This window comes from Drosophila elegans, unplaced genomic scaffold (genome assembly GCF_018152505.1).
Source record: "Drosophila elegans isolate 14027-0461.03 unplaced genomic scaffold, ASM1815250v1 contig_271, whole genome shotgun sequence".
Classification (NCBI taxonomy): Eukaryota; Metazoa; Arthropoda; class Insecta; order Diptera; family Drosophilidae; genus Drosophila; species Drosophila elegans.
The window spans coordinates 1,530,629-1,602,717 of record NW_024545647.1 but is presented as its reverse complement, the minus strand read 5'-3'; the positions used below and the strand labels follow the sequence as shown (position 1 = coordinate 1,602,717).

At 38.5% G+C, this 72,089-nt stretch overlaps 2 protein-coding genes and 1 long non-coding RNA gene across 4 annotated transcripts; 1 reads left to right on the top strand and 2 right to left on the bottom strand.

Annotated features, from left to right (window-relative positions):
- Nucleotides 1–28,637: 28,637 nt before the first annotated feature.
- Nucleotides 28,638–29,423, top strand: LOC121467237 (uncharacterized protein K02A2.6-like). Its single transcript, XM_041708558.1, has one exon. The coding sequence runs from the start codon at nucleotides 28,638–28,640 to the stop codon at nucleotides 29,421–29,423; it is 786 nt and encodes a 261-aa protein (XP_041564492.1).
- A 5,239-nt stretch (nucleotides 29,424–34,662) lies between these two features.
- On the bottom strand, nucleotides 34,663–64,888 carry LOC108134571 (ubiquitin-conjugating enzyme E2 G1). Of its 2 annotated transcripts, XM_041708547.1 has the most exons (3): nucleotides 64,687–64,888; nucleotides 55,290–55,392; nucleotides 34,663–35,091 (listed from the first exon to the last, which is right to left on the bottom strand). In XM_041708547.1, the coding sequence occupies exons 1-3, from the start codon at nucleotides 64,730–64,732 to the stop codon at nucleotides 34,734–34,736; spliced, it is 507 nt and encodes a 168-aa protein (XP_041564481.1). In that variant the 5' UTR covers nucleotides 64,733–64,888; the 3' UTR covers nucleotides 34,663–34,733. The 2 variants fall into 2 exon arrangements, with proteins under 2 accessions (XP_041564481.1, XP_041564482.1); XM_041708548.1 differs by lacking the exon at nucleotides 64,687–64,888 and having other exon boundaries at nucleotides 34,663–35,086; nucleotides 55,290–55,385.
- On the bottom strand, nucleotides 63,384–64,520 carry LOC108135526. The gene is made up of 2 exons (XR_001773910.2): nucleotides 64,026–64,520; nucleotides 63,384–63,750 (listed from the first exon to the last, which is right to left on the bottom strand). It is a non-coding gene; the product is annotated as an uncharacterized LOC108135526 (long non-coding RNA).
- Nucleotides 64,889–72,089: the final 7,201 nt, after the last annotated feature.

Sequence of the window (72,089 nt, the reverse complement as noted above, 5' to 3'; positions counted from 1 at the left end):
CCACGCAACTGGCAGAACAATGCTTGCCTGATTGCTTTTTTTTGTGGAGAGTTATTCAATCTTATTTTTTAGAATAATATTTTTTTTAGAGACTCAATTATATTCCTGTTTATCAACACTAATATTTTCCGTATTGTTTTCGTTTAAATTTAAAAAATAAATCAAATAAGTATACAACATTCTCCTCCCAAGTATTGCATTACAAGACATTTCACTTAGCAATACTTATGTTTTACATGATTTTCTTAACGTCTAATTTCATTAATTTGACAATGGGTTTTCTATAAATGCTACCTTTTATCATAACCTCTACAACTCGATCAGCGTAATCTTTGACTGGATAAGTTTTTATAATAACGCCCTTTGGCCAAACATTTCTAGGTTAAGCTGCATCCATGACCAACACAATATCGCCCTTTTCTAAATTATCAAACTTCTTAACCCACTCGCGGCTATGCAAAATAAATTGTATATATTCTTTTCTCCACTTAACCCAAAAAATATCCTCCAGTCTCTGAGAAGCCTTCCACATGTATAACAATTTTAATTCATCATCTGATACACCACAGTGGAAATATTCTCAAAAAATTGGCCCAATAAAAAAATCATTTGGCGTAAATAACTCTGTATCTGGTAAATCAGATGGCACATCTATTTGGTTAAGAACCTCTGTTGAGTTTGATATCCAGTTACACATCCGCCGTTTTGATGTATAAAAGATTCACCTTTTACCAGTTGTACAGCGCTGTTAGTGTCATCTTCTCCGCCTAAGTAGTCGTCCATATTATATTTGGACGTTGATGCAGTCAGTACAAACATGTGGCTTTAACGACACCAAGTAATGTCTGTTACGCGCGGACCCCAGGGGGGTTCTTCAAAACGAGATCGAGAGAGGTGAAAGAAGACGGAGTTCATACGAAACAAAATACTTCATACTAATTTCGAGTTAAGTAGAAAGAATGGATAGAGTTTGTAATTTTCATTACATAGTACACTAAAAGGCTCATGCATATCATAGTTTGATCGACAATGGATTAAGATAAGAGGAATATAGATCATAGTAATTCTATTAGGCACAGAAAAATGTAAGCGACCCAGTAACTTCCACTTCTTCGTGAATAAGTTTTCGAATAAATGTAATACTAAACTTAAAACTAATTAAAACTAATTAGAAGAAGTCTACTAGGGTAAGATGGTAAGATAAGGTTTGCATCCCAATTAAGGTCTCGTAGAGCAAATAGTAATAAGTTCTTTTGCACAGATTCTATCAATATGTGCACTATATTGGGGACTCCAAATTGGTGAGCAATACTCCAGAATTGGAATAACTAATGAAGTAAACAAAGTTTTTGTGACATATCAAATTAATTAGACCACCTTTTTATAAAACTTTCACTTCCCTGGAATTATTCACCATGGATGAAATATGGTCAGAGAATTTAAGTTTTGGGACCAAAAGGACGTCAAGGTCATCAATATGTCTAATTCTAGTCAAACACCCTACGTATACGTGGCATAATGTGGGTTGACCCGTCAAAATATCACTACTTTGCATTTAGTGCTATTTAAGTCCAATATATTTACAGAACATGTTTGAAAAGCATTAGGTCCGTTTGTAGATCTGAACAGAGGGAAATAACGCTCTGTTGCAGCCATAACTAGACGTCCTGTCTTTCCCTGTCTACAGAATTCTTTGTGATTGTCAATCTTTTTCTGGAACTTGAATTTGTAGAAACATTTCCATAATGTCTCCTACGAAGGCTATTTTATTTTTTCTAAAGTTCATGAGAACGGAAGATAAATGATTTTAAATGTCAGCATCGAAAATATTCGTAATTGCTCTGGCTTGTTACTATTTTTTACGCCAAAATGTGGAAGATAATAAGTCTGTTGCGTTTTCATGTTATCCTCTGTCGGATTGAATTTTCGAAATATAAGACTGGATTCTAGTCAATATTATGTTCACATGACAACAGCCGAGACAATGCGTTATTATAACGTTGACTTTCTTCCAGAAAAGTCCGCATTCGACCCCATTGCCCACGCGTTTTAATGTATTATTAATTCATCATGCATCTTTTGTCGTCTACAGACACTGGAAAATCTTTTTGTGTAGCAAGTTCATTTTCAATTGACCAGTAAGACTTGAATAGATTGGCGTCAGTCTACTGACCTGTTGTGTTTCTGTCGCACTCGCGAAAATTCCATTATTTCGCATCATTATCAAACACCTGATTTGCTTAATACGGGCTTGTTTTCGATATTCTACGTTATCAACTTTTTATACATAACGCGCCTCAAAACATTAATACCATATTAACAAATATGTTATTGAGACTTCAGTTTTGTTGCTCCCCTCTCGCTGTTCACGCTTTGCCTCTAGCCGTTGCAGGTGAGTGAGAGTAACGTGACTCTCTTTGCAAACTGCTCGTTCTGTGGATTTTTAAATTGGATTTGATCGCCCCTCTCCGACTAAGCCTGCTCTTCTAAAAGTGATTGCTCTGCTCTTCAACAAGCTTCTCTTCAACTACATTTGCATCTACGTCATCGTTTGGACAGTGACATTGATATTTCCATTTCGGCTTCGAAATGCGAGTTTGGTGGCATCATAGTTGGCGACTTATATTTGTAATGCTGGCTTTGTAGCCAATGTGCTCATATAAAGTGCGCTGGTGCTGGTCAAAACGGCCGCGTTGTTGACCTCGTTGCCAAAAAATGTTCTATACCTAAACGATCCTTTTAAATCTTGGAGTCTCAATTCCTCGGCCTTAAATTGCTATGAATAAGAATCGCCGAAACGAAAGATGGCAATTATAATCATCACACCCTTCACGTCCCTTCGCACTATTTGCCTCCTGGTGGGTCATCACCTAGCACCTCTCCACCGCCCACACGCAGTTGCCGTCGCGTCTGGACCACCTGGATTGCTGCCTAGTCCTAGTAACTCTATCTCGGCTTCTGCACCACTTGGACCACAGACCGAAGTTTTTCAAAACTGGGAAGCACCTGCTCCAGCCAATGCTGTTGATGTTCCTGTTCCAGAGCATACTTCTTCAATTGTTCCTGAGTCCTTCGGTGTTGCATCATGGAATCCGCTCTATCCACCTAGTTCGCGCCCCTCAGCCAATTACTGGTGTGGCCCCAGTATCCATATTCTCAGATTTGCCTTTGAGAGGCATTGCGGCTCGAAGATCGGTTTAGGTATCTCGCTTCAATCCTGAAGCGACTTCTGATGATGCTGAAAGCTACTTGTCCCATAAACTTTGTGCACAAGTCGATTAATTTACGAGATATCTCTTCATTTAAAATTTTACTCCCAGACAATCTATTTGGCCGGAACACTCAAACCTGGATCAATCATACTGTCCACGACCAAGAAATATTTATGAACGAATTTGTCATTTATAAATAGATCAACTTACTCGAAGCGTAAACTTTCTAATCGCCGTTTTGAATTCCTTTCCATCTGAGCTAGTCCCCTCTTGTTCATCCTTCCCTCGACGACTCTCATCCTCGTTATCGCCAGCTTTTATTTTCGTTAACTTGTCAGCAAATGCAGCTGAAGAGAGCGGATGTGTTTAGCGCGAGCTCCGGTAAAAGTTAAATAAAGTGGATGTTTTATGGACAAATGAAATAAAATATAAAAAAAAACTAAACTGGTGTATTACAAAATAAGCGAAAATACGCTAAAAATAGAAAAAATGGTCTCAACTCAAAAAATCAGTAATATGATTAAAACAAGTGCATGGATTTTTTATATAGTGCCGCGCTAAAAATATGCTCAGTGAGCGACGAGCCAAATAAAGAGCGTCGACTGTGATTCAAAGAGACGTGTACTTCTCGTTTATATCAACGCGCGATAGCAAAGTTCAAAAACGTCTACTAAGGGTAACTCGGCTCTACTTATGGTCGATTGAAAGAGCACGGTCTTGCTCACCCTCTCTACTTTTGATTACACCTTGTCCTAGTTTTCTCAGTGTAAAACCCCCCCCCCACCATCAGATTCGACCCCTGGCGCACCAACAACATGCAGCGGTAAAACGTCTGCAATTGCACCAAAAGTAATAGCAACAATAACAGCAACGGCAGCAAAATTAACAACAGAGACAGAAACGGCTTTTATCGCGGAACCGACTGCGATGTCGTCGACCGCAGCGCCAAATACAACGGCAACAAAATCTTTGACAACTAAGCAAAACCAAAACAATATTCAACAAGCGGGCCTGGCCCTACTGACCAGCATGGATCGCTACATCCAAATAAAGCGTAAGCTTATCTGGGTAACAAACCAAAAATAAACCGTGTCCAAGGAGACAACGAATTACCCGCGAGATCTAACAACAAGAGATTTGCCCTCCTAACTGAAATTAAAACAGAACTGGGTCCTGCTGCCCCAGCGGGGGGAACGCGAGCAGCAGCAACGTAGACATTAGCGCGCAAAATCGAAAATCCTGAGTACTGGGCTTCGCAACCAAAACCTCCATAGGGACTTCGGCATTCTTGCAGTAAAAGATGAAATAGACAAACCAAAAGAGACCTACAATGAAAAATTCCATCATCGTCATTTTCAGTTCCCCATTTCTTGGTACCAGTCACACGACTGTTAGTCAGGTTATTGTTAGTATCCGAAAGGAAAAGATTCAATAAGCAGCAAAGCAATTAAAAAAAAAACTTGAAGCTTTTGAGTTATCTGAAATAGCCAATGTGTTTACGGCTTATTAATCGAAGCGCCCCTACCTTACGCTACTCTGCTTACATGCAACGTGAAAGGAAATTTTCTGTGGCAAGTTTCTCTAATTTATCTTTCCTCTCTAACTCTGATCTGTCTTTTGGCATGATGCCCTTGAGACAAACTTGGCCACGAAGACCCGATGTTGAGTGTTCTCCCCCTCCCCGCTAGGCTCGACCTCTCGCCAACTCATTTTCTTTCTCATGTAAGTGGTTGTTTTTTTTTAGACAGACCGTGACTTTTGTTTGGTTTTTTTGTTTTAGGTTTCAAATTTGGCCAAATAAATGCATTTTTTTTGTGGTATTACTCGAGTGTTTTGTGCACGCAAGTGTTGTCTCCGTAAAACCAGTGCCAATGTTCTGTGTTAATTTTATTTTCACTCGGAATCGCTGCCCCATTGGTCAATCAGTCGGGAGTTGTGCAGCAAGAAGCTTGGAACCTACAATCGTTGGTCTAAATATTTTGAGGCGGACTTGGAATACTGTTCCAATAAAGTGCCATACCATTTTAGTAACTCAAAAGCGTATCTTTTGAGACTTCCGGTTGGTTCGAAAAATTCGAAATTAGACTCTGTCGAAATTAGTCTCTAGGCAAACGCCTTTCGAGACACTAGCCAAATTAACGCGCGTCCTTGCCTCCTGGTCCAAAGTCCACGGTTTTACTACACTCTTTCGCCGCACTCTTACAGCGAATTAGTCGCCTACCACCAACAGGCAGAACAATGCTTGCCTGATTGCTTTTTTTTGTGGAGAGTTATTCAATCTTATTTTTTAGAATAATATTTTTTTTAGATACTCAATTATATTCCTGTTTATCAACACTAATATTTTCCGTATTGTTTTCGTTTAAATTTAAAAAATAAATCAAATAAGTATACAACATTCTCCTCCCAAGTATTGCATTACAAGACATTTCACTTAGCAATACTTATATTTTACATGATTTTCTTAACGTCTAATTTCATTAATTTGACAATGGGTTTCCTATAAATGCTACCTTTTATCATAACCTCTACAACTCGATCAGCGTAATCTTTGACTGGATAAGTTTTTATAATAACGCCCTTTGGCCAAACATTTCTAGGTTAAGCTGCATCCATGACCAACACAATATCGCCCTTTTCTAAATTATCAAACTTCTTAACCCACTCGCGGCTATGCAAAATAAATTGTATATATTCTTTTTTCCACTTAACCCAAAAAATATCCTCCAGTCTCTGAGAAGCCTTCCACATGTATATCAATTTTAATTCATCATCTGATACACCACAGTGGAAATATTCTCAAAAAATTGGCCCAATAAATAAATCATTTGGCGTAAATAACTCTGTATCTGGTAAATCAGATGGCACATCTATTTGGTTAAGAACCTCTGTTGAGTTTGATATCCAGTTACACATCCGCCGTTTTGATGTATAAAAGATTCACCTTTTACCAGTTGTACAGCGCTGTTAGTGTCATCTTCTCCGCCTAAGTAGTCGTCCATATTATATTTGGACGTTGATGCAGTCAGTACAAACATGTGGCTTTAACGACACCAAGTAATGTCTGTTACGCGCGGACTCCAGGGGGTCGTTCAAAACGAGATCGAGAGAGGTGAAAGAAGACGGAGTTCATACGAAACAAAATACTTCATCCTAATTTCGAGTTAAGTAGAAAGAATGGATAGAGTTTGTAATATTCATTACATAGTACACTAAAAGGCTCATGCATATCATAGTTTGATCGACAATGGATTAAGATAAGAGGAATATAGATCATAGTAATTCTATTAGGCACAGAAAAATGTAAGCGACCCAGTAACTTCCACTTCTTCGTGAATAAGTTTTCGAATAAATGTAATACTAAACTTAAAACTAATTAGAAGAAGTCTACTAGGGTAAGATGGTAAGATAAGGTTTGCATCCCAATTAAGGTCTCGTAGAGCAAATAGTAATAAGTTCTTTTGCACAGATTTTATCAATATGTGCACTATATTGGGGACTCCAAATTGGTGAGCAATACTCCAGAATTAGACGAACTAATGAAGTAAACAAAGTTTTTGTGACATATCAAAATAATTAGACCACCTTTTTATAAAACTTTCACTTCCCTGGAATTATTCACCATGGATGAAATATGGTCAGAGAATTTAAGTTTTGGGACCAAAAGGACGTCAAGGTCATCAATATGTCTAATTCTAGTCAAACACCCTACGTATACGTGGCATAATGTGGGTTGACCCGTCAAAATATCACTACTTTGCATTTAGTGCTATTTAAGTCCAATATATTTACAGAACATGTTTGAAAAGCATTAGGTCCGTTTGTAGATCTGAACAGAGGGAAATAACGCTCTGTTGCAGCCATAACTAGACGTCCTGTCTTTCCCTGTCTACAGAATTCTTTGTGATTGTCAATCTTTTTCTGGAACTTGAATTTGTAGAAACATTTCCATAATGTCTCCTACGAAGGCTATTTTATTTTTTCTAAAGTTCATGAGAACGGAAGATAAATGATTTTAAATGTAAGCATCGAAAATATTCGTAATTGCTCTGGCTTGTTACTATTTTTTACGCCAAAATGTGGAAGATAATAAGTCTGTTGCGTTTTCATGTTATCCTCTGTCGGATTGAATTTTCGAAATATAAGACTGGATTCTAGTCAATTTTATGTTCACATGACAATAGCCGAGACAATGCGTTATTATAACTTTCAGGGAGCTGAACATTGACTTTCTTCCAGAAAAGTCCGCATTCGACCCCATTGCCCACGCGTTTTAATGCATTATTAATTCATCATGCATCTTTTGTCGTCTACAGACACTGGAAAATCTTTTTGAGTAGCAAGTTCATTTTCAATGGGCCAGTAAGACTTGAATAGATTGGCGTCAGTCTACTGACCTGTTGTGTTTCTGTCGCACTCGCGAAAATTCCATTATTTCGCATCATTATCAAACACCTGATTTGCTTAATACGGGCTTGTTTTCGATATTCTACGTTATCAACTTTTTATACATAACGCGCCTCAAAACATTAATACCATATTAACAAATATGTTATTGAGACTTCAGTTTTGTTGCTCCCCTCTCGCTGTTCACGCTTTGCCTCTAGCCGTTGCAGGTGAGTGAGAGTAACGCGACTCTCTTTGCAAACTGCTCGTTCTGTGGATTTTTAAATTGGATTTGATCACCCCTCTCCGACTAAGCCTGCTCTTCTAAAATTGATTGCTCTGCTCTTCAACAAGCTTCTCTTCAACTACATTTGCATCTACGTCATCGTTTGGACAGTGACATTGATATTTCCATTTCGGCTTCGAAATGCGAGTTTGGTGGCATCATAGTTGGCGACTTATATTTGTAATGCTGGCTTTGTAGCCAATGTGCTCATATAAAGTGCGCTGGTGCTGGTCAAAACGGCCGCGTTGTTGACCTCGTTGCCAAAAAATGTTCTATACCTAAACGATCCTTTTAAATCTTGGAGTCTCAATTCCTCGGCCTTAAATTGCTATGAATAGGAATCGCCGAAACGAAAGATGGCAATTATAATCATCACACCCTTCACGTCCTTTCGCACTATTTGCCTCCTGGTGGGTCATCACCTAGCTACATCTCCACCGCCCACACGCAGTTGCCGTCGCGTCTGGACCACCTGGATTGCTGCCTAGTCCTAGTAACTCTATCTCGGCTTCTGCACCACTTGGACCACAGACCGAAGTTTTTCAAAACTGGGAAGCACCTGCTCCAGCCAATGCTGTTGATGTTCCTGTTCCAGAGCATACTTCTTCAATTGTTCCTGAGTCCTCCGGTGTTGCATCATGGAATCCGCTCTATCCACCTAGTTCGCACCCCTCAGCCAATTACTGGTGTGGCCCCAGTATCCATATTCTCAGATTTGCCTTTGAGAGGCATTGCGGCTCGAAGATCGGTTTAGGTATCTCGCTTCAATCCTGAAGCGACTTCTGATGATGCTGAAAGCTACTTGTCCCATAAACTTTGTGCACAAGTCGATTAATTTACGAGATATCTCTTCATTTAAAATTTTACTCCCAGACAATCTATTTGGCCGGAACACTCAAACCTGGATCAATCATACTGTCCACGACCAAGAAATATTTATGAACGAATTTGTCATTTATAAATAGATCAACTTACTCGAAGCGTAAACTTTCTAATCGCCGTTTTGAATTCCTTTCCATCTGAGCTAGTCCCCTCTTGTTCATCCTTCCCTCGACGACTCTCATCCTCGTTATCGCCAGCTTTTATTTTCGTTAACTTGTCAGCAAATGCAGCTGAAGAGAGCGGACGTGTTTAGCGCGAGCTCCGGTAAAAGTTAAATAAAGTGGATGTTTTATGGACAAATGAAATAAAATATAAAAAAAAACTAAACTGGTGTATTACAAAATAAGCGAAAATACGCTAATAAATAGAAAAAATTTTCTCAACTCAAAAAATCAGTAATATGATTAAAACAAGTGCATAGATTTTTTATAGATTTGATTTGATTTTTTACGTTGTTAATGGTTTACTCGATGACTGGTAATAGACGACTTATTTAGCTTCCTGCGCTCGGTCTGCCAATATAGGCCTCTGTTTACCGTTAGTTGTCGGCATCTCCTTGCCACCTGGTTCAAGGTCCACGATTTCACCGTTCGACCTTTTGCCCTCTGCGCACGGCACCAGTGTCCGAAGTCTGGTGACGACTTGCTACAAACTTTGGCACCCGGCAATCCGAAGCTCTCTCTCCTGTTGCCGTGTCTCGCTGATTCGTTCTGTCACTCTCTGTACACACGGCACCACACTCTTTCGCCGCACTACCGTTACTCCGGTAGAATATGCCGCATATCTGGCTAGCGGTAGACCAATGCTTGCGAGATTTCTTGCAATGCTTGCTTTTATTCGTGGGGAGCTATTCAACTTCACATATTCGCCCCTTTTTTTCGGAAACGAAAAAGAGATTCGTTCGTTCTCTTTGCCTTGTTATTCTTGTGATCCACGTATTTGTGTTCATCCTTCCATCGACGACTCTCATCCTCTTTATCGACAGCTTTTATTCTCGTTAACTTGTCAGCAAATGCATCTGAAGAGAGCGAATGTATTTCGCTCGAGTTCCGGCAAAAATTCAAGAAAGTGGATGCTTTATGAACAAATGAAAAAAATATAAAAAAAAAACTAACTGGTGTATTACAAAATAAGCGAAAATACGCTAAAAATAGAAAAAATGGTCTCAACTCAAAAAATCAGTAATATGATTAAAACAAGTGCATAGATTTTTTATATAGTGCCGCGCTAAAAATATGCTCAGTGAGCGACGAGCCAAATAAAGAGCGTCGACTGTGATTCAAAGAGACGTGTACTTCTCGTTTATATCAACGCGCGATAGCAAAGTTCAAAAACGTCTACTAAGGGTAACTCGGCTCTACTTATGGTCGATTGAAAGAGCACGGTCTTGCTCACCCTCTCTACTTTTGATTACACCTTGTCCTAGTTTTCTCAGTGTAAAACCCCCCCACCATCAGATTCGACCACTGGCGCACCAACAACATGCAGCGGTAAAACGTCTGCAATTGCACCAAAAGTAATAGCAACAATAACAGCAACGGCAGCAAAATTAACAACAGAGACCGAAACGGCTTTTATCGCGGAACCGACTGCGATGTCGTCGACCGCAGCGCCAAATACAACGGCAACAAAATCTTTGACAACTAAGCAAAGCCAAAACAATATTCAACAATATTCTGACCAGCATGGATCGCTACATCCAAATTAAGCGTAAGCTTATCTGGGTAACAAACCAAAAATAAACCGTGTCTAAGGAGACAACGAATTAACCGCGAGATCTAACAACAAGAGATTTGCCATCCTAACTGAAATTAAAACAGAACTGGGTCCTGCTGCCCCAGCGGGGGGAACGCGAGCAGCAGCAACGTAGACATTAGCGCGCAAAATCGAAAATCCTGAGTACTGGGCTTCGCAACCAAAACCTCCATAGGGACTTCGGCATTCTTGCAGTAAAAGATGAAATAGACAAACCAAAAGAGACCTACAATGAAAAATTCCATCATCGTCATTTTCAGGTCCCCATTTCTTGGTACCAGTCACACGACTGTTAGTCAGGTTATTGTTAGTATCCGAAAGGAAAAGATTCAATAAGCAGCAAAGCAATTAAAAAAAAAACTTGTAGCTTTTGAGTTATCTGAAATAGCCAATGTGTTTACGGCTTATTAATCGAAGCGCCCCTACCTTACGCTGCTCTGCTTACATGCAACGTGAAAGGAAATTTTCTGTGGCAAGTTTCTCTAATTTATCTTTCCTCTCTAACTCTGATCTGTCTTTTGGCATGATGCCCTTGAGACAATTTGGCCACGAAGACCCGATGTTGAGTGTTTTCCCCCTCCCCGCTAGGCTCGACCTCTCGCCAACTCATTTTCTTTCTCATGTAAGTGGTTGTTTTTTTTTAGACAGACCGTGACTTTTGTTTGGTTTTTTTGTTTTAGGTTTCAAATTTGGCCAAATAAATGCATTTTTTTTGTGGTATTACTCGAGTGTTTTGTGCACGCAAGTGTTGTCTCCGTAAAACAATGTTCTGTGTAAATTTTATTTTCACTCGGAATCGCTGCCCCATTGGTCAATCAGTCGGGAGTTGTGCAGCAAGAAGCTTGGAACCTACAATCGTTGGTCTAAATATTTTGAGGCGGACTTGGAATACTGTTCCAATAAAGTGCCATACCATTTTAGTAACTCAAAAGCGTATCTTTTGAGACTTCCGGTTGGTTCGAAAAATTCGAAATTAGACTCTGTCGAAATTAGTCTCTAGGCAAACGCCTTTCGAGACACTAGCCAAATTAACGCGCGTCCTTGCCTCCTGGTCCAAAGTCCACGGTTTTACTACACTCTTTCGCCGCACTCTTACAGCGAATTAGTCGCCTACCACCAACAGGCAGAACAATGCTTGCCTGATTGCTTTTTTTTGTGGAGAGTTATTCAATCTTATTTTTTAGAATAATATTTTTTTTAGATACTCAATTATATTCCTGTTTATCAACACTAATATTTTCCGTATTGTTTTCGTTTAAATTTAAAAAATAAATCAAATAAGTATACAACATTCTCCTCCCAAGTATTGCATTACAAGACATTTCATTTAGCAATACTTATATTTTACATGATTTTCTTAACGTCTAATTTCATTAATTTGACAATGGGTTTCCTATAAATGCTACCTTTTATCATAACCTCTACAAGAAGCCTTCCACATGTATAACAATTTTAATTCATCATCTGATACACCACAGTGGAAATATTCTCAAAAAATTGGCCCAATAAAAAAATCATTTGGCGTAAATAACTCTGTATCTGGTAAATCAGATGGCACATCTATTTGGTTAAGAACCTCTGTTGAGTTTGATATCCAGTTACACATCCGCCGTTTTGATGTATAAAAGATTCACCTTTTACCAGTTGTACAGCGCTGTTAGTGTCATCTTCTCCGCCTAAGTAGTCGTCCATATTATATTTGGACGTTGATGCAGTCAGTACAAACATGTGGCTTTAACGACACCAAGTAATGTCTGTTACGCGCGGACCCCAGGGGGTTCTTCAAAACGAGATCGAGAGAGGTGAAAGAAGACGGAGTTCATACGAAACAAAATACTTCATACTAATTTCGAGTTAAGTAGAAAGAATGGATAGAGTTTGTAATTTTCATTACATAGTACACTAAAAGGCTCATGCATATCATAGTTTGATCGACAATGGATTAAGATAAGAGGAATATAGATCATAGTAATTCTATTAGGCACAGAAAAATGTAAGCGACCCAGTAACTTCCACTTCTTCGTGAATAAGTTTTCGAATAAATGTAATACTAAACTTAAAACTAATTAAAACTAATTAGAAGAAGTCTACTAGGGTAAGATGGTAAGATAAGGTTTGCATCCCAATTAAGGTCTCGTAGAGCAAATAGTAATAAGTTCTTTTGCACAGATTCTATCAATATGTGCACTATATTGGGGACTCCAAATTGGTGAGCAATACTCCAGAATTGGAATAACTAATGAAGTAAACAAAGTTTTTGTGACATATCAAATTAATTAGACCACCTTTTTATAAAACTTTCACTTCCCTGGAATTATTCACCATGGATGAAATATGGTCAGAGAATTTAAGTTTTGGGACCAAAAGGACGTCAAGGTCATCAATATGTCTAATTCTAGTCAAACACCCTACGTATACGTGGCATAATGTGGGTTGACCCGTCAAAATATCACTACTTTGCATTTAGTGCTATTTAAGTCCAATATATTTACAGAACATGTTTGAAAAGCATTAGGTCCGTTTGTAGATCTGAACAGAGGGAAATAACGCTCTGTTGCAGCCATAACTAGACGTCCTGTCTTTCCCTGTCTACAGAATTCTTTGTGATTGTCAATCTTTTTCTGGAACTTGAATTTGTAGAAACATTTCCATAATGTCTCCTACGAAGACTATTTTATTTTTTCTAAAGTTCATGAGAACGGAAGATAAATGAATTTAAATGTCAGCATCGAAAATATTCGTAATTGCTCTGGCTTGTTACTATTTTTTACGCCAAAATGTGGAAGATAATAAGTCTGTTGCGTTTTCATGTTATCCTCTGTCGGATTGAATTTTCGAAATATAAGACTGGATTCTAGTTAATTTTATGTTCACATGACAATAGCCGAGACAATGCGTTATTATAACTTTCAGGGAGCTGAACATTGACTTTCTTCCAGAAAAGTCCGCATTCGACCCCATTGCCCACGCGTTTTAATGCATTATTAATTCATCATGCATCTTTTGTCGTCTACAGACACTGGAAAATCTTTTTGAGTAGCAAGTTCATTTTCAATTGACCAGTAAGACTTGAATAGAATGGCGTCAGTCTACTGACCTGTTGTGTTTCTGTCGCACTCGCGAAAATTCCATTATTTCGCATCATTATCAAACACCTGATTTGCTTAATACGGGCTTGTTTTCGATATTCTACGTTATCAACTTTTTATACATAACGCGCCTCAAAACATTAATACCATATTAACAAATATGTTATTGAGACTTCAGTTTTGTTGCTCCCCTCTCGCTGTTCACGCTTTGCCTCTAGCCGTTGCAGGTGAGTGAGAGTAACGCGACTCTCTTTGCAAACTGCTCGTTCTGTGGATTTTTAAATTGGATTTGATCGCCCCTCTCCGACTAAGCCTGCTCTTCTAAAAGTGATTGCTCTGCTCTTCAACAAGCTTCTCTTCAACTACATTTGCATCTACGTCATCGTTTGGACAGTGACATTGATATTTCCATTTCGGCTTCGAAATGCGAGTTTGGTGGCATCATAGTTGGCGACTTATATTTGTAATGCTGGCTTTGTAGCCAATGTGCTCATATAAAGTGCGCTGGTGCTGGTCAAAACGGCCGCGTTGTTGACCTCGTTGCCAAAAAATGTTCTATACCTAAACGATCCTTTTAAATCTTGGAGTCTCAATTCCTCGGCCTTAAATTGCTATGAATAAGAATCGCCGAAACGAAAGATGGCAATTATAATCATCACGCCCTTCACGTCCCTTCGCACTATTTGCCTCCTGGTGGGTCATCACCTAGCTACATCTCCACCGCCCACACGCAGTTGCCGTCGCGTCTGGACCACCTGGATTGCTGCCTAGTCCTAGTAACTCTATCTCGGCTTCTGCACCACTTGGACCACAGACCGAAGTTTTTCAAAACTGGGAAGCACCTGCTCCAGCCAATGCTGTTGATGTTCCTGTTCCAGAGCATACTTCTTCAATTGTTCCTGAGTCCTCCGGTGTTGCATCATGGAATCCGCTCTGTCCACCTAGTTCGCACCCCTCAGCCAATTACTGGTGTGGCCCCAGTATCCATATTCTCAGATTTGCCTTTGAGAGGCATTGCGGCTCGAAGATCGGTTTAGGTATCTCGCTTCAATCCTGAAGCGACTTCTGATGATGCTGAAAGCTACTTGTCCCATAAACTTTGTGCACAAGTCGATTAATTTACGAGATATCTCTTCATTTAAAATTTTACTCCCAGACAATCTATTTGGCCGGAACACTCAAACCTGGCTCAATCATACTGTCCACGACCAAGAAATATTTATGAACGAATTTGTCATTTATAAATAGATCAACTTACTCGAAGCGTAAACTTTCTAATCGCCGTTTTGAATTCCTTTCCATCTGAGCTAGTCCCCTCTTGTTCATCCTTCCCTCGACGACTCTCATCCTCGTTATCGCCAGCTTTTATTTTCGTTAACTTGTCAGCAAATGCAGCTGAAGAGAGCGGACGTGTTTAGCGCGAGCTCCGGTAAAAGTTAAATAAAGTGGATGTTTTATGGACAAATGAAGTAAAATATAAAAAAAAACTAAACTGGTGTATTACAAAATAAGCGAAAATACGCTAATAAATAGAAAAAATTTTCTCAACTCAAAAAATCAGTAATATGATTAAAACAAGTGCATAGATTTTTTATAGATTTGATTTGATTTTTTACGTTGTTAATGGTTTACTCGATGACTGGTAATAGACGACTTATTTAGCTTCCTGCGCTCGGTCTGCCAATATAGGCCTCTGTTTACCGTTAGTTGTCGGCGTCTCCTTGCCACCTGGTTCAAGGTCCACGATTTCACCGTTCGACCTTTCGCCCTCTGCGCACGGCACCAGTGTCCGAAGTCTGGTGACGACTTGCTACAAACTTTGGCACCCGGCACTCCGAAGCTCTCTCTCCTGTTGCCGTGTCTCGCTGATTCGTTCTGTCACTTTCTGTACACACGGCACCACACTCTTTCGCCGCACTACCGTTACTACGGTAGAATATGCCGCATTTCTGGCTAGCAGTAGGCCAATGCTTGCGAGATTTCTTGCAATGCTTGCTTTTATTCGTGGGGAGCTATTCAACTTCACATATTCGCCCCTTTTTTTCGGAAACGAAAAAGAGATTCGTTCGTTCTCTTTGCCTTGTTATTCTTGTGATCCACGTATTTGTGTTCATCCTTCCATCGACGACTCTCATCCTCTTTATCGACAGCTTTTATTCTCGTTAACTTGTCAGCAAATGCATCTGAAGAGAGCGGATGTATTTCGCTCGAGTTCCGGCAAAAATTCAAGAAAGTGGATGCTTTATGAACAAATGAAAAAAATATAAAAAAAAACTAACTGGTGTATTACAAAATAAGCGAAAATACGCTAAAAATAGAAAAAATGGTCTCAACTCAAAAAATCAGTAATATGATTAAAACAAGTGCATAGATTTTTTATATAGTGCCGCGCTAAAAATATGCTCAGTGAGCGACGAGCCAAATAAAGAGCGTCGACTGTGATTCAAAGAGACGTGTACTTCTCGTTTATATCAACGCGCGATAGCAAAGTTCAAAAACGTCTACTAAGGGTAACTCGGCTCGATTGAAAGAGCACGGTCTTGCTCACCCTCTCTACATTTGATTACACCTTGTCCTAGTTTTCTCAGTGTAAAACCCCCCCCCACCATCAGATTCGACCACTGCCGCACCAACAACATGCAGCGGTAAAACGTCTGCAATTGCACCAAAAGTAATAGCAACAATAACAGCAACGGCAGCAAAATTAACAACAGAGACAGAAACGGCTTTTATCGCGGAACCGACTGCGATGTCGTCGACCGCAGCGCCAAATACAACGGCAACAAAATCTTTGACAACTAAGCAAAACCAAAACAATATTCAACAAGCGGGCCTGGCCCTACTGACCAGCATGGATCGCTACATCCAAATTAAGCGTAAGCTTATCTGGGTAACAAACCAAAAATAAACCGTGTCCAAGGAGACAACGAATTACCCGCGAGATCTAACAACAAGAGATTTGCCCTCCTAACTGAAATAAAAACAGAACTGGGTCCTGCTGCCCCAGCGGAGGGAACGCGAGCAGCAACATAGACATTAGCGCGCAAAATCGAAAATCCTGAGTACTGGGCTTCGCAACCAAAACCTCCACAGGGACTTCGGCATTCTTGCAGTAAAAGATGAAATAGACAAGCCAAAAGAGACCTACAATGAAAAATTCCACCCACATCATCGTCATTTTCAGGTCCCCATTTCTTGGTACCAGTCACACGACTGTTAGTCAGGTTATTGTTAGTATCCGAAAGGAAAAGATTCAATAAGCAGCAAAGCAATTTTGAGTTATCTGAAATAGCCAATGTGTCTACGGCTTATTAATCGAAGCGCCCCTACCCTACGCTAATCTGGCAAGTTTCTCTAATTTATCTTTCCTCTCTAACTCTGATCTGTCTTTTAGCATGATGCCCTTGAGACAAACTTGGCCACGAAGACCCGATGTTGTTTTCCCCCTCCCCGCTAGGCTCGACCTCTCGCCAACTCATTTTCTTCCTCATGTAAGTGGTTGTATTTTTTAGACAGACCGTGACTTTTGTTTTGTTTTGTTGTTTTAGGTTTCAAATTTGGCCAAATAAATGCATTTTTTTTTGTGGTATTACTCGAGTGTTTTGTGCACGCAAGTGTTGTCTCCGTAAAACCAGTGCCAATGTTCTGTGTAAATTTTATTTTCACTCGGAATCGCTGCCCCATTGGTCAATCAGTCGGGAGTTGTGCAGCAAGAAGCTTGGAACCTACAATCGTTGGTCTAAATATTTTGATGCGGACTTGGAATACTGTTCCAATAAAGTGCCATACCATTTTAGTAACTCAAAAGCGTATCTTTTGAGACTTCCGGTTGGTTCGAAAAATTCGAAATTAGACTCTGTCGAAATTAGTCTCTAGGCAGACGCCTTTCGAGACACTAGCCAAATTAACGCGCGAATTATAGTCGAAGGCCGGATCTGGCTGGTGTAGATTAGAGGTCGGATCTGGCTGGTGCAATTAGAGGTCGGATCTGGCTGGTGTAGGCTGTCGAGTTAGGAGGTTTCGGGAATGAAAGACTTATACTTCCAAGTGTCACTCTAAGACTGATTTTTATTTCTGGTTTCAAGTACAATGAGAGCTTCGTTTGCGGGTGGGGTACATATGTTGAGTTTGCGAAATCTCCTAGGTCAGCGGTTTCGGCCGGATGCCCGAGACCCAGTTGTTTACACGATCCGGCATCCAGAAACCGCTGCGTTGGCGATCCTATGTCCGGGTTGAACGGCATCCCCGTTAGTGGGACAATGCCCGAGGGGGTTTGGGTGGAGGTGATGTCATCGGGAAGACATCAGCGGTAACTCCTCCCCCCTTAACTTGGAACGATGGCCATAATGAAGGTATGGCGGGAGTGACAATGGGGTCCGCAGGGGTAGGGGAAAAAATTATCTCCTTCCTTTTAAAGATCCAAGCCACAGTTGTAATCAGGATTGTCGATGCCACGAGTAAGTATATGATTGACAGGTGAGTAGTGGCACGTTCTTCTATGTTGGAAACTGCCAATCCATTTTCCAGGTTGCTCAGATGTAGTACTTCAAGGTTTAAGGGTTCGACCTCGGGAATTGTTGTTAAGTGTTGGATGTGAGGGAGGTTTACTTCGATGTCGTCAATTATTGTAGTGGCGGCCTCGACGTACTTGGTCCCGTTGGCGGAGATAGAACAGTTATCGTATTTTATGAGCATAGAGCCGCTAAAGATCTTACTGGAGATGCAGTTGGAGGTGATGTTCAAGTTCTCCACATTGAGGATCACCATCAATCCCTTTATGGGAATGAAGATCTGTGGTTGATGGTCCCTTTTTATTGTGCTGCAGGTCGCTTCCCTGTCGTCCAGAAGGTTGTAGAGGCATTCGAAGGAGTTTCGCAAACATGTGTACTACCCACTTTTATACAAGGTGTATCAATAATCTTAATTTCTACATCATTCTTAATAATAACATTCGGTACGTTTACAAACATTGTTTTGTTAAGTGGTAGTGCTATGAGTCGGTATAAATTGTAAGATTGTTGGGACAGAATTGGAACTTTAATGTTAAATATGAGTGTTTTATTAATAGTAGTGGATTCTAATGAAAGCACATTATATAATTCGTGTTCCAACTGAACTTCTACTTGCTGATCTGCTAGTAAAAATTTTAATTTTTCTATTTGCATAGAATTTAATAAGTATTTCGGGACTATTTTTAATTTGGCAAATAGTAGGCTTTCTGCTATATTATTTAAGTGATTGTAAAGTAAATCTATGTTGAAATTAATCCTGTCTATATATTGGATAAGTTGAATGTTTTTCTGTTCTTCATCTATTTGTTTAAAGATTTTATTCTGGTATGAATTTACAAAATTGCCTATAAGCTCTTGCTCCCTGTTAATGTGGTTAGTTTTTTCCTCAAATCTTATACGTGTTTCGTTTTGGAAAATAAGGTTCGTTTCGGAATTACTGCGTAAGGCCTCTAAGTCTTTGTTTATTTTTGCCTCGTCATAGGCGTTCATATTTCCTGAAACTATTGTAACTATGTGGCCTAATCCATTAATTAATCCTCTCCTGGGCCTATTACCCCCATTGTTGGGAAGCAAGGAATTTAGTCTTTGTTGAACTTGAGATAATTTTTGATGTAAAGTGAGTTTCAAATCTTCAAAACCCGGTTCGTCGTGTAGGTTTCCTATCACCTCCTGTATTTTAGCTGCCGATTCCTCATAATTTTTTAGGTGAATTAAATGTTTAAATATTTTAAATGATTTTACCACTCTCGCTGTACCCAGGTTGATTTTTAAAAGGGGTTGGTCTTTATCCAATATTTCGCTAACGAGCTGTTGAGTTGTTCCCAAGGTCAATCTGTAAAATTACATTGGGAGTATGATTAACCAAGTTTCGCAAGTATGCTTATGTGTCATTTGTCTGTATTACAGCTCTCCTAACTTTTTGTTTCCTTATTGTTCGTAATGTTACTCCGCTGTCCAGTAAAACCTTATGCTTACTAAAACGAGGTGTGATTTTATTTCTCCTATTTTCCTTGCGAAAAATAGAAGTTCCAACCGGTAAGTCAGGGGGGATTGTCCTGTTCTCGTTTAAGCGATCTATTCGTCTTTTCGTTGCGTCCGCCATGTGTTTCTTTAAGGTCGGGTATAAATCAATTTGGAATTCGTTAAGTTTTTGTAGGTAATCGTGTTCACTGTCGAATTTGATTGTTTTTTCAAAGATGTGAGTGCGGCCACTAAAAAGTTCGAATGGAGTTAAATTTGTACTAGAGTGGATCGCATTTTTGTAGGTTATTATGGTTTCGGAAAGTATCTCATCGTGTTCAGTGGTTAGTTTTAATTCCTTTCTCTTACTCAAAATGATTCTATAAATCTCTGTTAGAGTGGAATGTAAACGCTCTACTACAGAGTTACTACTGGACTGTTGAAAGGAAGTAATATGAAGTTCTATTTCGTATTGTGCCAAGAAGTCTTTGAAAATAGCACCAGAGAACTCGGCCCCCTGATCAAGTATTATTTTTTTGGGTATTCCAAACTGGCAAAAGAAGGTTTTAAAGGCTTTGATAACAAGAATTGAGTTTCTGTTGGTTAACTGGTAGGCTTGAGCGAATTTGGAGAATTTATCAATAATTGTTAAGTTATAATTATTATTGATAGTATATATGTCCGTGTGTATTAATTTCTAGGGGCCTGTTCGGTATTTCTGGTAAAACAAATGGTGGTTTTTGTGGACACCTATCGTACTTAAGTGTAAGGCAGGTTTCGCAATCCCGGATTGCTTGTGAGATTAAAGATTTTAGTTAGGGTACGTAAATTTCCCTTTTCAGATGCTGGTACATCTCTTCCACACCTCTATGATTGTTGCTAGAATGATGAGTTTTTATTAGGCAGTTAATTTCGTTCGGGTCGATAGGCTCATGTAAGAGAATGAGACATCTGTAAATCTTATACAAACCGGAGTCTGCGAAATATTTGGTGTAAGCATTTTGAATTATATCGAAAATTTCGTCGGGTGAATGAACTGCCAAGGTCTTGTTTGGTGTTAAAATTTGTTTTAAAATATCTGTGATTCCTTCTAAGGTATAAGATGGTTCCGTTATACGTGTCCGTGTTTTATTTTTAGATGGATTGCTTGTTACAAATGTGGGGGTCTGGCCGATTTCGAATATAACTTGTGTGTTGAATGTGTTAAGTGCCTTTTGGGCTACTGGGATACTAGGTGAAATGGTGCAGTCGCCGTCGTTGGCGAGTATGTTTGGCTCAATTCTACTCAAAGCATCGGCAATGACGTTTTGTGAGCCTTTTTTGTAGACAATATCGTAATCGTACTCAGAGAGGGTTAGTTTCCAACGAAGGAGCTTCGGGTTTTGGCCCTTAAAGTTTTGTAACCATACTAAGGGCTTGTGATCTGTAATGATTTTGAATTTGTTGCCATACAAATATGGGCGAAAGTACTTAACTGCCCAGATTATTGCTAACATTTCTTTCTCTATAGTTGAATACCGGGTTTCCGCTTCATTCAAGGTTCTACTCGCGAAACAAATTGGTCTGTCGGACCCGTCAGGGCCCTGGGAGAGAACGGCACCAATGGCGAAGTTACTTGCGTCCGTAGTGAGAGAAAATGGTTTTTGGAAGTTTGGGTGTTGCAAGATCGGGTTGTTTGTTAGAAGAGTTTTGCAAATTTCAAACGCCTCTATAAATTCTGCATCTATAATGACGGATTTGCCACCCTTAAGCTGGCGAGAAATGGGTTTCGTTATTCTAGCAAAGTCTTTTATAAATTTCCTATAATAACCCAATAATCCTAAAAAGGATTTTATTTGTTTAGCAGTTTTTGGGCAAGGGAAATTTTTCACCGCTGCAATTTTGTCTGGGTTTGGTTTGATACCATCCTGTGTTATTACATGTCCCAAGAAATCGATTTCTTTTCTCAAGAAATTTGACTTGGTGATTTGAATTTTTAGATTGGCTTGGCGTAATCTCTGAAATACAGAGTTTATGTCCATTAAGTGTTTTTGGAGGGAGGCAGAGAATATAAGGATGTCGTCAAGATAGACTAAGCAGATGTCTCCTATTAATTCGCCTAGTACATTATCCATTACTCTTTGGAAGGTAGCTGGGGCGTTTTTCAGTCCGAAGGGCATTCTCGTGAATTCGTAATGTCCGTTTTCCACCGAGAAGGCTGTTTTGGCCATGTCCCTGGGGTCCATCTGGATTTGATGAAACCCGCTAGCTAAATCTAAAGTGGAAAAATATTTGGCCCTACCGATGTTGTCAAGAATGTCGTTAATATTGGGGATCGGATACCTGTCGGAGATGGTTTTTTCGTTCAGTTTCCTGAAATCTATTACCAATCTCCACTTCTTTTGTTCGGGGGAGTCAGATTTTTTTGGAACTACCCACACGGGGGCACCCCAAGGGGAGTGGCTGTTTTTTATAATATTTTGTTCAAGCATTTTGGATATTTGTTTTCGGACCTCCTCCTTATGTTTATATGGATATCTGTACGTTTTGACATGTATTAGTATGTTGTCGGTGGTCGGGATAGGGTGCTTGACCGTGTTGGAAAATGTGAGAGGTGTCGCGTCATCATAGAAAAGATCTTGAAATTTTTTGCAAATTTTAACCAGCCCTTGTTTTTCCTCGTCCGTTAGATGGTCCATTAAAATTTGTTCGCTAAGATTGCCCCTTATTTGTTGGTAGCTTGGGTTGAGTGTTACCCCGTTTATTTGGTCGTAACATTCTTTGTTATATGGTAGTACCTTCAATGGTTGGTCGAGGCACAGGATCTGTCCAGTACCGGAATTGTTAGTTATTTCGAAGAAGCTATGGCCGTCTGAGGCTGTGTAAAGTCCCCCGGAAACAGAAAGGTTGCTGTCTACCTCTAATGAATTACAGAGAAAGTCACCTTCCATTAGATTTACTGGTAGTTTGATAATGGTTTTACTTTGGGGCTGGATAAAAAGTTCGTCTGTTCCTCTATTAACTTCTATAATAATGTTGATTGTGGTGAATGGGGTTTCGATTTTAAGTTCCTCAATATTAATCTTTACTTTCCGGTCTGTTAGGAAATCCATTCCAAGAAGACCATCAAAGTATGGGTGGAATTTGAAAAGTAGTAACTGAATTTCTCCATGTTCTTTTAATTCTATTGGTATGGATAGTACAGCCCTTAAGGTCAGCGAATAACTTTCCAGTACTGTTGTAATTCGGACATCTTTTTCTAATTTTTGTATGTCATCTTGCGGGATAAGGCTTAGGTGTACAAAAGAATAAGTGGAACCGGTGTCGATGAGGAATTTTAGTGGTTTTGGGGAATAGGATAGAGTGATAACTATATAGGGAAGAGAAAGACCGTGCGTTTTTTTGTTTATGTAACCGACTTGTCGGTCGACGCTTCTTGTTGAAAATTTGAGCTGTCGTCAATGTTGTTAAAATTGGGAGCAGGCCTGCGTGAGGTACTGCTACGATTTTGATCAGTATTATTTCCTCCCATTCTATTGTCGTTATTCTGCCTGTTGTTATTGAAACGATGCTGGCTTTGGTTGGGGCCTTGGCGGACCGGGTTTCCCGAGGAATAGGAATTTCCACGATAATCTTGTCCGTAGTTATTGGAAGAGTAGTTATTTCCACCAACGGAGTTGTTCTGGTACGAACCCCTCTGATAGGGTCTATTGCGGTCTGTGTTGAATCTATTGTTTTGTAGTTTGTTTTTGATAAATGAAGATCTGCTCAGCTTGGCACCACTCGTAAGCCGCCTCGATCGTTGTCGGATTCCGGGCTCGGATGACCGTTCTGAGTGGGTCTCGTAGCCCGACGAGGAAGGCGTTAAGGCAAATTCCATCATAAAGAGATCTTTTTGATGCTGCACTTACACCGTGGTCTGGGTCTGCGGGGAGTGACAAAAGTTCGCTACGGAGTCTTGTGATTTCGAAAAATAATTTACCCAGGGACAAACTAGCGGGAAGGTTCTGAATTTCGGCGATGAGTATTGGTTCTGTCTTTTTGCAGGCATACATACGCTTCAGATTTTCCCTGATACTGTCCCATTCTAACTTGGTGTCCAAGATATTCAGGGTCTCGTCCGCTTTTCCTATAATTTTGTTTCTCAAGGTTCTTAGTAGTAATTGTCCGTACGGGGTCTGGTCCGTTCCCCTTATTAGCATAATAATTTCCTCAACGCTTACAATAAATTTCTGGAGGGTACCTGGGGTCCCTTCGAAAGTAGGCAATTGTTTGACGAAGGCTAATATATCGGTTGGGTTAAGAGTGGTATTTAGGGTTGTGGCTGACGAAGTGTTTAGAATGGTACTAGCATTTCCTATATTGTTAATGGCACTATCAGTGGGGCTAGTGGTCCTAGAGCCCGATGCGTTTCCCGAATCCATGATTATAATTTCTTCTTCCCTAATATTGGGTAGGCTAGTACTATTCCTGAGACCTAGTCTAGTTCTAGTTTTCTCTACTATTGTTTTCCTTGACATTAGGTGGGGAAACTACGTATTTGCGTAATTAAAGATTTAGGAGATATATATGTGAATTTTGGAATTATATGTTTTGGTAGATATTATGTGCTTTAAAAGGAGAGGTGTAAAATTATAAATTGTGTGGAAAAGGAAAAAAAAAATCGTATTACCTATATTTTCTCGTGTAGCTAACTTAATAAGAAAACGTTTGTGTAAATGTCGTATGTGTAATTAAAAAAATAAATATATATATTTTTTCTTGTATATAGGTAATTTTACGTGTAAATATATATACGGGTGTATGGCTTAGTCTATGCTAATAGTTACGGAAATTTGTGTCGTTGTATTACGCTGAGAATCTGTAAAACTGACATAATTAGTGTGTGTGTGTGTACTTTTTTTTCTGTGGTGACCATGGGGCAAAGTAATTATTCAATCCGTTGGTGAGGCAATGATTACTAAGATTACTGTGTGCTTCTTTTGCAAATTGTTATTTGATTTTACTCTTAAATTATAGTTGAAATGCCAACAATGTAAGTAGTTTAGGGCTTTTTTTCCCTTTCAACGATTTCATCGACGAGTTTGTATTCTTTTCTGCAGCATTTTAGCTGTTTATTTTTTTTTTATTATCTTTTGATGATGTGGGTGTGGAAATCAAATTTTCAGTGTACGTTTTACTTGGAGTATTTTAGGTTGTACATATCTGTAGAAATGCGCGATGCATTTTGTGCCGATCAGCAATTGATGGTCACAATTGATATAGATATATAATAAAAATGTGTATACAATTTTTTCGTTCAGTTTCCTGAAATCTATTACCAATCTCCACTTCTTTTGTTCGGGGGAGTCAGATTTTTTTGGAACTACCCACACGGGGGCACCCCAAGGGGAGTGGCTGTTTTTTATAATATTTTGTTCAAGCATTTTGGATATTTGTTTTCGGACCTCCTCCTTATGTTTATATGGATATCTGTACGTTTTGACATGTATTAGTATGTTGTCGGTGGTCGGGATAGGGTGCTTGACCGTGTTGGAAAATGTGAGAGGTGTCGCGTCATCATAGAAAAGATCTTGAAATTTTTTGCAAATTTTAACCTGCCCTTGTTTTTCCTCGTCCGTTAGATGGTCCATTAAAATTTGTTCGCTAAGATTGCCCCTTATTTGTTGGTAGCTTGGGTTGAGTGTTACCCCGTTTATTTGGTCGTAACATTCTTTGTTATATGGTAGTACCTTCAATGGTTGGTCGAGGCATAGGATCTGTCCAGTACCGGAATTGTTAGTTATTTCGAAGAAGCTATGGCCGTCTGAGGCTGTGTAAAGTCCCCCGGAAACAGAAAGGTTGCTGTCTACCTCTAATGAGGTAACAATGTAAATAGTTTAGGGCTTTTTTTCCAATTCAACGATTTCATCGACGAGTTTGTATTCTTTTCTGCAGCATTTTAGCTGTTTATTTTTTTTTATTATCTTTTGATGATGTGGGTGTGGAAATCAAATTTTCAGTGTACGTTTTACTTGGAGTATTTTAGGTTGTACATATCTGTAGAAATGCGCGATGCATTTTGTGCCGATCAGCAATTGATGGTCACAATTGATACAGATATATAATAAAAATGTGTATAAAAATCTTTATTTATATTTATTTTAAGCATGTCGTTTTATATATCTATAATAATGCGCGATGCATTTTGTGCCGATCAGCGATTGATGGTCACAATTGATATAGATATATAATAAAAATGTGTATACAATTTTTTTTTTTTTATATTTCTTTTAAGCATATCGTTTCATATATCTATAATAATGCGCGATGCATATTGTGCCGATCAGCGATTGATGGTCACAATTGATATAGATATATAATAAAATTGTGTATAAAAATCTCTATTTACACTTCTTTTAAACATGTCGTTTTATATATCTATAATAATGCGCGATGCATTTTGTGCCGATCAGCGATTGATGGTCACAATTGGTATAGTTATATAATAAAAATTTGTCGTGTATAAAATTTTATTTATATATATTTTTTCTTTTAACATGTCGTTTTATATATCTATAACAATGCGCGATGCATTTTGTGCCGATCAGCGATTGATGGTCACAAATCGTATAGATACATAGTTTGATTTAGATGGCCACATTTAGATAGATTGAGATAACCACATTTAATGTACAGTGTATACTGTGCTGGTCAACAATTGATAAACACCAAATGGGTATTTGTTATAAATTTTTGTTAACCGTCACTAACTCGTTGACTCAGATCGTTGAGAAAAATTTTGTTCAAATATATATATTTCCTTTATTATCCACATTTCTTTGTGGGCACACAAAAATGTTTGCACTTTCATTTCCACTGGTATATCTTATTTTACTTTGCCCCTTGGCTTACCCGAATTATTACATAGTAACTACTATGATGATCTCGCTGAATTTCATCATTGGTTCTTTTAAAAACCGGCTGCGCCAATTATAGTCGAAGGCCGGATCTGGCTGGTGTAGATTAGAGGTCGGATCTGGCTGGTGCAATTAGAGGTCGGATCTGGCTGGTGTAGGCTGTCGAGTTAGGAGGTTTCGGGAATGAAAGACTTATACTTCCAAGTGTCACTCTAAGACTGATTTTTATTTCTGGTTTCAAGTACAATGAGTGCTTCGTTTGCGGGTGGGGTACATATGTTGAGTTTGCGAAATCTCCTAGGTCAGCGGTTTCGGCCGGATGCCCGAGACCCAGTTGTTTACACGATCCGGCATCCAGAAACCGCTGCGTTGGCGATCCTATGTCCGGGTTGAACGGCATCGCCGTTAGTGGGACAATGCCCGAGGGGGTTTGGGTGGAGGTGATGTCATCGGGAAGACATCAGCGGTAACTCTCGCTCCTAAGTCAGGTGGCGATATTCGTATTTGTGGCGATTTTAAACAGACAGTCAACGCACAAATCGACGAACAGTATCCGTTACCAACAAAAGAAGCTCTATTTCACATCATTCGTCATGGTAAGTAGTTCAGCAAGATAGACCTCAAGGATGCCTATCTCCAGATGGAATTAGATGAGGCTTCAAAGGAAATCATGGTGGTAAACACACCACTGGGCCGATTTCAATACCAGCGTCTTCCTTACGGGATTGCAAGCGCACCAGCCATCTTCCAAAGATACCTCGATCAACTTTTAAAAGGAATAGAAGGTTGTGGCAACTGTTTAGATGACATCATCATCTCAGTACCTACAAGCGAAAAACATCTGAACCGAATCGACCGAGTTCTCAGCACTATTCAAGTGAACGGCATCAGATGCAAAAGGCAAAAATGCTTATTTTTCAAGGACGAAAAAGAATACTTAGGGCGAAGAATCAGCGCAAACGACATTCTCCCAGACAGCTCAGGCTTGGAGGCTGTAAAACTGTTGTGTCCGCCTTCTAACTTACAACAATTGGAAGCATTCATGGGTAAAGTTAATTATTATTGTAATTTTATTCCGAACTATTCTCAGTTGGCTGCTCCATTGAATCAACTTCGCAGAAAAGACGTAGCCTTCTCTTTTGGTCCACAACAGCAGCAGGCTTTTACAGCTCCACGTCATTAACGCAACGCAGCTAGCTCAATTTGATGAAAAATTACCGCTAGTGCTCGCTACAGATGCCTCATCCTTTGGCATCGGGGTAGTCCTTTCGCATCTTCAGCCAGATGGCGGAGAGAGACCCATTGTTTTCGCATCTAAAACGCTCGACAAGCATCAGGTTAAATACAGCCAAATCGAAAAGGAAGGACTTTCCATAATATTTGGAGTAAAGCGTTTTCACCAATACCTTTATGGCAGAAAGTTTATCCTAATCACAGACCACAAGCCGCTTGTTACCATTTTTAATCCAGGCAAGCATATCCCGTTGATGACGTCAAACAGGCTACAACGTTGGGCTATTATTCTCATGGCCTACAATTTCGAAATCCAATATCGATCCACATCTGCTCATGGTAATGCAGATGCTCTTTCACGCCTTCCAGTGGGTACAGATCCAGACTTCGACAAAGAAGAGGAAGCTTGCCACAATGTAGTCGAAGTATCACCACCGATAAATTCCGAGCTCATTCGCAACCACATGGACAAAGACAAAGTTCTGAAACGGTCCTTCAGTACGTATCTGTAGGATGGTCAGAAAAACTCCAGGCAGGCAACCGGAAGTTTGCTCTTACAATTAACAAACAATTGCTTTGCCTACAGTCTACGTGCCCATATCCTAAATCTCTTACATGAAGGCCATTGGGGCATTATCCGAATTAAGCATGTGGCAAGACAAAATGTTTGGTGGCCTTGCATAGATGATGACATCAAAAGCCTTGCTCAGTCTTGTAGCATCTGCAAGTGCAAGAATCCTGCACCACCAAGAGAGTACCAAAGTTGGCCAGCAGCAACAACAGCATGGGAGCGAATTCAAATCGACTTCGTCCAATCTTTGACACTATGTGGCTCATATTTCAGTCATCAGTTCCCATTTGTCATCCAAATGTGGTCTACAAAAACCGCCAACACGAGCGCTGCACTGTTTTCGATTTTCGCCATCGAAGGATACCCGAAAACCATGGCAAGCGACAACAGTCCTCAGCTTACAGCTGACGCCTTCGAAGAATTCTGCAAACTGCACGGTATTAAGCATATTACCACAGCACCGCTTCATCCAGCATCCAACGGATTAGCAGAGCGATTTGTACAGACATTTAAATTTGCAGTCAAGAAGAACCTCAAAGACGGTATACCACTTAGGGTAGCTGTAACAAAATATCTTTCTTCTTACAGGTTCACTCGAAACGCCCAAGGTAAAACTCCTGCCGAGTTTATCCACGGTCGACCAGTCCGCACCGTGCTTAGTCAACTTTTCGAGCAGCCTGTCGAAGATAAACAGACAATCACCAAGTACATCTCTAATCAAATGGTATACGCTCGAAACTATTCAAGGGGAGAAAAGTGGATTGAAGGCATTACCGACCGTCCAGTTGAAAAAATGCTGCTCATTGTTCGCACGTCAAATGGTTACATCAAGCGCCATTTCAACCAGCTGAAACCGAATTTGTCAGCAAACAACTCACTCAAGAGACCTCCAGAGTTTTGGTGGATTCCTGAACTGCCAAAGCCATCCTTCAATCAAGAAATACAGCAACAAGATCGACCGCCAACTTTGCCAGTTGTCCAGCAACCTGATCCTGTTTCTGTTTCTCGTCCTCCTGAACGCGCAGCAAAGCCTACCAGCAGCCAAGGCAGAAACAATCTACACGAAGTCTTTCAGGCATACCAGTACGCCAAGGCAGTCGTGTTCGCCAGGAAGTCGATCGTTTTAAGCCCAAGGACTTCAGAAAATCTAAGCATATAAATAGTTCTTAATTAAAGGAGGAGATGTGTAAAGAATAAGCAAAATGTATTCTCGCTACCTCACACATCCAAAACTAATCTGTATTCCTTCGTTCTATAAGCACACACATGTACACACACACGTTACTTTTGTTCATTCTCTCGCTGATCTCTGAATAAAGTCAGTCTGTACCAAGCACTCACCGAGAACGCTTCTTACCAAACACAGCATAAATCATCCCTTCACTGAGCCAGGATTTCGAAAGCGTTGGAAAAGATGCTTTACGCAGAAGTCGACCGCATGCTCAAGCTTGGAGTTATTGAAGAGTCAGAAAGTCACTGGTCTTCGCCAGTTGTTTTAGTTCAAAGCCAGGAAAAGTGCGTTTTTGTTTGGATAACCGAAAGGTAATTGCCGTGACGAAAATAGATGCTGATCCTTTGCCCCAGATTGATGGGATTCTTAGTCGTCTTTCCAAAGCCAATTTCATTTCCATCTTTAAGATGCCTATTGGCAAATTCCTTTAGATCATCAGTCGCGCGACAAAACGGCATTTACAATTCCGGGTAAGTCATTATACCAATATAAAGTAATGCTGTTCGGGCTTTCGAATGACTCGCAGACAATGACTAGGTTGATGGATAGGGTAATACCAGCTGAGCTGAGGACGACGATTTGCTCATTGTATCCGATAGTTTTGATAGTCATCTAAAAGTCTTAAGTTCTGTGGCTAGTCGCATTCGCTCTGCTGGATTAACACTGAATGTAGAAAAGAGCAAGTTTTGATCGTTAAAAGCCATGATGAAATTAAAGCCGGCATTTCCTTAGTGGTTTTTTTCATTAATAAGGTGAACAAAAGCAAGAAGTCAAGAGCAGCATTAAGTATAGTCTAAGCCATAATGTGTAATTCGGCCGAAGTTGGGGACACACAAGTTATGAGGAAGTAAAGAAGTTGCTTACTTTTTTTTTAAAAAGAATATTTATGCTCCCGTCAAATACTCCAAATTACGCAAAAACAATAGAAACAGGACTAGCCCCCTTTTCTTAAGCACCCTGAAACAACATTTCAATTACATCAGAATAGTGAAGAACTGAGCACTTTAAAGAATGGTGCAGCCTAGCAAGAAGAACGTACCTCCACCTGGAGCAACTTTTATGGGAGTTACGCCCAATATACTGGAAGAAAGTCAAGTTAAGCTACAGGAAATTTTAAAGCGTTTTGAATCGAGAAAATTGCCCGATATTGGATAGCTTAACAATGCGCAGAAATAAAGGTTTCAAATAATGAATAAATCTGTATAGGAGACACCTCTGCATATATAGGCGCTTTAATTTCGCACGATCTGGTATCTGGGGAAGACTCGGGAAGCCAGTTGTATTAGAAGGAAAAGTGCTTTTATGTGTAGGGTGATCAGCGGACGGTTATAAGCCATGCTGATTAGTATATAATCTTTTTTTAATAAAAATGTTTTGGGGACTTATTTCACAGCTTTACGGACCAACTTTGATGTTTACCTCTGCGACTGTAGTTATATTTTGTTAGTTGCATAGACGGCTGCTTGCGAATTTCACCCAAGTAGCTGAAGACTAACTTTGGTTACTTTGCTCCCCTATGCACCGACAAAGGGAAGCATTATCTCGTGTCCGTTCCAACTTAATAATTATGACTGGGCCACCAAATGAATCTGCAATGTTTTTACTTATCCTCATGCGAAAAATGTGTTTTATACACGTAGGATATGAAGGATATGTCACTTGAGATATTGGCGTTAGATTAATTCAACAACATTTTTGTGCAGGGTCTTAAGAAAAAAGATCTACCTTGAATTCTGCTTGTGACAAAATTCTGAGGTTTTACCTGTTCAGGTTTTGGTCGCAGGTGTCTTGCAAAAAATAGCAAGTATTAAGCTAACCTCTCGCTAACACGTCCTAACAGCGTAAAAGAAAATTGGCTCTCTATTACACTTATTCATGAAAAATGCCATCGGTCTTTCATGGCAAAAACTTTAAATAAATGAGTTTTAAAGTAAAAATCACATATCTTGACTATCTAATAATTTAACCAGATGGTTCCAATCTATCGTTACTCGTAGAGTAAAATGGTATATTGAATTCGTAAAAAATTATGTAACAGGTAGAAGGAAGCCTTTTCAACCCTAGAAAGCTAAAGCAATTTTTCGTTTCTTACTTGCGGACCATTTCTTTAATGATAAGACTGAAGCAAGGCAAGGTCAATTTTATTGGGCTTTGCCTTTGGATTGCCAATTTGTTTTTGATTTTTCCTCGACTAAACACTGACTGTGTTAGTTATGAGCGTGTGTTTATTTAAATTGTGTTGGTAAATGTATGTTTTTAGAGCACCACTGCTATAAAGTATATATATAGCTGAGTAAATATAGCTAGGTCCGACACCCCCTCTAGCGCTCAAAAATCGCAAAAGTCTGTCATGTCACTATGACACATATTACACCATAGTTATTGGGATGTGTGTGTGTTTCGGTCATGTCTATCTGTATACACACAAATTCAAATTCAATATTATTTAAGATGGGTTTTTAAGTCCTCTGCCGCTGCTCGGCAGCTGCTCTGCCGGCAAAGCACTTTCCTATGCTCATCAGATAGGGCCGTATTGATTGCTGATGTAGAGAGACAGAACGAAAGCATTGTCATCGGGGGTTGCTGCACGCTATTAGCTTGTAGTGTTGGTAATGCAGCTCGACAGATGGCGCCACCTAGACCCCGATTGCTATTTGGGTGAATATTGTTTTATATTGTAACGAACTGCGAACTACGAATATCGTGCGGCTAGCTCAGAAGATGTGTGTGTTCGTCCCACCAACTGACCAGCAACCAGAAAGTTGGGGTATACAAAAGGATCTTTAGTTGCCGACTTGATTTATAATGAGTTGGGTAACTTTATCGGATTCTTCGCCAGAAGCGAAGAACGATGCTCTGGGTGGATCTGGCGTTGACCACCTCGCTCCGGGTTGATTTTGCTGCCGCAGACTCCGCCCGAGGTGCTCGTAGTTCCTTTTAGTGCTATTGGCTTGGCATCAGAGCTTAGGGATGCGTCAACATTATCAGACTTGGGTGGACAACCTCCTTTCCCTTGCTCTGTCCCGGCCGACCGCGCCCAACGTCTGCTCAGTTCTTACCTGACGGTTCAAGCATGCGCCAACGCAGTCCCTAAGGCAAACGCTAGGTTCTAGACGAACACTTCCACCCTAGATTTTTCTCCGCGGACTTGTAGATGTTGAAGTAAGCGATAGCTCGCTTGACGCTCGTCATCCTGACTCTGATCCTTCCTTTCTCCTGTAGGACTACACGAAATGGGGTCTTTGGCTCTCGGGATTAGGTCAGCTGCCGTTCTAAGACTCTAGCGTTAAACTGCTAGGCTATCAACGCATACGCCTTTCGAGACACCAGGCAATCTAACGCGCGTTATTCCCAGCTAGTCGCACCAGGACCTGTGCAACTCTCGCAGGACAATCAGGCGTACGCCGAACTTCGCCAATGCGATCCTTATAGCAAGGCAACTAGTTCTTGAAAACTTCCGTTCCGAGCCCACGGTTTATTGTGGAAGGATTGTGGAAGGTCCACGATTTTACCGTTCGACGTTTCGCCCTCTGCGCAAGGCACCACATCAGGGTCCGAAGTCCGGTGCTGTCCCGCAACTTTCTTTTGCACCCGGCACTCCGACGCTATCTCTCCTGTTGCCGGCTCTTTCTGAATCTTCCTGCCCCTTTCTGTGCACACGACACCACACTCTTTCGCCGCACTCTTATTTTGATAATTTCTCGTTGTTCCTTATTCTTGCGGTATTGCCAGGAAAAAGCCGAATGTTTTGAAAACAATTAGCACAATTAAATATTCGCGCATTTAGTGGAAGCGTGGGAGGGTTGGGCAGTTTTGGTGCAGAATGGAGGGTTTGACAAGACTTTCTGCTCATGAGATTTGGTGGTAGGCGGAGTTTTTACTAGAATAAATAAAATTCACGATGCTTTTGGATCATTTTTAAAGGACGGCGACGCTTGTTAAGTGAGATTCGGCATGGCTATATCACCTCGTTATGCTGGTCAAGAATATATATACTTTGTAGGGTCGAAAATGTCTCCTTTACTGCGTTGAAAGCTTCTGACCAATTTTACTATATCTTCTTCAAAAGCTTACAAAAAGAACCCAACTTAAACCATTGACCATGTCTGTGGAATATGCAGTCTAAGTTGGAATCTCTGATTTTTTACAACTTGACAACTCGTTTAGTGTCTTTAAGAAATATATATTCAATGGAAATTCAATTATACCTGTTACTCGTTGATTAAAGGAACATAGTGTTCCTTGAGAAGTATATAACTGGTAAAAGAAAGCACAGGATCAATAGCCGAGTCGATCTAGCCTGGTCCGGCAGTATGAACGTCGAGATATCGGAAGCTATAAAAGCTAGATACTTGGGACTTGTGATGCAGATTATTGTAATTCCAACGCAGCCCAGGTAAATTTCAAAACGGAACGCCCACAAATTGTGAAAGTATGTACTGTCACTCTGAGACAGGTTATCGGTAGACACAAAAATGTTCAAAATCCAGATATAATTTGCGATGTTCTTGGAAATTTATGTTTTGCTTTAACGTCACTGCATATTTGAAACCTAATATGACCATAAAGAGCAGCGGAAAGCAGACATACTAATAAATGTACGCGTGAGTGTGTGAGTATTTTGGAAACTTTCTGTGTGCTTTATCGCTGCTCTGCATAAGATAGTCACGCTGTAGCGTGAGTGAGGTACTGCTCGCTCGTTGATTGTAGTGTCGTCAATGCAGCTCGGCAGAAGGCGCAGATATATCCTGATTGTTTTTTGGGGGAATATTTATTTTGAAATTTATTAGCTGAGTAACGGGTATCTAATAGTCGAAAAAAAGCGACTATAACATTCTCTCTGGTTTGGCTTGGAATCTACAGTCTTCAGTATGATTTAAGGACAAAAATAACTTATAATCCAACTTAAAAAAAATATATGACATCCTAGCTCTACAATTAATTTTTCTCCAATTTTAAAAAAGCCATGTATTAAATTAAATGAAACTATAATAAAACTTAAACATACATTTTCGCCGACCATTTACATTATTTTCTAATAATTTACGACTCAAACCTATGAGTTTTCTTCATTCATCGCATGCTAACGAATATTATATAGCCGTTCATAAAATGGGCAACATATTAAAAAAAACACGAAATCGCCGAAGAAATTGAAAAAGTTCTCTTCATAATTCAGTTAATCCTTTTAATGTATAAAATGTTTAATATAAATATACAAATTTAGGGCAATTTGCTTCACGAGCACTCCTCTTGACTTTTCCTCACACAACGAGCAACTTTGCGTTTGAAGTCGGTATAAGATTCTCTCCATTCCTTAGCCGCATCTACGTTTGCTGGAGACTCGTCATTGGGATCAGCTAGCATTGATATTACAGATATCAAGATAGTCTCCACTGTGTGCACGGGTAACCAACGTTCCGAAGCTTTTTCATACCCCCATTTATCGTCTCCGGGCTCATGTAAGATGGAAATACAGACATCTCCATTTTTTTCGATATTTGGGTGCCAAATTTCTGTGACAAACTTCATTCGGGGCGGTCGCAACGGGTATTCTTTGGGGAAGTAGAGATGTGCTTTGAAAAATCCTCCTTCGCTACAAGTAGAAAATAGGATACTTTTTATTAATATTTTGTAATGTAATTTATTTTATTTGTACAATCTATATATATATATATAAATCAATGCCGAGCCGAATGTGATGAAACCTATGCTGGATTCGCCCTAGTTCAATGATGGTTTATAGCCATACATTGTCCTCTTCGCACTCCACCCACGCACACACCTACGCATTAACTCTAACTATCGATCCGTTTGACCAATCTTACCCAAATACTAAAAGGTCCGTAAATGTTTGTATTGACTGTTTTCACACCCCCGCATCCACCCATACGCATTAATCGTTTGACAGACTTCAAGTTTTTTCTGTTAAATGTGACAGATCAAAGAAGAAACAGATATGAACAAATTTTCATTTCCTTTATTAAGTGAAATGAATTTTATTCAAGAAAATGCCCGCCCGTCCAAAATTAAATTAGGTCGAAGCACTTGAAATGCTCGGGACGTGTACTATATTGCTATAATATAAAAAGTACAAGCAAGTGGCCCAACTAAACCGAACACTAGCTTGTACCCGGGGGTCCTATTCGCATAGTGGGCAGTTATAGAGCTCGCGAGGAAAACAAAAAACATAAAGAGACATTTATAAAAAACTAACACTAAGTACGGTCCAAATATGTTAAATCTGTAGTTTTTAAGACAATGATAGATGTTGAGATGTAAATTTGATTAAATATATTATCATAATTATAACAACGAACTCGAAAGGGTTCATGCCAATATTTGAGGTACATCTTGACAAGTTAAGAGGATGGTAGTTGGTCACATTAATAGTAAAGCGGCTTTAACGAGATTGTACATAAAAATAGTTCCATGCAAGTTATATGACTTACTTAGGGGCCCTTGCCCAATTTATAAACAACTTTGAGCCAAGAGCTTTTTTCCATTCTTTAAACAAAGCCCCCAATCGATTCCCACCCAGATCAGTTTCATACTCTCCGCTTCAAACGGATTCTGTAAACATCCAAGCCGATATTGTAAACACCAGAGCCCCAAAAAGGGAGCCCCAAGTCCGCTAACGTAAACATCGATTTCCGGCAGAATTTCAGTTCTGCAAAATTTAAAATTTAATTGACAATTCATCATCCTATTTTCAGACTCTCTTGGATGACTCTATTAATCAGATTCTTGAGATAAATCTCTTTAGCCGAGGTTTGATTATTGCACCAAAGTCAAGCAGTCCGTTTTTGAATCCAAATTGAACGGTCGACAAACTGAATATCGCGAGCAGCGTAAATTAAGTTCGGTATTAATAACAATTGTGTAAACTAGTCAATAAGAAATGAAAAATAAAAAAATAAAATTTTTTTTTTAAATTCACTAAGCGTTGATTTAATTTGCATGACTCTACGATTTACAAGAGTATGTAAATAAAGCAATAGTAATCTACTACAGTAAGAAGGCAACCCTACGTTTTGATCCCAGTTCAAACAACGAAGGGCGAAACGAATCAATTTTCTTGTACCGACTTATTACGATCAATATCAATGTCAATGTCAAATTCTTTCGACCACCGTTAACTTGTTAACTTGGCTTTATGTGACAGTCGAATTTTAATTTTTATATACAGTCCAGTGACATATTATGAAGAGAATAGCTTATAAATGAAGGCGCAATTCAGATTTAAGAGGTTAGATTGACACCATCTCTAAAATCAATTTACATCAGACTGTAAGCCGAAAACCTGATTGCAAGTTATTATAGAACAAAGAATGTGGTTTGCCAGAAGGAAGATCTTTGATGAATAAAGTAAAGAGCAAATGAACCGAATGACTACCCTGAGGCACTCTATATGTTACGTTAATAATATTGGAATCAGCGTTTTCACAAATAGCCGTCTGAGACCTTCCTCTCAAACAACTTGAAGTCAAAGTTAATAGATTAATCGGAAACTCGAGCTGATCTAATTTGAATAAATGAAGAAAATGGTTAACAGAATTAGAAGCCATACTAAAATTTGTATAACATCAGTCTGCATTTTATTTATTAATCATATTGGAAACAGCGTCTTAGCTGTCATAGATATCAATTCAACTAAGTTCGTGGTAGTAGCTCTTCGCTTAACAAACCCAGGTTGAGTGAGGACCCAAATGTTGAAAATGAAAAGTAATGCGCTCAAATGCTTGAGGTATTGCAGACAATTTATAAATACCTCTATAATTTTGAACATCCGACTTTTGTCCCTTTTTATTGAGTGGAATAATAAAATAATCTTTCCAGAAAGTTGGAAAAAGTGATGAAAAAGTTTATGAATCGGTTTACAAATAGTTGAGGCACAAAACTTAAGCACGCACCCAGGAAGCCCGTTCGGTCCTGGAGAATATGTTAGTGTTTAGAAGAGAACTTTCTTTACCGGGGAAAAAATACAATTTAACCTTTTCAAATTGTAAGGGTAAAATTAATTTAAACAAGAATCCGCACGATAGGTAGTTTTAAAGAGCTTGGCAAATACATCAGTAATTTCAGAGTCGGAAGACGCCTCAGTTTAGTTTAATCGTACTAATACGGGTATGACATTACATTGTTAGTCTCATTCATTGACAGATTCATTGAAGCTCGGAGGCAGAGACAACTATATGAATACTACTTAAACCTCGCTTTTTCATTCCGTTTTGTCGTCAACATCAATCAGATTCCGTTTTTTAAACGTTTGCTTTATGCTGTGTCACACGCGTTAAATTGGTCCACAAAATTCAACTAAATTATGCACTGTTAAATGTATATTATTATTTTATGTGTAGTTCTAAAGATTTAGTGTATTTTTTTTAAAAGTAACATGCGTTCTCCGTGTACTTGTGAGTTTTGTCTATAACCACAAACCAAAAACTCATCCCAGTTCGTCCCCCTTTTCTCATATTTTGGAAATATGTAGGCACGTTTGAGTTTACTCACAGCGAACTTTTTGAAAATGGCGCAGCAACAATCAAAAAATTCAACGTGTATCGGAGTAATAAAAAATACTATGAAAGCCAAAATAATAAAAGAAATAGACAAAAAAAAAATCAGTAATTTTAATAGTTACATTCATAAATATCTTCCCAAATGTAACTACGTGCTTGAACGGTTCATGTCTAAGCATACTGTATGGTTGGCGTCTAAAATATCAATTTCTATTGATGAAACCGGCAAAACACCACAGCAAATGGGACGTCCAACCTTATCGTACACGAATGCGGGTATAAAATTAAAAAGGAAATGGCAGCTGAGCTCGCAAATAAAAATAATTGTGACACAAATCTTCTTGCACATGCTGCAGCAGTCCTTGCAAAGAAACAAAGCAAGAAGGACACGGCTTTTGTTCTTAAAAAAAATACCTTAACAACACCCGAATACTCAATCGAGAATTTGATATGCAAAAACCCCTTCCACTTACACCCGATGAAGCTTTGGCTTACCTTCTGAAAAATTCTCTTACAAAAAAGCAATACATGAACAATATACTTATCAATAAAAGTCGCCACAGTGATATTTTTCCAACCTATATTCTAATAATGGAATTTAAATTACAATGCCGTCCTGGAGATACAAAAGTTGCGAAAACAGCCGAACAAGTATCATTACATACACAAACACACAGAAATATTAAAATGCAAGGCGATTTTATGCAGCTATTGGTTTGATGGTTCAACGGGTTATTTAATATACAAGCAAGTTAGTTCGCTACCAAAATACCTGGCGTACAGCTTTCAGATCACTCCATTTTTGTGACAAAAATTTTCTACAAATTATAGACTCTTTTGATCACAACATATGGAATAACAGAAAAACGCAATCTATAAGATTTAGCAGACCTCTAAAAATTCAATTAGTAAATGAAATTACGGCCCACATAATGATGAAAAGAACCTTTTAGATTCTCAAACTAATAACATCAAACCTTCTGTTTATAAATTTAATGAAAATCGTGATATACAGTAACGTATGAAATGCATATGACACTTATTGATGGCAAAGTGCTAAACGTTTTAACTGGAACTAAATCTACTCAATGTTGTCCAATCTGTGATGATTCTCCAACAAAAATATTAAAAATAGCCGATTTTAATTCTGAATTTTTTGTCCCAAAGCCAGAAGCTGTGCAGTTTGGAGTAAGTCAATTGCATGCCTAGATCCGGTTTTTAGAATTTGATTTGAACATTTCATATAAAATTGAATTTAAGAAATGGCATATAGTGATGATAAAATTGAAAGGAACGTAATGGGAAATGGGCCCAAGCAGAATGGAAGCGGCAATACCAATGATGGTAATACGGCTAGGAGAGCTTTTGCCACAATACTAAACTACTAGCATCTATTACCAGCTTCAACGAAGATCTTTTAAATAAATTTCACGCCATTTTATCTCAAATTCTTCCAATTATTATATAAATTCGGAAAATTTTTCGCTCATTGTGTGAAACTACGTTTTCATTATATATGCGTAGCTACCCTTGGTATCCGATGTCACCAACAATTCATAAAATATTGGTTCATGGTCACCAGGTTAATAATTCGAGTTTGGCCCTTAGGAGCCTTAGGCTATTTAAAAAATAAATAGATTGGTGCATTCAAGGAAAAATAGTCGACTCAATACTAAGACTGATGCATTTCACAGAGTTATGTATTCATCGGATTATTATCTTATCTCTAAAGGAAAGAGAAAGAAAAAAATTAATAAAAACCCTTCTAAAAAGAGGTACTAAGTCTTTTGGACCTTCAGTTTACAGCTGAAAATGAAAACGATCTGCAGTGCGATTCTGATGACGATAAGGATATTTATAATATTTAACTTGATGAAAAAGAAAATTGCATTTAAAAAATAAGCAAGTAATTAAATACGACAGAAAAAAATATATATTTATTCTAAATCAACTATCTATCAGTTTGCAGAATACAATTTTGCTCACTGATGTATCGGCCCAGGTGGTTTTTCAGCGAATGGTATTTTTATACCAAAATCCGGTTCATATTTTTTTAATATCGGGTATCGGTTCTGACAATTTTCTTTCATTACTCATTGGAATCGTAGCAAGCAAATGAGCAATGAATGAGGTTATCAATGTAGTGTCATAACCCCATACTACAGACAAGGCGGAATTTTCTTGCTTGACATTTACAAAGTTATAAAATTGCTTCGGATTATTTGAAAATTCGGTTTTACACCAATTCAAATAAATAGAATAGCACTAACAGTTAAGAACATTAAAATCCGATCGAGCAAGCACAAATATTTCGAAAAATTAGATGGTATACCCGTTCTTTTGTACTTTTTGTAAGTGTTTGTTTTTAGGTTTTTAGGTCTTTGCAGCTCTTGTGTAGGAACGCATTAATTTTAAATTTAATTTATTTGATTTTGTATCCCGACGATATAAGATTAAGTCTTTTTAGATTCATCGGTCACTTTGTGATTGTTACATTTAAACTTAAATAATTTGTGAATCGTACAATAAAACTTAAATACTAGAAGTACATTTACATTACATAACGTTACAATAACAATACTCATTTTGACATTTACAGATTAATATATTTAATAGGTTTTGGTGTCATGAGTAACATAAAGAAATGAATTAAAATTTAAAACAAAATGAGATTAACATTAAGAATAATAAATTAAAATTAAAATGTGAATCAGCTTGTGCCTTTTTAATAGTTTATAAGTTCGCTTTTAAAGTGCGTTTCGTTTCTTATACTTTTTGTATTGTTTGTAAGGTTATTTCAATAGGGAACAGCCTGTATGAAAGTGTTTTTCCGTCATCGCCAAATTTAATCTTTTGCAGACAATGTTGTTGTCTGACGAAGCCAGGTTGCACATGTTCAATTAAGTACTGCGGCTCTTTTTTAGTCAGGAGTTTACGCAAAAATAAGAGAGTTTTTATCTTAATCCATGACTCAAAGTTTAGTTCAAAAAACATTTTTTACCTCAATCTTTGTAAGATTAATTCATTAAAACGCTAAAGAATAATTTAGTGGCACTTGTCATATCCGTGCAACTGTATAAGTTTGTCAATTTGTATTCGGAAATAAAGTAGTTTAACTTATAGTCGAATTTACAGAAGAATTTCGTTTTAGTTTCACAAACTAAATGGGAATAGGTATCCGGGCATGGAAATTGTCATTTCCATTGTGGGGTGGTAATAGAACCTCCTCACTACTACAACCATATTAACAAGCAATTACCATATTAACAAAAGCAGAACAGGCTCTGTGTTTTTTTTTGCAACTGCAGTTTTGCTGCTCCATTTTCGTATAATCTGTTCGGCTTCGAAATGCGAGTTTGGTGGCATCATAGTTGGCGACTCATATTTGTCTTGCTGGCTGGCTTTGTAGCCAAAATGCTCATATAAAGTGCGCTGGTGCTGGTCAAAAGGACCGCATTGTTGACCTCATTGCCAAAAAATGTGGCCCATTCTGGACGTGTATTGCTTGCCGAGATATTGCCGAAAGGTAAAAAAAATGGAATTGTCAAATGCTAATCACGCTGCCTTAACATAATTAATCTTAATACAAAATTATTTTATTTTATATTTTTTTATTTATATTTTTTTACACTTTTTTTTTAAAAATACTTTAACAACGGCCCTAACAATTTTTGTTTTACTGTTTACGTATATAGCCATAGAGATTCCTAAACTTTTGGTATACCTTTTCCAAAACTACTAAGCAACAAAACGGGAACTGTTCCCAGTACAGAGCAGCAAACGCTGACTGGGATTAATTTTGGCGAGGAAAATGTTAGAAAACTAGAAATCCAGTGAAGGCTATTGGCAGTTAGTTTTAGATGTATTTTATTAGCTTCGATGTGTCAAAGCGGACGCCGGGGCACATTTTTCTGTTGAGAATCAACGTTATCTGTTTGCACTTTTATTCATTTATTTTTATACGCCAGTCTGACAACCACTGCTCTAATACCACGAGCAGCAAACGCTGACTGGGAATGATTTTGGCGAGGAAAATGTTAGAAAACTAGAAACCCAGTGAAGGCTATTGGCATTTAGTTTTAGATGTATTTTCTTAGCTTCGATGTGTCAAGGTGGACGCCGGGACACATTTTTCTGTTGAGAATCAACGTTATACGTTTGCACTTTTGTTCATTTATTTTTATACGCCAGTCTGACAACCACTGCTCTAATGCCACGAGGTGATCAGCTAGAAGTGCTCTTGCTTGAGTTGGGCATCTGGACCGACTAATGATAGTATCGTCTGCGTTTGTAGATGTCCTTGAATACGTCCTTGTGGGAGTATTCACTGTGAATATAAATTGGATCAAGGGCGCTACCTTAAGGAACTACAGCTTCTGATAATGTATAGCGACATTTCACTGAGAAGACTATATTGTGAGTTAATTCAAGATCTTTTTAATTTGGTTCATTATTCATTTCGGTCGAAAGCCTGTGCGACGTCAAGCAGAATTGCACTGCAGCATTCCAGATACTAAATTTTCGTATTTTTGATGTTATTCTGTTGACTTGCTCTATGGTTCCAGGACTTTCTCGAAAGCCAAATTGATGTGCCGGGATAATATTGCGCTTTCGAATATGGGATTAATGCGCGTCAGAAGGCATCTTGAAAAGTTTCGAGACACACAAGACCAGTACAAAGCTGGTTGTGTATGATTTTTTTATGATTAAGGATTTTTTTTTTTTTTTTTGGGAAGTAGCCAAGTCTTGTGATCCCGTTGGACAATTTAGAAAATGCTTCAACTGCACAGTTTGAGAGTTCAATTAGCGTTTTTGAGTAATCAAGTCACCTTCTGAAAACTTTTTAGGTTTCAATTGCTCTTTGATGACTTTGGATACCTTCGTTTGGCCGCAACATAATTGACCCTATTTCTGTTTCAGTACGAGTTGGAGGCGTCGGTTGTGCAATAAAATTATATGCAAGGTTTGGTTGGAAGATGTAAGTGAAATGGTGATCTTCTGGTTTGCCAATCACGTATCAAAACTTTTTTTTTCCGAAACGAGCTGTTGAATTCGAAGATTAATTTTGTATTGGTTAGTCTGCACATAATTCTTTTGTGGTATAGAGATCTTGGCTGCATCGACGAGTACAGATTCCAGTGCGTCGGCAAAGCAATCGGTGTCCTCCTTGATGTTGAACTGCGGGGCTAGTTCAATACTTTTTGTATTTAAGCCAGTTGGTTCTGTGCGACTTCAGCCTGTGGGGGTATAGATTATTTTCAGGACAGGACTGGCAAAGATCGATGGAAGGTTTGGGAGCGAATTCGCCCTTTTTTGGCACAGCAAAATCTATTATACCTAGAAGCTGTCTGGGATCTGCTAACCAGAATGAAAGAGTGCCTGGTGAACACGTAGTCCAGTTTGTTGTATATTTTGATGATTGCATTATATATAGTTGCCTTCCTTTGGGAGTCACAAGGTAAGATCCCCAGTGCGGATGCCTGGGATCATAGTCAACTGCTGCTATGAAGGGATCTCCAAGAGATTTGTAGATATCATTGAAGTGGCCTTCAAAAACTGAAAAGCGAGGTGGTGAATTTTCAGAGGCAATGCCAAGATTGCAGTTACCCAGATGTATCTCTATCGTTGTAGCTAGTAAATAATTTTGTAAAAACCTTTGGTGAAAGTGGTGTTTTATGCGGTCTTTTATAAAAGGGCCGGTTCCGCCGAGAGCTTTGCTATCTGAACGATCGGTTCCGTAGAACGTGTAACCTCTTATGAGTAATTTTTTTATAAGCCGAATGAATTTAAAAGAAAATAAATTCAAATTTGATTTGAAGAAACGAAGTCGATAGGACCCCTACAGATGTAAAATTGCATTTTAAGGGTATTTTGTGAAATGTGTCGTTTTTTTTTTTTAATTTAGTAATATTATAACTAAAATAAATATTATTTTTTTAACAAAACCCTTATACACGTGATTACTTATTTCATACATAGTATCTGCCGTTGGCATTCCACAAGACATGGCTAGCATCTGTATCTGCTCCATTTAGATAGGACAGCCTCTATAGTTGCTGTTTGGTTTACTCCACAGTATTATTGGCAGGGCACAAGCTACACAGGCTGACCTTTACTGCCCCTAGACCCTTGTGTGGTCATATTCCTGGCAGTTTGTGCATTGCATTGGCCCCTTCCGTTAGTACGGCTCTTCTACGGTACTGAAGGTACTGTGGCATGTACAGTGGTGCTCATAGACTTAAGCCACAAGACTTCAACCAAGAATTTAAAAGAAAATTAAGAAAAGTTTTTATTTCACAGCTTCAATTCTTTGTGTCACATTAGTTCTATATATCAGTTTTCTAATAGAAGAATAACCAAGTTATAAAAATATATATTCAACGAAAAAACTTAAAAAATCTGAGACCGTCTCCAAAATGTCCTGCTCACATACTTAAGCCACCAGAAAAAAATGGTTCAAAAAGTTCAAATTTGCCCAATATTCTTAATAATTGTAATAAATCTACTTAAATATTGAGTGGGATGACCTTTCTGCTTAAGAACAGCTGAGCAACGATTTGGCATTGAATCGCCAAGATGTGCACTGTTGAGGGGTGATTTTCTTCCACTCTTCTCGCAAAATTCGGCACAAATCGTTTTAATTTGCTGCTTTTTTTTTTTGTTAACAATTTGCTTAAATATTCCCCACAAGTTCTCTATAGGGCTCAAGTCGGGGCTCTGCGGTGGACATTGCAAAACATTGATTACCTGTTGGTTAAGTCACAACTTGACTATCTCGCTGGTGTGTGGCAAGTGGCAAATTATGGCATGTTCTCCAGATAAATTGTTAATAAGAATGTCCCTGTACATTTCGCCGTTCATAACGCCTTCTATGTTCACTAGATGACCTACGCCCAGTGCGGTCTTCTTCTTCATGTATTTGGGGTCCAATTGGTTATTGGGAGGGCGTCGTACGTATAGTTTACTATTACACCCAAAGACTGTAAACTTGAATTCGTCGCTCCAAACAATCATGTTCCAAAAATGAATACCATTTTGAATATGCCCACTGGCGAATTGAAGGCGCTTTTCAACATTTTTAATGGACAGCAATGGTTTTTTTTGGGCAATGCGTCCATATAACCCGAACTCATTCAGTCGTCTTAACTGACACATTCACGCCATAATCTGCCACCATTTGACCTCTGATTTGCGTCGAAGTCAAGAACGGATCGGCTTTACTGATTTTGGCAATCGGTCTATCGTCGTTTAAAGAGGTTTATCTGGGTTTTACACGTGGAATATTTTCACAGGTTCCATGTTTCTTATAAAATGCAATGGTACTTCTGACTTTGCGACGCGAAATACGTAAAGTCTAACAAATTTGTAAAATTATTCTGTTTTTTCGTAATATTCCCATATTAGCTTTCTTTCGGTGGAATTTATATTTTTGTTTTAAGCATAGCGGTCAAATTTTTTTTGGGAAACGTTTTAAATATTCAATATTTTAGATTAGAAAATAAGTATCACAAATTTCCCGGAAAAAACACAAGTTTAACGATTTAAGCTCAAGGTGGCTTAAGTATATGAGCAGAGCGAAATACTCCTTTTTGACATTTAGTCAATTTTTTGAGACCCCCGAATTCTTACTTGACATTTTACTGTGAACAACAGAGTTTCAAAATGTAAAAATTTCAGGCCGAAATAAGTAAGTTCAAAAAAGTTATTAAGAAAACAGTTTATGGTAGTGGCAGTGGTTTAAGTCTATGAGCACCACTGTAGATCGGGTGAACTTCGTTTTTCTTTAAAGTTCTGCGGTCTGGCTCAAGCTCGTCTTGTGGTTTTTTGTTTCTGTTCATTAAGATTTTGCACATTTTTGGCAAGGAATCCATTTTCCTTTAAACCTCGGTGATTTTGAAGGGGGCCACATCTATTCCTTTATAAATCTATTCCTTTTATAAATCTTGAAATCCTTTGCTGCCTTTGAACTGGTACGTATAGTAATTCGTTTTTGAAACGTTTAAGTGTTTTGGACCGACTCGGAAATATTCTGTTTTCGTTTTAAGTTTAGTTCAACTTTCATTTAGTAAGGAAAATAACATGAATGTTATTCCGACAAGCTCAACTATTTTGTTAATTAGGGCATTCGAATTATTCTCTCTAATAAATATAGGATGGGGCTTTGATTTTCTTGGTGCTAATTTTACAGGTTCCAAGAGTGAAAATCTGTTGATATTCAATGCCTCGGTTAATTCGGTGCGACGTCAACTACTAATGGTGTTGTATCTTTGCCCGTAGTGCTTTTAGATGCTGACGTAGTCAGTGCATCGTCAGTGGAGAGGAGAGATGGGCATAGATGTCGGGGCGATAGAGAGTCAACGACAATGCACTATATGGCCAACGACTACATTTTTTGACCAAAACCTATATTTTAAAAGTCGTTAAATATGTCGCAGTTCTCAGAAATATTTGAATTCGATGAACGCTAAAGTTATTTGGCGCTCCGATTTGGTTGTCGCTTGGCATAAGCCGCTGGTTCCTGGTAAAACATGGATTCTAGGAATTCCTACTCTACTCGTAGCGCGACGGCATTGCCAGATCTCTTTTAGAGTGGCGTAGTCGTCGAGTGAGGCCCGGTCGCCCAAGAGAGAGAGAGAGAGAACCAGAGAGCAAGAAGTTGCAAGAAGATAAGCTCTGGTATTTGAAGGGTGGTCAGTTTGAATTGGGCTCTTGGCGCGATCGGGACTTACTGCGCAATCGAAATGGCAGACCATGAAAACACTCCTTCTCCGTTATCAGAAGTGGGATCGGCCTTGCCACAGGACAATGAAAGTGTTATAGCTGCATTAGAAGCTCAAAATCGTGCCTTGTTGGAACTTGTGAAATCAATGAACACACCGCGAGTGCCATTAACGGAAGTTAAACCGAATTCCATATCATTGCCGAAATTCGACCCTGATAGTGCGGGCGCGGATGCAAGTGCGTGGTGTAATACAGTTGCATTAATATTTGCTGAAAACAATCTACAAGGCAGTGCTCTTGTCATGGCACTCAGCAAAGCTATGCAAGGAAGTGCTTCCCAGTGGTTGGCGCAAATTTGTTTCAGCGGCATGACATGGCCGCAATTCCAGGAATTGTTTGTGCAACGATTCGTTGGTATCGAGACCCCGGCAGCGACGTTGATGAACATCTTAAATGGGCGTCCAAATCCAGGAGAGAATTTACCCGAATACGGAAGCCGCCTGGTGACGTCGCTCATGTCAAAATTCAAATCAATTGAATTGGAAGAGCTCATCGTATCCATCGTTTTGACGCATCTTTCAAACTTGGATGCTCGCCTTTTAAAGTCAATGTTTACGGGCGCTGTTAAAACCCGCAACGATCTGCAGCAACAATTAAAGGCGTATGCGTATTTAAAACGCAACGAATCCTTTGGAAACGAAGTCGAAAGGAAGAAAATGAAACTACCATCTCTAGTGAAGTGTCATCACTGTGGGCGTCTTGGCCATAAGATTGCGGATTGTCAAAAAAGGCGAACGGACGAGAGACAACGGACCACCTCAACTCCAGGACAACAACAACGCGCAGTCAACAAAAGAACCTGCTTCAAATGTGGGGAGTTCGGGCACTATGCTTCGGAATGCCCACGTAATCGACATAATCTCAAGGAAGTCGAGATTAACAACAGAGTAAACTTGGTGGCCATAGAACCAAAGGGAGTTTTGAAACAATTTTGTGAGTCTATTCCATTTTGTTTTGATTCAGGCGCTAAATGTTCTCTTGTAAAGGAAAGTGTAGCAGCGAAGTTACAAGGAAAGCGTCAGTTTAGCACAGTGGTTTTAAGGGGCATCGGAAACGAACCGGTGTGGAGCACAGTACAGATAATTTGTAATGTTAATATAAACGAACATTTTATTGAAATATTGTTTCACGTTATTATGGATACTTTTATGAATTTTGATATTCTTATTGGAAGAGATATTTTAAGTCAAGGCTTCGGAGTCGTAATTGAAGCAAATAAATTTGTTATTTATAAGCCTAAAATGGTACAAGCACTGTCGTATGAATTAAATCTGAAAAATCGTTTTAATTTTAATAAAGATTTAAGTGAGCTTGATAAAGAAAAATTAAGTGAAATATTAGAAAAATATTCCAAATCATTTATAGAGGGCATTCCACACACACGAGTAACAACAGGGCTGCTCAGCATACGGCCCATTGATCCACATAAGACTGTTCAGCGTCGCCCATATAGACTTAGTGAAGAAGAAAAGGCTAATGTTAGGGAAATTATTAACGAATTATTGTCTGCAAAAGTTATACGTCCTAGTAGTTCCCCTTTTGCTAGTCCTATGATGCTGGTCAAGAAGAAGAACGGTTCAGATCGTTTATGCGTAGACTACAGGGAACTAAACACAAATACGGTGGCAGATAAATACCCGTTACCACTTATAGCTGACCAAATAGCCCGTATGAGGGGAGCTAGTTTCTTTTCTTGCTTAGATATGGCTAGTGGCTTTTATCAAATTCCAGTTCACCTGGACTCGGTCGAACGGACGGCATTTGTAACGCCCGAGGGGCAGTATGAATTTCTCGCCATGCCATTTGGGTTAAAGAACGCTCCGTCGGTGTTTCAATGTGCAATAATTAATGCTTTGGGACCATTAGCCCATACCTATGTTATTGTTTATATTGACGACGTTTTGATAGTTGCAGAAACGAAAGTTCAGGCAATGGAAAGATTAGATGAAGTCCTTAAAATTTTAATGGAAGCCGGTTTCTCATTTAACATAAACAAGTGTACATTCCTCACACAGAAAATAAATTACCTAGGGTATGAAGTTAGTGCGGGAGAAATACGACCAAATGGTCGCAAAATAAAAGCACTTGTGGAACTACCACCTCCTCAGACGGTACCTCAGTTAAGACAATTCATAGGATTGGCTTCCTACTTCCGGCAGTTTGTGCCAAAATTTTCAGAGTTATTAAAACCATTATTTCTACTAACTTCTCAAAAATTCAAGGAACTTACATGGAAAGACGAACATGAACAACTTAGACAGAAAATAATAGAAATTTTGACAAGTTCTCCAGTATTGACCATCTTCGATCCCAAACACCCTGTCGAGTTGCATACAGATGCAAGTATGGTTGGTTATGGTGCCATTTTGATGCACCGAATAGATAAAAAGCCGTATGTAATCGAGTATTTTAGTAAATGCACAACTCCAGTCGAGTCCAAATACCATTCTTACGAGTTAGAAACTCTCGCAGTGGTGAACGCCGTTAAACATTTCAGGCATTATTTGCAGGGTCTCGAATTTGTGATTTTTACGGATTGCGATTCATTAAGGGCTAGTCGTTCCAAGACCACATTGACGCCGAGGGTACACCGGTGGTGGGGGTACTTACAGGCTTTTCAGTTTCGCATTGAATATAGGAAAGGGGAGAGAATGGCTCATGCTGATTTTCTGTCTCGGAATCCTCTACCCGTCCAAAAGGACTCCCAATTAGAAAAGGTAGTCGAGAAGCGCATAAATTTAACCGAGGTCTCCGACAACTGGCTACTCGCCGAACAACAGCGCGATCCAGAAGTTTCTGAAATAATCGAAAAGCTACGTAACGACGAATTAGAGGAATATTTACTAAAAACTTATGAGTTGAGAAAATGTATGCTTCATCGAAAAATCCAACGCAACGGAAGAACACGCTGTCTGCCCGTAATACCCAGAGCTTACAGATGGGCTGTAATAAACCACGTACACGAAGCTGTAATGCACTTGGGTTGGGAGAAGACATTAGATAAAGTTTATGCGCACTATTGGTTTGCCCACATGTCAAAATATGTTAGGCGTTTCGTAGAAAATTGCATTACATGCATAATATCAAAAGGCTCTAAAGGTAAAGTGCAGGCAGAACTCCATCCGATTCCAAAAATAGATATACCTTGGCATACTCTGCATATCGATATTACAGGGAAATTGAGTGGCAAGAATGACCAAAAAGAGTATGTCATTGTTATTATAGACGCCTTTACTAAGTTCGTATATTTGTATCACACTTTGAGTTTAGATACGGAAAACTGTGTGAGAGCAATGAAATCTGTTGTCTCGTTGTTTGGTTTGCCAATGCGTGTGATTGCCGATCAGGGTAGATCTTTTGCCAGTTCCGGATTCCGCGAGTTTTGCTCTTCCCAGAAAATTAACCTACATTTGATTGCCACCGGCGCCAGCCGATCTAACGGGCAAGTTGAACGCGTAATGAGTACGCTTAAAAGTATGCTTACAGCAGTCGAAACAAGCCAGCGCTCCTGGCAAGATGCGCTATTAGAAGTTCAGTTAGCTATTAATAGTACGATTAACCGTGTCACCAAAGTAAGTCCTTTGGAATTAATGATCGGCAGGGAAGGAAGGCCATTCGGTTTGTTGCCTATTACAGAAGAAGAGGAGGTAATAGATAGGGACAAAATTAGAGCGCAAGCCAAAGAAAACATTGATCGGAACGCCAATTACGATAAAAAGAGATTTGATAAAAACAAAGCAAAGATTGTAAAGCACCAGGTTGGTGACTATGTTTTGATTAAAAATGAAGAGAGAAATCAAACGAAGCTAGATCCTAAATTTAAGGGGCCATTTGAAATTATTGAAGTTTTGGAGGGAGACAGATATAAACTAAAGTCGTTAACTAGTAAACGGCAGTATAAATATGCACACGAACATTTACGGTCTCTACCTGATACGCAAATACTTGCAGAAATAGATGAAGAATTTGATCGTTCGATTGATGAAAATAATTAGCTCCGAATGTCAAATGTGTATACGGCTGCACCACGATTCTGTGTGAATGCGTGGCGGGAGCATATGTATGTGTATACGGCTGCACCACGATTCTGTGTGAATGCGTGGCGGGAGCATATGTATGTGTATACGGCTGCACCATGATCCTATGGGGATGCTTGGCGGGAGCGTATGTGTAAATCCTACGAGGATGCTTGGCAAGAACAATTGTGTGAGACTGCACCACGATTCTGTGTGAATGCGTGGCGGGAGTATATGTGTATACGACTGCACCATGATCCTGTGTGGATACGTGGCGGGAGTCAGGAGGACGAGTTGGTGTCCAATTGGAAATAAAGAGAAATTGTGAAAATGAATATTGTTGAGATATAACAAGAAACGCTGTTATTGGTTGTATGTTTATGAAATAATTGAATGATTTGGATTAGAAGCTAATGTCAATAAAAAAATTGAAAGGAATACTGCTTGTTGTAAAGCTTAATGGGTCATGACCACGCATACACGAGGACGTGTGCAGGTCAGGAAGGCCGTGTCGCAGTTCTCAGAAATATTTGAATTCGATGAACGCTAAAGTTATTTGGCGCTCCGATTTGGTTGTCGCTTGGCATAAGCCGCTGGTTCCTGGTAAAACATGGATTCTAGGAATTCCTACTCTACTCGTAGCGCGACGGCATTGCCAGATCTCTTTTAGAGTGGCGTAGTCGTCGAGTGAGGCCCGGTCGCCCAAGAGAGAGAGAGAGAGAGAACCAGAGAGCAAGAAGTTGCAAGAAGATAAGCTCTGGTATTTGAAGGGTGGTCAGTTTGAATTGGGCTCTTGGCGCGATCGGGACTTACTGCGCAATCGAAATGGCAGACCATGAAAACACTCCTTCTCCGTTAAATATATATTTTTTTAATCGCGATGGATAGAAATATTCCTAGTCTTCAATGTTGCAAGCACAACATTTTAACAGAGCGCATTACTGTTAAGCTATCAACTGTCAAAGTCAGCTGTTTGTGCAACTTGAAGCGAGCGTTGTTAAGTCGTAAATTTTTCTTCCAAATTTACCACTAAAAAAGAAGCAAAAAAACCAATTCAAGTGCAATTTTTTGGCATGCAGTCCAACAATAGTGGTTTGTATTATGTATTTGTAAACGTGATTTGTAATTATCGATTGTGACGTTCCTGTTATTTTGTGTAAGTTATAACCCCAAAAAATATAAAAGCGATTGTTAATATAAATATAAAAGTGATTTGTTATTTTTAAATAGAGCTACAAAGTGATTCAAGCACTTTCAAACTCTAAAAATTGTTACATGTTGTAGGTTATTCAAGTACTTTTCTATTCTGTTAGTATAATAGTGCACTTTTGCGCAATTTTTCTAAAATTAAGCTTTTTAGGTTCTAACCTCAAATTTGCAAACTCCTAGTTTCTTAACATATGTAAAGCAGAGCCGACAAAGAGTGCAAAGGAGATTGCCATCTTCGAATTTTTGAATGCGTTAATACGTTGTCCTTGTTTCAAGCAAGATGATGCAATTTTGTTAAAAAAAAAAAGTCAAAGCCTTTGCTACAATCACTAACCATACAACATATAGACGGTCATTTCATACGACGCATTTGGACACAAAAAAACGGACCGCGGAAGGTCCACTGTGCTCACAGCAGCAGGTCCATACACTTCGTGTGCGTTCGGGGTTTTTGCTCTCTCATTCTTATTCTCATTTTTACGCTCGCGCACTCATTGCACGAGTTCAGTCGTTCAGTCGCAGAGAAGCGCTTTTTGAAGAAGGCTGCCCTGCGCTTGAATTCGTCTTTGTATGTATGCGTGATCATGCATTCTCATACACGGGAGCATGTGTGCGTTTATTTCATTTCGGCGCATCAAGAATATTTTGTATTTTGCCAGTTTTCAAACTTGGTACCCTAAGAATATGGGCGTATTTACTATTGGGTTATGACATAAATATTAATATTATATGTTTTAATATATTTTTTTAATATTTCAGCATACATTTTATTTTTGTTTACAAATTCAAATCAGTGGTAGCAGTAAAATGTTTTACATATATGTATGTATTCGAATTTATAGAAATCATTCCACTGAGATGGGAACAGGGCATATCGCAGTCGTGTCACTTGAAACACCGACTGCTCTTCAGTGGTTGAGAAAACTTCAAACTACATAAATCAATTCTTGTCGATGTTTTGCGAGCGGTTGGTGCCTGCATACCCTACCGACGATTGCTTTTAAGGGGAGCGGGCTTTTAGGACACTTGTTTTAAATGTTATGTTTAGTGATCTTTGGTTGATTTATTTTTTAATGATTCGCAGTGTTATTTTAATTGTCTTTAAACAATTCGTTAAAATTCAAGATATTGGTACAATTAAAATCTAAAATTATAATCATTAAAATAAATTATTATCATTAAAAACATGTGGATTTTTATATTTGTTCCATTTACATTTTCAAAAATATAAAAAGTATTTTATTATTTATTACTTGTTTAAAGACAATTAAAATAACACTGCGAATCATTAAAAAATAAATCAACCAAAGATCACTAAACATAACATTTAAAACAAGTGTCCTAAAAGCCCGCTCCCCTTAAAAGCAATCGTCGGTAGGGTATGCAGGCACCAACCGCTCGCAAAACATCGACAAGAATTGATTTATGTAGTTTGAAGTTTTCTCAACCACTGAAGAGCAGTCGGTGTTTCAAGTGACACGACTGCGATATGCCCTGTTCCCATCTCAGTGGAATGATTTCTATAAATTCGAATACATACATATATGTAAAACAATTTACTGCTACCACTGATTTGAATTTGTAAACAAAAATAAAATGTATGCTGAAATATAAAAAAAAAATATATTATAACATATAATATTAATATTTATGTCATAACCCAATAGTAAATACGCCCATATTCTTAGGGTACCAAGTTTGAAAAGTGGCAAAAGACAAAATATTCTTGATGCGCCGAAATGAAATAAACGCACACATGCTCCCGTGTATGAGAATGCATGATCACGCATACATACAAAGACGAATTCAAGCGCAGGACAGCCTTCTTCAAAAAGCGCCTCTCTGCGACTGAACGACTGAACTCGTGCAATGAGTGCGCGAGCATAAAAATGAGAATAAGAATGAGAGAGTAAAAAACCCGAACGCACACGAAGTGCATGGACCTGCTGCTGTGAGAACGGTGGACCTTCCGCGGTCCGTTTTCTTGTGTCCAAATGCGTCGTATGAAATGACCAGTCTATATGTTGTATGGTTAGTGCTACAATGTAACACAGAAGGGGGCAAAGTGCAAAAGAAACTCTAATCTTTTCAGCCAAAGGCATTCTTCTTGGCTAAGGAAACGAAGCGACAGAAATAGCATCCCTGCAGACGGGCAATTTTTGATAACTGATTCAAGCTGCAAGTTCAGCTTTATTAAAACGAAGTTATAGATTTCTTTTTTACAGAGTTTTTTAAACTTTTTTCAAAACAATTATTGCGTTTGCTCTGAAAATAACTTCTCCCAAAAAAAAAAAACTTGTTATATCCTAACAAAAAGGTATCGCCACGCCCATTTTTTTTCCAACCGTGTATTTTTTTTAAATTATCTTCTGAATAAAAAAAAAATTTTTTTTTGTTTAGTATTTAGCAAAAAAAAAAAAAACCTAAAAAAGGGCGTAACCTCGCCCATTTTTTTTATAAAACCTTGCTTTTCGTAACATAGACTAAATTTAAAAAAACAAAACCCGTGAAAATTGCTTCGTATTTAAGTTATTAATTAATGTCACAAAAAGTAGTCGTTTGCCCCATTGTGCAATGCATTCTTTTTTATCTCCTGTGATTTGTACAAAAAATAAGCGTTATTTTCGTCTTGCTGCTGTTGCTGTTTTTCGTGACTATGACTCCTAGGTTTACCTAATGCAATTGTTATTGGTTTGATTGCCGGCATTAGGTCAAATATTGGTTTATTAGTTCTTTCCGGTTATTAGATTTGCAAGGGAACAGTGCCCTTGCGATTTGGTATTGCTTCCAGCTTCTTTTCGCTTTTAAGTTTTATTTTTGTTAAGATTTTTATTGAAGTTTAGGAATTTCGCTTACGAACACACTTGTGGAGCGATCGAAAACACGTCTGCGCGGGGCAACTGTTGAACAATATCGAATGTTTTAAGTTTTTTTCTCGAAAATGGATATCAGACATTTTATATGGTAAAGGTGCGATTTGATTTTTATATAAATTAAAATACAGCTAAGTTCTATTTTTTTTAAATTGTTTCCGAAGCATATGATAAAGTCGACCGATCCCGCTCGTTACGAACTTGTATAAAACCTGCAATAGAAAGACATCTTTTGGGAAAGTTTTATGATTAACGCACGGGTGGTCGGACATGACTGGATCGACTCTTCTACTGATCAAGAGTAAATACTTTATAGGGTCGGAAAGTCTCCTTCACTAAATTGCAAACCTTTTTGCAAGAGTAAAAAAAGTAAATAATTAAATATTAATAACGTACTATAGTGTATCTGGTGGTCCAATTATTAAGACTTCCCAGCGAAATATATCATTTTCATCAATCAAACCAGCGGAGAATCCTTCCACTGGATTTTTGTTCAGTTCTGAAACGATATAAATATAAATACATTAGAAAAAATAAACTTTTTTATAATAATTTTTTAAGAGATGTCACAGAAAGATCGTTTAAACGAATTGCAACCCTACAAGTAAGGAGGTAAACTTCGACTTGCCCGAGCTTACATACCCTTACTTAAAGCTATTAAGTACACCATCACTTTATATATCAAAGCACTTTTTTTATAAATTAGAAAATAGCAAAGGTTTTTATATTTTTTTTTTGGATTGTTCTTATAAGAGCTATATGATATAGTCATCCGATCCGGTCCGTTCCGGCTTATAAATGTACTTCTTTACCCTACACAAGGGTATAATGAAACAAAAAATATTATTGAAAATCTGTGGGATAAAAGGTAGGGCAGACCCATCTGCATGCTATTAACCTGTACCTCACTTGACTTCTTCCTTACGCTTTGAGGACAAATACAATTTCAAATACTCCGGGGAAAAACCAAAAAAATCACTATTTTTCAAAAAAAAAAAAAAAAAAAAAAACATTCATGGGGACATGTAGTGAGTGTGTGCATAGGACTTTACTATATATAGCCACAGAATTGAAAACCTGCTGTGTTGGTCCGATCGTAACGAGTAATACACCAATCGAAAGGTATAGGGATTGCATACCCAGACTTTAGGAAAAGTAATTGGTTCACTAAAAAGAGCGATGAAAGTGACATACTAATATATTTTATAAATTATGTTCTTGAGCCCGGGTTTATAATACATTCTACAGTTTTAACACAATTTAAATTTTGTTGAAAAAAACCGTCGAATGACACCCAATTGCTTAGATTTGATGCTTCGTTTAAAAGTTATTAAAAACCTTTTTTAGTAAATCTGAAAATGAAATTATTTAAAGTCTCTGATTGACAATTTCAAAAATTTTTAAGTACTTGCTTTACAATTCTGGGAAAATTTTTTTCTTTGTAGGAAATATACCTGGATGAAGCGGTCCGCCGAATGGAAACATTTAAAACGTTTATTTATATATAGAAAATGCTTATTGATTTTTCGTCACAAAATTTAAAATCAGATATTTTGTGTATTGAATGTTCGATCGCCACAAACAAAAGGAACTGTACGGTTTGATCAATATTTATTTTATTAAAGCATAGGTCACACGCTCTGAGGGGCGGTCAGGTGCAATTGCATCGAGGGTACTAGATGGCTTTCTATGTACGATAATGATTACTAGTCTACTATCTTCATATTTATAACCATTAATCCCAGAACCTTATTAAATTTCATCCTTATCGTGAAAACTTTTCAAACAAGGAAACCATTTTACGTTAAAAAATTTGAACGCGTTTGTCAGAACTATGTTTTCTAACCGATTTAAAACACAACTCTTGATCTATTGTTCTGATTTCCTACATTCAAACCATGTTTGCAAGGTAATACATATTTGTATACTACAAATTTTAAAAAATCTTAGATTGCAAATTTTTCCTACAAGGTCAAATCACAGCCTTTTTTCACAGGTTGCCATTTTAGTAAATGTTTAGTCAAAAATAATTTCAATCAAGTAAAATCAGAGATAATTTTATCAATTTTGATAAACAAAAGACATTTCTAAATTTATTTTACTACATGAGATTGATATTTGAAAAACCGGACAATGTTTAGAGTGCAGATGCCGACAAAAGCAGATATTTTAAATTTCTCCCGACGATCTATATAAATAGCAGGAAAAATAAGGGGATTAAATTCAAACTTAAAAAAAAAACGGAACGATCGCTTCGCGTTTGCATTGTGATTAATCTGTGTTAAATAAATTAAATCATTTTTAACATTTAATTTGGTGTTAAGTTTGTTTGGTTTTGTAATTCTGTTGCCTCCTTTCTAAGTTTTCTTGTCGCAGATCTCTAGCCCTGTGCTATCGGTGCCCGAATCCCAAAAGCGCATAAAATTCGCCATCGGTGGGGAGCCTTTGGCTAACGCCGTGGAACCCGCTCCCCGCGATTCACAACCCGCAGCACAGCTGCCGATCTTAGGTGCCGCTACAATGATACTAAGACCGGCGGTAAAATAAATTCATTACCCGAATGTGTGGGTCGCGACGTGGTGTCGCCAGGGACATCTGGTTTGTCCGAACAAAATAAATCAGTTACCCTAACACCTCATGTTGACCTAACGTCCGGATAACCGGGCAACACTGGTATTTATTATTATATTATTGTTGACCGTTGATGCACTATAAAGCGAACAAACAAGTGCCCCAACTAACCCAAGCACGAGCTCGTTACGCGCGGGCCATTGCATTGTGGACAATTATCGAGGTCACGAAGAAAACACAAAAAAGCATAATAATACATTTATAAAAAAAACTAAAACTAAGTACGGTGCAAATATGGTAAAACTGTAGTTTTTTTTTTTTATGCAAATTTGATTATATACATTATTATAATTATTACAAATAACTCGAATGGGTTTATGGAGGCCAATATTTGAGGTACATCTTGGTAAGTTAAGAGGATGGTAGTTGCGGGTTGGTCTAAAAGGCACATTAAAACTAAAGCGGCTTATTAATATAACCTTTGACAAGATTGTGCATTAAAAAAGTTCCATGCATGATTCTACGATTTTTAAGAGTTGGTAAATTAAGCAATAGTAATCTACTAGAGTAAGAAGTAAACCTTACGTTTTGATTCCATTTCAAACTACGAAGGGCGAAAAAATAAATTTTTTTGGACCGATTTAAAACGATCAATGTGTATTTCATATTGGGGACTCCAAACGGGAGCGCAATATTCTAAATTAGGACGGACAAGGAAAATAAATAATAATTAAGTTATATAAGGATCGTCAATTTCTTTCGACCATCGCTTAATAAACCCAAGAACACTCAAAGCCTTGTTAACTTGACTTTATGTGACAGTCGAATTTTAATTTTTATATACCAGTGACATATTATGAAGAGAATAGCTTATAAATGAAGGCGTACCCCTATAAAAAGTCATTACTTAAAATTTGAGGCAATTCTGATTTAAGAGGTTAGATTGACACTATCTCTAAAAACAATTTATATCAGACTGTTAGCCGAATCCCGATTGCAAATTATTATAGGACAAAGTTTAATATCATCAGCATACATTAGTACTCGAGAATGTGGTTTGACAGAAAGAAGATCATTGAAAAGCAAAGTAAAGAGCAAAGGACCCACATGACTACCATGATGCACTTTAGATCAGCATTTTTAAAAATATGGTGATATTAGTGAGAAATACAAGTGTTGCAAATGAGAAGTAATAATGCGCTCAAATACTTGAGGTATTGCACTTAATTTAGAAATACCTCTATAATTTTGAACATCCGACTTTTGTCCCTTTTTATGGAGTGGAATAATAAAAGAATCTTTCCAGATAATTGGAAAAATCGATGTTCAGGTAAACAATTTAAGCAGTTTAAGAATCGGTTTACAAATAGTTGAGGCATACTGACTTGATGAAAGCAGGAACCTGATAATACCCGCTGACCGTATTTGCATTCAACTCCCTAAAAATAATGTACAAACGGTCACTTCCATTCTTCTTCTTTACCAATAACAGTGATCCTGCAAAGGGGGGCAGCAAGGTTGACTGGATGGATGCCTGAAGTTCCTGTATTTTGTATCTCACTAGCAATCTTTTATCAAAAAGTATGGAACGGGCTCACCGTGGTGGTACAAAATTCCCATTGGATCAACGACATTTCACACATCCACTTGCTTGACGATGATGGGGCCATTGTACATGTGGTTGCGATATGGCCCAGCTGGCCACACTTGGCACATGTCACGGTTGACATGTGCCTCCTCGGCACAGTGTGGCTGCGAATCGAGTTGCTTTTTACGTCACTTCCTCCTCCAGATCTCCTGCTTCGACATTCTGCAATTTTAGGTCCAGTTTTGCCACGGCAATCTCTGCTTCATGCTCAGGGGTTTGACAATCACTACGCTTGCGAAAAGCATAGACACATACATTATGTTTGTTGTAAATAGCAAACGTTGCAGCCGTTTGTCCAAATGCGCAGCGTAAGCCAGCACGTCCCATACCGCAATTTCTTCATAGTTCATCTTCTTCCACTTTACTAACAGTGCCGTCACTTGTCTACTAGCATATACAGACAAACACACGCTTGGCTTTGGGCCACTGCTGAACATGTTTAACAAAATGGCGAAATGGTGTCTCAACACCTTCGTAACGTTGAATAAAGAGTTCTTGAAATTCTTTTCACATTATCCAAGTAGCAGCGTCAGCATTCGCAGCGTTTGGGCAGAATTTTGGTGGCGTCACTTTGGTGCATCGATTTAGTTAGGTCCAGATTTTTGTTGTCCTACCAATAAGACACGCCATTGACCGTCAGGTTAGTCTCGTGGTGAAGCGGACCCCACTTCTGATATCGGAGATGACCGAGCTTGTACCGGTGCGTCTTCTTTTTCTGCCATTTCTTAATTAGGATGACACTGCAAGTCGCATGTACGTCCTTTCATGCTCTAGAACTGACTGACCGGCTGTCAACCCGTCAGGGCTCTCATACTCCTTCTCTTTCGTTTTTATCTTTCCAACAACTATACTCAGTGAAACAACCACAGGCGCCATGTAAATCTGATTCAAGACATCGGTGTCAGAGCGTAGGCATAGCACGGCACGAACGTTATAAAACCCCTATCGACACAAATACACCCATCGCCACATATAAGCCGCAATATGAAAAAAGTGCATTTTTACCTTCAGTATGCGGGGGGTTTCTTTAAATGCTCTTCGGGTTTACTTTTATTATTGGCTTTGTATATTACCTACACAATAACGTCAATTTAAAGCGCTGCTGTTAAAATAACTCAGTCAAGAATATTATTTGTGAAGCAATTGACTATTCGTGAGGAGAAAATTATAGTTTTGTATTATCAAACTGGTTTAAAACGACAAATTCTCTCTCTCTCTCTCTCTCTCTCTCTCTCTCTCTCGACATCTCAATTACATTATTATGAATCATCAGTGCGTAAATTATAAATAAATACCGTGATACCGAAGAAGTAAATAGAAAAAAAAGAGCGGGAAGGATAGACTCAAAAATGCTGTTGTTATAGCATCTGAGAATCGGCAAGAATTTTGAAACAATATTTCTGTGGGAACTATTCAAAGTCGGCTTACCGTGGTGGGCTAAATGGCAAGAACACCTGTCAGAAAGCCACTACATTACTTGCGGATGAAGAAAATTAGGCTGATCTGGGCCAAAGATAAGGAAAATTGGTCACGAGTGTTTTTCTCAGATGACTCCAAGTTTAACCTCATTAGACTTGGTGGCTTCTGCAAGGTGCATCGCAGAAAGGGCGAACGCTTTTTTAAAAAATGCTTTGAACCCACCGTTAAGAATTCACCATACATCATGGTATGAGGAGGCATATCCAAAAACAAAACTGAATCAATTATGATGATTCAGGGTTTGGTTAATGCTGAGAAGTACAAAGAAATTATTTGAAGTGGAGTTATGCCGAGCATTAAATCCACAACTGAAAAAGAAGAAGAACCTAATTGTTTATATATTTTTATTGTTTCCATGGGAGCTATATGATATAGTCGTCCGATTTTGATGAAATTTAAAACGTATTTATGAAATATTTAACCAACAATATATGTCGAAGAAATAAAAAAATATTAAAAAACAACAAAGTTATAATTTCTATTTTACTTATTTTTTAGATTGTTCCTATGGGAGGTATATGATAAAGTCGTCCAATTTTTAAGAAATTTAAACTGAATTTGGAAATAATCAACCAATACAACAAGTTGAAAAAAAAAAAAAATAAAAAAACAGCAAAGTTCTTATTTTTTTTATACCCTTGCAAAGGGTATTATAATTTCAGTCAGAAGTTTGCAACGTAGTGAAGAAATCATTTCCGACCCTATAAAGTATATATATTCTTGATCAGCATCACAAAAAGAGTCGATCTAGCTATGTTCGTCCGTTTCTACGCAAACTAGTCTCTCAGTTATAAAGCTATCTGCATTAAACTTTGCCAAAAGTTGTCTTTCTATTGCAGGTAGTGCATAATAGCCTGATTCCATTGCCGCATTAGTGAACTTTTTAAATGTGCCTGATTCCATTGGCGCATTAGCATTTAGCTAATGCTACTCCGACATGTGAGTGGCACGAACAGCTGAGCTGGGTTTGTTTACTTTTGAATTTTGGCAAATTCAAAAGAAATTAGTTAAATTGATGAACATGAGTGAGTTTACTAAACTCTGTAATGCTTGGCAGGACATCCATAATGCGACCTAGGCATTTGCCAACTTGGACGACAAGGAAGAGAAGCTGATTGCGTTATGACGGGTTCGCAATGAAGACCACCACAGTTTCTAAAAAGAGTAAGGATCTCCGTATATGTGGGCTTTATTTTATTGTAGAGATCCAGCAGTAATGCATTGTGGTACTGCGAGCAGAATTTGCAGCGTGCGCTCTATGTTTCAGTCATTTTTGTACAAAATAGATTTTATATTCAAAAGACATCAAAAATTGCGCCAACCTTGCATATAGAAAACAGCTGTTGTGGTGGTGGCACGAACAAAATATCGTTATACATCGGTATTTTTCGGTATTTTTTCTAAAAATGTTCGGGGCGAATGGTTTTTAATCGCATTTAAAAATCATATTTATTTTAAATGCGGCATTTAGCCTTATAGGATTCCCTGTGTAAATAAATGTGCATTAGGCTAAATGCGTTTTAATGCGCCAATGGAATCAGACTATAAGTCGGAACGAGCCGGATTGGACGGCTATAGCATATAGCTCCAATAGGAACAACCGGAAAAATAAAAAAAAATAATATATTTGCTGTTTTTCAATTTTTTTTAGTTCTTCGACATATAGTAATGGTTAAACATTTCAGAATTACGGTTTAAGCTAAAAAGAATAAAACTATTAAAAAAAATTTTTTTAATTAATTCTTTTATTTTTAATTTTTTTTTTGAGATTCTTTTTGACTAATTAATAATTTGACAGTTCAGAACATATGTCGAAGAACTTAATAAAAAACAAGAAAAGAAGCAAACTTGGGCAAGCCGGAGTTTATATACCCTTGCAGTTATTGCAAAAATTAAATATTCTTGAAAACATTAAAATTATCGTTCACTTGCGTCAGTATATGTTTAAAAAAAATTGCGCTATGATGATTTGTAGCTCAATTATTCGATAGTTCGTATGACAGCTATAAAATTAAAAGCGTAATTCTGAAAAAATTACATTTGTTTAATATTTTTATTTTTAACATTTTATTGATTTCATGGGAGCTATATGATATAGTCGTCCGGTTTTAATGAAATTTAAACAGTAATTCTGAAATATTTGACCATTATGTCGAAGAACTAAAAAAATATTAAGAAAGCAGCAAAGTTATAATTCTTTTTATTTATTTTTACGATTGTTCCTATGGGAGCTATATGCTATTGTCGTCCGATTTTGATGAAATTGAAACCGTAATTCTGAAATATTTAACTATTATAAACCGTAATTCTGAAATATTTAACTATTATATGTCGAAGAACAAAAAAAAAATTTAAAAACAGCAAAGATACATTTTTTTTATTTATTTTCCGATTGTTCCTATGGGAGCTATATGCTATAGTCGTCCAATCCGGCTCGTTCCGACTTATATACTACCTGCAACAGAAAGACAACTTTTTGAAAAATTTCATGCAGATAGCTTTAAAACTGAGAGACTAGTTTGCGTAGAAACGGACGGACAGTCGGACATGGCTAGATCGACTCTCCTAGTGATGCCGATCAAAAATATATATATTTTATATGGTCGGAAACGTCTCCTTCACTGCGTTGCAAACTTCATTATAATACCCTCTAAAAGGGTACAAAAGTAAGAAACAGCTAAGTTATAATTTTTTTTTATTTATTTCTCCGATTTTTCCTTTGGGAGCTATATGCTATTGTCGTCCGATCCGGCTTGTTCCGACTTAAAGAATACCCGCAATAGAAAGACAAATTTTGGCAGTTTCAGGAGACTTTATTATTTGTCGCCTATAAGCAAAGATTCAACACGATGTTGTGATTGCCTTTCCTTTGCAATACTTCAGTCATGCGTCTTTGCAAGGAATTTACAAGCTTTTCAGTTTGAGCCGCTGTCATTAGCTCCCATTCTAATAGGAAAATATCTTTTGGCATTGCCTTCGAAGTTTTTGTGTGCTGCCTGATCCTTCCTTCCTATAAATGCCATTATAGAACAGCTTCCTTACATTATAGATCAGCCAGGGCCCAACATTTTGGGGTCGTTTTCTTGCCCAAGTTTTACAGCACTTTAGATAAATTATCCTTCAAAAGTTGTATGTACACCTTGTGGTCCATAATACCTTCTATAAAGTAAAACTGTCAAATATGTTACGATTTTTGAAAACCGACTTCCAACTGCACTTTTCATGAAGTCAATCGTGGGATATTTTGGAATTGTAAAACTATTTTGTCATCTTTATTAAGCGACATGGGCGGCCTTCGCGGATATTGGAAATCATATAAACCGTCGAAGTATAAATGTATTTTTAGGATGGTTTTCCTTTTGATTGCTTACATTTGCCCTCTATTGACTTCCATGATTTAAAGTGCATTGTCATATCAGTACTTGTTGGCCTACCTTGAAAAACCAATCCAAATCGAACCACTAAATTCTCCTGCTATAAGCAAACTTATAAAAGCAAGTTTTTTTAAGGGTTTGGGGGAAAAGCGCTTTATAAGAATTCCAAAAGGGATACTCATTTTTTAAATTAACGAATATGAAAATAATTGTTGCCACAATTCATCCAAAAAATGCATTATTTTTTTATATCAGGAAATGGCCTATGCATTTGCTGTCAAAGTGACACTAAAATTTTGGCCCTGTATGCAGAGATATGATGCTGACGCATCCAAAATGTTGATTCCAAAAGTCCTTGAATTTTCCAATAATTTCTGGTCAAAAATAAGAACATCTAAGAGAAAACACATTGACAAGACATACACACATACATATTTCACAACTAATAATGCAGAAAAATGGTTGTTTTAAGATATTATATTGAAGTAAAAAAAAGGTTAAGTAAAAACAAATAATTTAATATCATTTTATAACTAATATAACAGTAAACAAATTTAAAATCAACACCTAACAGAATTTTTAAATGTATGTAGTAAGAATTTCTTGTGCTATAATTTTAAAACCATGCGGACAACTAAATTAAAATATATTATGAACATACATACATAGTCATGTATGTATATACATATATATAATATGCTCATGAAATTGTTGAACTTACCTGCCAATTGTTTTTTTAACAGTAGAGATGACTGAAGTTCAGACATTATAAGTTTAAAACCAATTAGTTTTAATAAAACGCACAACGAATTTTCACAAATAAAACTAGTTAGTTCTAAAATATGATGGTCTCCAAATTGTAAATATGTTGATCAACCAACAGAATTTTCTTTCTTTAAAGACCAAACATAAAATTGAACTAGTGTGGTAGTTCACGGAAAAACGAAAAATAAAATTTTTAATAATAAAATTTCTCACCACATTACAACTTATATATGCCAGTTTTACACGGAGCAACATCTAAGTTCAATAGAGATTACATTCCCATATACCTAAGAACATGTTCCAACATTTTTTGACTTGCAACCTGAATATTTTCTTTTTAGATAATAGTAAAATGTTACTACAATGGTGAAGTTACATTTAACTTGTGTGATATAACTAATGGAGGCTAAAAACCAAACATTTTATAAAAATAATTTTTAAAGATTTTATTTAATATTTCCGATACCATAGACACGATCGAATATTGGGTTTCAAAATATCGAAAACATCGAATACGCCAAACATCGATATTTCCCAGTTTTATCCAATGTACATGGAGTGTATGGAATTATCGTGACCGAAATTTAATTTTGTGTTTTCTCTTTTTTCTTCTTAGGTTTGCTAATTTCTAGTAGGCCGATCAGCTGTTATGGCATTAGCGGGTGCCTTTGTAAGTGGGTCGCTATAAATTTTCGCTGGAACTCTTTTAAGCGGTTGTGTGCAGACGCAATAATATCTATGTGAACATTTCAAACTGTCAGACGAGGATAATAGGCAATTCAAATAAGCCTTCGTCTACCGTTTACCGTCTAATACTTAATTCACATTACGGTACATTTTGGGGGAACGATGAGAAGACGGTGAAAAATTGAAAATCCAATTCACAATTCCACCGTCTATCGTCAACATCTTCTTCTTCCGAGTGCTCAAAACAAAAAAATGGAAAGCCCATTGGATGTGTCTATTATTTTGGCTGCCGCCGAGCAGCAGCAGCTCAACTAAGTGCAGAGCATTGTCGAATTTACTAAGTTTTGGTCGAATTTCACTTTGTTCTGAGCACTTGGAAGAAGATGACGTTGACGGTAGACGGTGGTAGTGTGAATTGGGGATTTACTTTTTCACCAACTTCTCATCGTTCCCCCAAAAAATACTGTAATTATTAATTTAAAAATTACAGTTATATAGTGATGGAATCAAAATATACTAAATATACTGGGTAATACGGAAAAGTTGTGATGGCTAGATGGTAAAGGGCTAGATGGTAAAGGGTAGACAGAGTCAAATGTAAATCGGCTATAACGTCAATAGTCAGAGAGCAGATGAAGAGAGCGGACGTGTTTCGCGCGAAGTTGAAAAGCTGAAGAAAGTGCATGTTTTAAAGATAAATGAAAAAATACACGAACAAAAATAAGATTGGTGTATAAAAAAATATACAAAGAGACGCTAAAACAGAAAAAAAGTTATTCAACTCAAAAAAAAAGCAATGATATGATTAAAACAAGTGCATTATTATTTTACTAATAATGCCTAGCTAAAAAGAAAAAAATGAGCTCAATGAGCGACGATCCAAGTAAAGAGCGCCGAAGCTCCACGATCCGAAGAGCGGGGTACTTCTCGAATATATCAACTAGCGATAGCGAAGTGTTAAAAACGTCTACTAAGGATAACTCGGTAACTAATGGCGGTCGATAACCAAAGAGCACGGTATAGCCCCCACGTTCTTCATACTCTACATACATTCTACATACTTTCTTTAACGGCGTGAAGTTCTCAATGTAAAACCTCCCACCATCAGACTCGACAACTGGAACACCAAAAATATGCAGCGGTAAAACGTCTGCATTTGCACCAAAGGAAATAGCAGCAAATACAGCAACGGCAGCAAAATTAACAACAGAGACAGAAACGGCTCTTATCGCGGAACCAACTGCGAAGTCGTTGACCGCAGCGCCAAATACAACGACAACAAAAACTCTGACAGCTAAACAAAACCAAAATCGGGCCTGGCCATACAATCCGGAATGGATCGCTACATACAAATTAAGCGTAAGCTTAGCCCGCAGATCACCGGAGTTGGTAACAAACCAAAAATAAACCGTGTCCAAAGAGACATCGAATTACCCGGGAGTTCTAATGACAACAGATTAGCGCTCCTAGCTGAAATCCAACCAGAACTGGGTCAAGAGACCCAACCGAAACCTAAGCCCCCACCAATTTACGTTAGGGAGAAAAGCTCGAACGCCCTGTTCAACAAATTTATTGTTGTTAAGACCAAATCTGAAGAATATTTCCGAGATGTATCCAAATACCTTGACGAAGCTTAGAAAAACTACTACAAGTAAGTTTATTTGTTGATCCGGTGGGTGATGAGTCGCCGTCGGTATCAGGAAGTTCCTTTTCTTCCTCTTAGGCGAACGTTATGTCCGCTGTTAATTGTTGGCCGGCTGGCCGAAGGTGTCCCAATGCTGAATTAGGATGATTACGTTGGAGGGGTGACTGCCCCTCTTACCTGCTGACCTATGGACTCAGACAGTAAATAATTATATGCAGTTAACGACTGTTAGTCGGAGTTAGGTTTATGAGCTATGGCTCTTTATTATTCAAAAGTTGAATCAGAACTGAAACTTAAAGCTAACATAATTGAACTTCATAGCGGCCACTCCAATGGGCAGTGCTTGCCGGCTATGCACGAGCATCCGGCCAGACGCTGTGTCAGCAGTTTGGCCGGCGCGATGTTTACGTAAACTGTGGTCAACAACTTTGGTTTTGCTGGCCACAGTTAACTACTCCCCCTTTTAAGCTATGACCGCCCTCGGTCGATCCTAAATCTGCAATCACTTCTTTTATTTGGATGGCAGATCTTTTTGCCCTACTAAGTCGCTGATAAGTAAGACCAATGCAGATAAGTGCACAGCATGTTGTTCCTACAATAATTGCTGCGAGATACATTTGGTTGTCGTCAATTTCGTCTCGGAACTCCTTGATGAACTCCAGGTTTCGTTCACTGAAGCGGTGAAGGTACGGGAGGCTGAGAACATTTTGGTTGGCAGTGATGTTCAATAGGGGGGAACTGGCTGCCCCTGGAGTTCGCTTCTGGGCGTTAGCATGATTGATGAAGAGGGTTTCATTTATTATGGCTTGTTTATCGAAGGTGATAAGATGAGTGCCATGTACCCAGACTTCTGTCCCATTGTCCACTCGAACACTGGCAGACCTGTCGTTGATGATTACGATCCCTTCATCCACGTATGTGATTGGGTGCAGGTCGCTCTGTTGTGTTCGGCAATACGCCATCCCACCAGCATGCAGTTCTTTGGCGCATGAACTCTCCGCCAAACGGCAGAATGTGGCTCCCGGTGACACGGAGCAGTTTTTAATGGCGTAAATTTCTCCGCCGCATTCCGCTATAATGTTTTCTGTTATCTGCAGCATTGTCTCACTATGAGCGACTGCAAAGATAGTAATCTTCTTGCATGCTAATTTTACTTTGGGAAATTTTATGATGAAATGTAAAACGTTAACGGACTGCAGAACCTTCACGGACGAAACGGACAAAAGGTCCCCTACGGGGGTGTTGGTGGGTTCCTCAAGTCAAACTGATTTTAAGTCTTCATGGTCTAAAATGTTCGTACTAACAATATTAATTTTGGCAAGGGTTATTGCAAGCATTAAATTCTGTAACTCCATCATCAACATTCTGTTTCTAGCAAGTAGTGTCTCATATAGGTGTCCAGTGTCTACTTGTGAATTTTTGGCGGATCTCAGAATTTGATTAACGGTCGATGTTAGCTGATTAATTTGATTTTGGATTTTCGTGATTATTTGAATTTGCCTATTGCTTGACTCAACTAGCTTCATTTCGGTGAATCTGATTTTCTCTAAATCACCTGCGTCTGGTGTCCCTGCTACGACCTTTAACGCTGACCCAAAGAAATCTAGACTCCTAGCTACTCGATGATGAACGCCCAACGACTCTAACAAGTCCTGGAGGTGGGCGGTATCTACGCTTAGAAGCTTTTTCATGTGGAATAGTGGAAACATGTCTATCGTGTTGTCTGTTTCTTCCACCACGCGCGCACACTCCGAGAGGTTCGTTGTATGGGTGACGAACGCGAATTCTTCCCACACTAGTATTTGGCCGTCAACGATGGGGATATACTTTGCCTGGGAATAATCAGTTATGTGAGCCGACGCCAAGGATAGGAAAAAATAAGGTATGAGTACGAACCTGCGGAATTGAACTTTAGCTATTTTTTGTTCATCGAGAGGTATCCCACCACCAATAAAATAAGCTTTAACTAAAAGGCATGCCGGTGGCAATGGACTTATGGTTAGTACGAATTAGCGCCAAGTGGCTTAAAAGTGTAATAAAAATGGTTAAAGAAGGACATTATCTAATTGTGTTATTTAAGATTGTCCTTGTGGACCACCCTCCCCTTAATGAGGACCGTGGCCCCCAGGTCCGCTTTTACAGCTCTTTCCTCACACAAGGGTGTGAGTTTATTTCCCATCCTTTTGTTGTTCTTGTTCTCCAACTTCGAAGTTTCTTAGCGCGTCCTGTGCGTTTTTTATCTTTTCCCGGGCTTCTGTTTGTAAGTCGTTCGAGTTCGCCTGCACAACATCAGCTGGTCTTTTGTCAATGACCGTGTGGAATGATTTGTTGTACCTGGTAGTGTCGGTTATTCCGGTGTCGATTTTTAAACATCGACTGAGTTTCGATAGAGTACTATGGAACCGCTCTACCTGCCCGTTTGAAAAACTATGTAGAGGCGGTGCACTCGCAATGCTAACGCCAAAATGATTATTGAGCAAGGTTGAGATTGTCTGCGACTTCAACGACGGTTCGTTGTCGCAATAGATTACTCTAGCTTTTGGAAAATAATTCATCAGCTGAAGTAAAGCTGGTTTAAGATCCTCAATGATCCTTGAGTGGATGTCTTGCACGACAGCAAATTTCGAAAATTTGTCGATGCAAGTGAGAATATATTTCCTGTCGGTGGAGTATATGTCTATGTGCAATATTTCTCCTATATGAGAGGGGATTGGTGTCTCACCCAGCTCCTGTTTTTTTGGATGTCTGTCGTATTTGGCTCTCGCGCATGTCTTACAGTTTGAGACGATTTCGCTGGCCAATTTTGCCATCTTCGGGAAGTAGTACTCGGAGAGCACTTGCTTCACATTTTCCTGGGCCGATCTATGGGCCCTATTGTCATCAACTGCAAAAATGTCTGTTACTCGGTTTTTGCAGTACCAGAATTTTGTTGCTGGAAATTGTCGAACCAGCTGGTCCTGTATCATGGCCATCGTGTGTAGGTCACAATGGATGGCGTTTACGCCATTAAGAACGATAATATCTGCGATTTCTCTGAGCAATGATTCTTTGCAAGAGAAGCTAACTAAGTGACGCCTTTTGTTCCCAAACAGTATGAAGCTGCGTTTCAATGGGGAGTGCGCCTCTTCGAGAATCAATTGGTTCTGAAAGCAATTCAGTGGTTTGTCCGTAGAATCAATGGTGTGGGTCAGGGAGAGCTCGCTGTGTATCGTGGCTATGCATGATTCAGCTTCCTGTTCATCCATGGTATTGAGTTGTTGTCTGGACAGCGCGTCCGCGACCAAGTTCTCTTTGCCAGGCTTATAAAAAATACGCGCACCTGACTCATCGATGCGCGCCTTCTATCTCTTGATTTTAGCGTTCGGATTTGACTCCGAGACCGCAAAAGTCAAAGGCTGATGATCAGTAAAGATATTTATGTCTTTTACTGCGTACAGATAGTGCCGTAATTTGGCTAATGCCCAAATAATAGCTAACAATTCCCTTTCATTTGTAGCATAATTTTTTTCCCTGTCTTTCAATGTCCTTGAGATCATTGTGATACGACGACCCTCTTGGGACAATACAGCGCCAATGCCATAGGCCGATGCATCTGTCGTTAGATCAAATGCTTTTTTAAAATCGGGGTATCTTAGCATGACGTCTTCGGATGCCAAGATATTTCGCAGCTTCTGAAACGCTTGTTGCTGCGCCTCAGAGAACTGGACCGGAATGTTCCGTGACCTATGTCTACTAACCGTTCCGTTTTCCCCTTTCAAGATTTCCGAAATGGGTTTTGCTATTGCTGCAAAGTCCTTTATGAAACATCTGTAGTAGCTCGCCAGGCCAAGGAATGATCTGACTTCAAACACGGATTTTGGTTCCGGGAAGTCCTTAATGGCTTTGACTTTCTTTGGGTCAGTTGTTGCACCATTGCTGGTGACTATGAATCCCAAGAAGCTTACGCTCTTTTTAAAGAAGCGTGATTTTTCTACAGACACCCTCATGTTTGCTTCGTAGAGGTTCTTTAGAACCCAATCTACGTGTGTGACATGTGACTCTTCATCTTCAGAAAAAACAATCACATCATCCACGTATACGTGACAAAATTTGCCGATTTGCTCTCGCAAAATGTCGTCGATTGTCCTTTAAAAAATGCTGGCAGCATTTTTCAGACCAAAAGGGAGTCTGCGAAATTCATATTTCCCTCCGCTTACCGAAAAGGAAGTTTTTTCGCGATCACGCTCTGCGAGTATGATTTGGTGGTATCCTGACTTAAGGTCCAAAGTTGTAAAATATTTGGCCTTGCCTAGGTTTCCCAATATCATGGAGATGTTTGGCATGGGGTACCTGTCAGGTATCGTTCTTTCATTTAGCTTGCGAAAGTCAATTACTAGTCGCATGTTTTTGTTGCCCATTTCATCAGTGCCCTTCTTGTCCACTACCCATATTGGGTTGTTGTACGGGGATACTGATTTTTGGATTATGCCGTTGTCCAATAGATTTTGGATTTCCTTGTTAACAAAATCGGCCGCCCCCATGGGGTACGGATACAGTTTTGCATAAATAGGTTCTTCATCCATTGTTCGTATTGTGGCTACTACCGAAGTGTTATATGGTAGTGCCTCATTGGGGTCTGCAAATGCCCTTTTTCTGCTTTTAAGCATTTTTATAAAGGCATATTTGATCACAGGGGGTGCATCAGAGCAATTTACGTTAGTAAAATTGACATCAGCACAGGTATGGAAGGAAATTTCTTCGACTTCCGTACCCCATTTAAGAATCCCAGATTTTAAGCAAAGCGATGCCCCAGCCTGTGTTAACAGGTCGAGGCCGATTATCCCATCGAACGTTGATAGGTCCGATAGAATAAAGAATGTTGCTTTTTATTGAAAATTGAGACAAGGCATTTCTGTGTTATTTGTGTTGCGCCATGGATTGAATGAATATTGAAAGGGGTTTCTACCGGGCGGACGCCTTTTAGCCCCTTGTAAGGTGTAATAAAGTTTTTTGACGCGCCCGTGTCTATGAGGAATTTCATGGAAGTC

What these genes read in the sequence shown, in the direction of transcription:
- LOC121467237 (XM_041708558.1), top strand. Translation starts at nt 28,638, where the DNA reads ATGGCAAGCGACAACAGTCCTCAGCTTACAGCTGACGCCTTCGAAGAA.
- LOC108134571 (XM_041708547.1), bottom strand. Translation starts at nt 64,732, where the DNA reads ATGTCTGAACTTCAGTCATCTCTACTGTTAAAAAAACAATTGGCAG. An exon ending in GTTAAAAAAACAATTGGCAG is followed by an intron (nt 55,393 to 64,686) that starts GTAAGTTCAACA and finishes ATATCGTTTCAG; the next exon opens with AACTGAACAAAAATCCAGTG. An exon ending in GGACCACCAGATACACTATA is followed by an intron (nt 35,092 to 55,289) that starts GTACGTTATTAA and finishes TTCTACTTGTAG; the next exon opens with CGAAGGAGGATTTTTCAAAG.